At 42.3% G+C, this 71,629-nt stretch overlaps 4 protein-coding genes across 9 annotated transcripts; all 4 read right to left on the bottom strand.

Annotated features, from left to right (window-relative positions):
* Positions 1 to 23,664: 23,664 nt before the first annotated feature.
* LOC115150943 (hyaluronidase-2) lies at positions 23,665 to 28,864 on the bottom strand. The gene is made up of 4 exons (XM_029694796.1): positions 28,238 to 28,864; positions 26,804 to 27,782; positions 25,693 to 25,782; positions 23,665 to 24,628 (listed from the first exon to the last, which is right to left on the bottom strand). Exons 2-4 carry the CDS (start codon positions 27,734 to 27,736, stop codon positions 24,236 to 24,238), a joined length of 1,416 nt encoding a protein of 471 aa, XP_029550656.1. The 5' UTR covers positions 27,737 to 27,782; positions 28,238 to 28,864; the 3' UTR covers positions 23,665 to 24,235.
* Positions 28,865 to 31,753: 2,889 nt separating this feature from the next.
* Positions 31,754 to 33,761, bottom strand: LOC115150942 (tumor suppressor candidate 2-like). Of its 5 annotated transcripts, none has more exons than XM_029694795.1 (4): positions 33,652 to 33,761; positions 32,785 to 33,029; positions 32,382 to 32,502; positions 31,754 to 32,264 (listed from the first exon to the last, which is right to left on the bottom strand). In XM_029694795.1, the coding sequence occupies exons 2-4, from the start codon at positions 32,934 to 32,936 to the stop codon at positions 32,199 to 32,201; spliced, it is 339 nt and encodes a 112-aa protein (XP_029550655.1). In that variant the 5' UTR covers positions 32,937 to 33,029; positions 33,652 to 33,761; the 3' UTR covers positions 31,754 to 32,198. The 5 variants fall into 5 exon arrangements, with proteins under 5 accessions (XP_029550655.1, XP_029550652.1, XP_029550651.1 ...); XM_029694792.1 differs by lacking the exon at positions 33,652 to 33,761 and adding an exon at positions 33,404 to 33,645; XM_029694791.1 differs by lacking the exon at positions 33,652 to 33,761 and adding an exon at positions 33,431 to 33,645.
* A 413-nt stretch (positions 33,762 to 34,174) lies between these two features.
* Positions 34,175 to 55,154, bottom strand: LOC115150941 (ras association domain-containing protein 1). Of its 2 annotated transcripts, XM_029694789.1 has the most exons (7): positions 55,059 to 55,154; positions 53,781 to 54,144; positions 45,190 to 45,314; positions 36,248 to 36,358; positions 35,769 to 36,060; positions 35,505 to 35,620; positions 34,175 to 35,412 (listed from the first exon to the last, which is right to left on the bottom strand). In XM_029694789.1, the coding sequence occupies exons 2-7, from the start codon at positions 54,094 to 54,096 to the stop codon at positions 35,248 to 35,250; spliced, it is 1,125 nt and encodes a 374-aa protein (XP_029550649.1). In that variant the 5' UTR covers positions 54,097 to 54,144; positions 55,059 to 55,154; the 3' UTR covers positions 34,175 to 35,247. The 2 variants fall into 2 exon arrangements, with proteins under 2 accessions (XP_029550649.1, XP_029550648.1); XM_029694788.1 differs by lacking the exons at positions 45,190 to 45,314; positions 53,781 to 54,144; positions 55,059 to 55,154 and adding an exon at positions 42,686 to 43,395.
* Positions 55,155 to 55,292: 138 nt separating this feature from the next.
* Positions 55,293 to 64,781, bottom strand: LOC115150938 (zinc finger MYND domain-containing protein 10). Its single transcript, XM_029694785.1, has 12 exons — positions 63,790 to 64,781; positions 63,486 to 63,600; positions 63,235 to 63,351; positions 61,766 to 61,819; positions 61,492 to 61,644; positions 61,259 to 61,347; positions 61,050 to 61,144; positions 58,393 to 58,565; positions 57,008 to 57,133; positions 56,770 to 56,891; positions 56,491 to 56,616; positions 55,293 to 56,272 (listed from the first exon to the last, which is right to left on the bottom strand). Exons 1-12 carry the CDS (start codon positions 63,876 to 63,878, stop codon positions 56,137 to 56,139), a joined length of 1,395 nt encoding a protein of 464 aa, XP_029550645.1. The 5' UTR covers positions 63,879 to 64,781; the 3' UTR covers positions 55,293 to 56,136.
* Positions 64,782 to 71,629: the final 6,848 nt, after the last annotated feature.

Raw genomic sequence — 71,629 nt, 5'->3', positions numbered from 1 at the left:
TGCAGAGCACAGCCAATCACAAGGGATCCCAGAGACTTCTCTGGGTTAAAGCACTTACACGCTGTCTGCCGCCCGATCAGGGAAAGGAGAGAAGGGGAAGAGTGAAAGAGACAGAGGCAGAAAAAACAAAGAGATGGAGAGAAAGAGGGCATTGGAGAAGATTTAGGCTCAGCTATTCTATTTGAGTGACCTTGACTTGAGAGAGAGCTGGTTTGGGTTGCAAGCTCAGATTGTGTGTGTGTGTGTGGGGGGGGGGGGGGGGTTGTGCAGTCGACATCAGAATAGTCCAACTCAGAGATTACCTCTGAGAAACCTCATGTCACACTGTCTAAAACAGAAACGGCTCATGAAAGTTCATTACATTGAATTCTAAACATGAAATAAGATAAAGGAGAGATCTGAAACCTACTGAGGCTATTTCTGGGTTGACAACCAATAGGCTATTAATGACAAGCAGCCAGCCTAAGAGCCAGACAGACAGCACTCAAACACACAGCTGCAGAGCAGCGCCTTCAGAAACAAGACACTATCTTCTTCTGACACATTCCATTTACATTTCTCTGTCTCTTCCTCTCTATCCTGCTCCTTTCTAGTTGTAAAACCCAACATGGAGGTGGTACTTCCTGACGGAGTAAAGTTGTGACACTGATGGGAGAAATCCCATTAGTCTTGCTCGACTGGGTTCACCTTTTAGAACCATCCCAGTGTTGTTATGAGCGGGAAAGAAAAGATGGGATGCCAGATTAACACATCAGGCTCTGTGTTGATATTAGGAGAGAAGGCAAAGAGAGAGAGAGCGCTCCATAGGGAGATAGAAGAGGGTTTGAATATCCCCCAATGGCAATGTGATATTCCTGTCATCTTAGAGAGGGTGTAGATTTCAACAAGTAATACCATGTATTGGTATACTGTCACGCACTTCAACAAACATGATTCCTAGTGAATGTAAAAAGCAATAGAGCCACAATAGGCATATACCATCAATCATGGAGCACACTCAGACAAGTTGGTTGATGCCAACTTGACGATAACACAGGGTAAACACTACCTCTTTGGTGGAGTATGCAGGGTATTTTTTCCATGGAATACCATGCTACGCTGCACCTTCCACAAGGATCTGAAGTGCCATAAAAAAGGGCCTAATCACAGCTTCAAGTGTGAGTGTGGTTCTGGTCAAGGGTATGCGGTCAATAAGCAGAACTGCCCATTTAAAATGGTTGTCGGTTGTCTAGGAAACAGGTGCAGAAATCAAGGATCTGTATGGTGGCTGGGTAGAGCAGCCTGGGAGGGAGCCCTTTAGAACAACAGCAAGGAGACAGAATGTCACATAGTCAAACACAGGAGCCCCCAACATAACAGTCTCTAGCAGAACCACTGCAGCACTGATAACAAAATCAGACCATTATAGAGATGTTTATGCTCCACATAAGAGACAGCAGTGGGGTCAAATTGTAGAACGCAGTTCCTACATTTAAATATATATATATTTTTCAAACAAAACTACACTACATTTTATCTCTGTGATCCTGAATATGACAAATCAGAGCAAGATTACTGAATGTAGGTACATTATTTACCTTCAGAGGTGAATGTATCAAACCAGTTGCTGTGATAAAAGTGTTTTGTTGTTGTGCACTATCCTCAAACAATGGCTTGGTATTTTTGTTGTTGTGATTGCTAGGGTTAGGGACACCAATCCCATAGAGGTTAAAAATGTTTGATTTTAAAAGTACATTGAAAACTAGATCTCTATTGAAATTATGAGAATAACAGTTCCAGGCTATAACCTCTTTCTACTAATTCATCAGGTATATACTTCACAACATATAGTACGAATAACATATGGCTGATGTTTGCTTTTGGGTATTAACATCTGTTTTTGCTAGGGGGCCATCAACAATTGTTTTTTAAATTGGAGTCTCAACTTACTGTTGAGAGTTAGAATAGTGGAATTCATGGGTTGCATGTTTCTTAACAATATTGTTTTTTATACGTTCGTGTCGGACTGATGCCCGACTGAGCATTCTGCTCAATGCATCGTCAATGAGCGCTGATGAAGATTTCATCAAAAGTGCATTACAGTGGCTTGGAAATACTATGACATTCAAAAGGAGGCAAATAATTAGTATGAAAACCTTTTGTCATCATTTTGATGTTGCCAGATTGACTTTAGATGCCGTATTTTAGCTAGCTAACGTTAGCATTGCTAGCTACTGTATTTCTGATGAACTTTGCTAGCTAATGACAACATTGTCATCCCGTCCAAATCTCGCTTAGGGCCCCCAAAAAGCTAGGGCTGGCCCTAACAGGATGAGCACCAATACTAATGCTTCGACATTGCTCATCCTAATATTTCTATGTTTCTTAATTCCATTCTTTTACCTTTAAATTTGTGTGTATTGTTAGATATGAATGCACTGTTGGAGCTAGGAACACAAGCATTTCACTACACCTGCAATAACATCTGCTAAATATGTGTATGCGACCAATAACATTTGATTTGATTTGGAAGAAGAGGAAGAATACTTTATTGTACATCTTCTTAGAACTACAAAGATGTTTTCGGAAGTGCTTTGATCGGTCACATAAGAAGCCTTTCTGGAGGCTTTCCATTTGGACTGGCATCCATTTTGACCCTTTTGACATGATGACAAAGCCAACATTTCACGGTATTTGCTGCACAATCCTCAATAAAAAATAGACTCAAAAACTATATCTGAGCTCTAAATATATGAACTCTAAATAAAATGTGTAACAATCTTGATCCATGCGATAACATGTTGATGTATTGTGGGTATATGAAAGACAGAGGCGGCTAATAAATCACACAGCCATGACTGGCAACCAAAATGGCTGGAAAAAAAGTAAGTATGGACCTCGCCCAGGCAGCACTACTGAGAGAGACTGTCCACCTGCAGGAAACATCAGCACCCAGTTCCACCTGTTGGGTTACATTAACTACTACTGCCCCCTGGTGTGCAAATAGGAGTGGACCGAGATGTGTACCTGCTGGGATGGTGAACCTCGAGTAAGAATGTGGAGAGAGAATAAACTTTTCACAGTCATAAGCATCATGTAAATGAAATAGGATGATAATCTCAGTCATCACTGATAAATTGACAGCGCTATATATTTTTATGTTGGGTTAGGGTTACACATAAATACTGTAGCACCAATTCTCCGTCATTACATTGGAGCTTGAAGCTTCAACTGAATACTAATGAAAGAACAGTTACAACAGAGCAATATTTTCATCCATCAATCACAACTTTCTGGCAGGGCTTTTGAGAGATGTTTTTTGGTTTTATACTGACACTCACTTTCCTTCTTTAGACATATTGGCTTCAATGGGGAGGCACACGTTCAGGATAACGTTTTCAAAACGATAACGTTTATATCTAAAACATGAATGTTTTATCACCAACTCTTTCATGGGAAAATAGATATGGCTGCTCACCCAGGAGGAACTTACATGATATTTACTGTACAGCTGAACTAACAGTTCTTCTATCTGGAAAAGGCTGACATTCCCCTGAGTTTCATGTCCCTGTAGTGACAGGGAGACATGTCAGCACTTCCAGAAATGTCCATGCTGCCTACTCCATCCTCCCCATCCTCTCCCAACCCCACTCTCACTCGCACAGGTCAGCTATCGTGAGGACGACAGTGAAACGTCCATACCCAAGCCATTGCTAAGACGGTGGCAACGTCCCAGAACAATGTGTACCTTTCCGCCGACAACCTGGTCCTCAACCTTCAAGACGACTCTTTTAACAATCTATCACTGGGAAAGAAGTCGGCTTTTGAGAAGCCTTTAGCATTCCACCTGTCTGAGGCTACATCTACTGCTAAGACCAGGATGTGTTAGCTAGGATTTCTAGTAACACTAATTGCATCCTTGTAGGCTAATGTCTCCCCCTCCGTCTCTCTCACACACACAGACGTACATGAATTGGGTCTTATATTCTCAAGGCAGCAACAGTAGATGAATTGAGTGCTGACGCTGTGTGAGAGATGCAGAATCACTGGGTCCGATTAGATCCTTGTAACTTTACAGAGTGGCGTGTGGCGTGGACGTCTTGCCGTAGAGCTGGTGTTGCTGAACTGTGAAGGGGAGATAGCCCACGGGCATGACTTGGACGGGGACGTTTCAAATCCAATTGTGTCGCCATGATCCCGTCCCAGCCTGGCCTCGCTATCAGAGCAGATAACGTTCTCTAGTAAAGGTTACAATGTAACCGTGACATTTCTGTTGAGACTGAACAATAAGCGTTCCTGGGATTCCTGGACTAATACTCAATGTATATAAGGATATGTGTTCATGTGTGTATTGTGTGTGTGCGAGTGTGTGTGTGTTTCTAATTAAATTAAATGGTACATTTTGTACAATGTAAAATGTGTGTGTCAATGGTTACTGTACTCCATAAAAGTCATAATTACTATACAAGACCATGAAAACCTAAAGAGCTTTGCTCTCTGCTACTACAAAAAAAACTATTTGTGCTCTAAAAAGGGATTTTTCTCTCAGAGTCATGTTTGGAGGGTCTTCAAGTTAATTAAAAGCACAAGGCAAGCTGAATCTCCAAGAAGGAAACCAGAAATATGATAAGACAGACAATATTTGACTGAATTGTGTATAAAAGAGGATGGGTATAGAATTATGCAAATATATATGTTCCTAATCTCTCTCTCATCTTCTCTCTTCCTCTCTGTCCCTGGTTGGAGCTGAATCCGCTTGTGGATTGAGATCAATGAGTTCTTTAAAAGACAGAGCATACGTATTATAGGAAGCAGTACGGATGTTACAGAGCTGTTTACATGTTAGAATCACATTTGGCAGCGATTACAGCTGTGAGTCCTTCTGGGTAAGCCTCTAAGAGCTTTGCACACCGGTATTGTACAATATTTTCCCATTATTCTTTTCAACATTCTTCAAACTCTGTCAAATTGGTTGTTGAACATTGCTAGACAACCATTTTCAAGTCTTGCCAAGACTGTAACTCGGCCACTCAGGAACATCCACTGTTTTCTTGGTTAGCAACTCCAGGGTAGATTGTCCTGCTGAAAGACGAATTCATCTGTCTGGTGGAAAGCAGTCTGAACCAGGTTTTCCTCTCTGTGCTTAGCTCCATTCCGTTTCTTATTTATCCTGAAAAACGTCCCAGTCCTTAACAATTACAAGATTACCCATAACATGATGCAGCCACCACTATGCTTGAAAATATGGGGAGTGGTACTCAGTAATGTGTTGTATTAGATTTGCCCCGAACATAACACTTTGCATTCAGGACAAAAAGTTAATTGCTTTGTCACATTTTTTGCATTGTTACTTTAGTGCTTAATTTAGTGCTTTGTTTCAAACAGGATGCATGTTTTGGAATATTTTTTATTCTATACAGGTTTCCTTCTTTTCACTCTGTCAATTAGGTTAGTATTGTAGAGTAACTACAATGTTGTTAATCCATCCTCAGCCATTAAACTCTGTAACTGTTTTAAAGTCACCATTGGCCTCATGGTGAAATCCCTGAGCGGTTTCCTTCCTCTCCAGCAACTGAGTTAGGAAGGACGCCTGTATCTTTGTAGTGACTGGGTGTATTGATACACCATCCAAAGTGTAATTAATAACTTCACCATGCTCAAAGGGATTTCAGTGTCTGCTTTAACATTTTTACCCATCTACCAATAGGCTCCCTACTTTGCAAGGCATTGGAAAACCTCCCTGCTCTTTGTGGTTGAATCTGTGTTTGAAATTAAATTCACTGCTCGACTGAGGGACCTTAATTGTATGTGTGGGGTACAGAGATAAGGTAATCATTCAAAAATGATGTGACTTATTTAGGCTTGCCATAACAAAGTGGTTGAATTCTTATTAAATCAAGACATTTCCGTTTTTTTTTTTCTTAATTAGTAAAAAAGTCTAAAAAGAAAATTCCATGTTGACATTATGGGGTAATGTGTGTAAGCCAGTGACACTAAACATTTTTTATTTTTTATTTATTCAGTCTGTAGCGCAACAAACTGTTGAAAAAGTCAAGGGGTGTGAATATTTTCTGAATATAGGATGAAAATGTAAGGTTCTGCTTTTCTTTTCTTGTGTTTTTTTTCTTTGTGTTCTGGAACATAGCCCTGTCTTTCATTTGTGTCCATTGATTTCACCTGTGTATGTTTCTCACCTGGTCTCATCAGCTCCCGATTTAGTTCAATTCTTTCTTTTTGTATGGTTGTGAGGTATTGTTTGACCTTTGCCTGCCTACCTGTGTTTGACCTTTGCCTGCGACCACGATTCCTACCTTCTGTGAAGGCGAAATAAACATCTGCAGCGCTCTGGGCGGGAATCTACACCTTGATCTCCCTGAGTATTCATTACAGAAACATATATATATATATATATATATATATTATAGTTTCTATGTGGAATTTAACACAATTTCAACGTATACATAGTTTTGGTGATTATGTTGAAATTAGATTGATGTAATAACCTGTTAATCAGGTTACGTCAATGTATTTAAGTTTTACCCTGATGACTTTTTGCAAATCCTAATGTGTTTTCCATGTAGATTCTACATCACAATAGGTTGACAAATTATGTGGAAACAACATTTATTCAACCAGTGTGTGCATATTGCCATCTAAATGCTCCCAAAATGTGTCAGGTTGATATTAATGTTCAGAGACTGTTTTGAAAAAGAAACACAAAACACTTGGCAATGTCAGTCATCTTACAATCGTTTACATACGTGGCATTTTCAGGCCTATGTGACTAGAGACTGAGGTTCAAGATATCCACCACTCTATATTCTTCCAACTTTGTAGTAAATTACAAGCCGTTATTATTATTATTCTTCACTGGCTCCCATCTAAAATCCAATCAGCCTTTCCTTATGGTGAGGTGACCAGCATGTCAGTCCTTTACATTGTGCCACCACCGAGAGCCTCCTCTCTTAACAAAAGCATTTCTCTTCTGAGATCCACTTCATTACACAGACTAATATGGAGAAAAATGTTTATTCAAATGAGCTTGGATCAAAATGCAGCAGAAAAATGATCTGCTTACAAAAATAAATTACATTTAAATTAATTACAAAATAAATGACTCTTTGGCTGAACGGCCAACGGGTTAAATGAAGGCTTAAACTGCAGTTATTTTTTTATTCATTTATTTACTTATATATGTATTTATTCACGCCATCCATTACTCACCTAGTGTCATCAGTTTGTGTCCATGGAAACCGTGTAATTACGTTTTATGGAGAGCAACATTATAATGAGACCTTTTGTGAGCGATTGATTGGTGGTTGCTAAGAAGAGATGGCACATTGTGATCACTTGATTGGCCACTGCTAAGAGGAAAGACTTTGTATTAGCAATTGATTGGCTGTTGTAATTTTCCACCTGAAGAAGTACCAGCCACACACTGTAATTGTGTGACTTTAGTTGAAGCCACCTGTGTGTGTGTGTGTGTGTGTTTCTACAGATTGACATGGACTATTGACTATGAAACAGCTGGTGCCAATCCCTATCACCTCCTCCCTCCCCGAACTAATTGATAAAGACACCCCAGAACTAGACACAAAAGGAAATTGACACTTACCTTCAAGGCGCCGTTCGACCGTGAACCTCTCCACGGATGGACATCTGATTCTTCGCAGCTCCTCGACCACTGTCCCTCTCTGCTGATAGCCTGTGGGAAAACTACTCTGTTACATTGCTCTCTATAGCACAAACGTGCTTATTTCTAATGTGTGAGTGTGATTCCAAGTTGTAGATCAGTACATGCTTTAATTGTATGTTTGTGGTCCTCCGCGTCTACAGAGGACACGGCCGACGCAGCTGTGAAAAGCTATCTACACTACAGCGTGGACTCCCGGCAGGGAGTCAAATCAAGTCAACTCAAATGTTACTTGTGCGGAATGCAACTGGTGTAGACTTAACCTTGACATGCTTGCAAGCCCTTCCCAACTATGCAGAGTTTAAAAATAAAATGGTAACACGAGAAATAAAATACACAAGAATGGAGCTACAGTATATACAGGAAGTACCAGTACCAGATCAATGTGGAGCTATATACAGGAAGTACCAGTACCAGATCAATGTGGAGCTATATACAGGGAGTACCAGTACCAGATCAATGTGGAGCTATATACAGGAAGTACCAGTGCCAGATCAATGTGGAGCTATATACAGGGAGTACCAGTACCAGATCAATGTGGAGCTATATACAGGAAGTACCAGTACCAGATCAATGTGGAGCTATATACAGGAAGTACCAGTACCAGATCAATGTGGAGCTATATACAGGGAGTACCAGTACCAGATCAATGTGGAGCTATATACAGGAAGTACCAGTACCAGATCAATGTGGAGCTATATACAGGGAGTACCAGTACCAGATCAATGTGGAGCTATATACAGGAAGTACCAGTACCAGATCAATGTGGAGCTATATACAGGGAGTACCAGTACCAGATCAATGTGGAGCTATATACAGGGAGTACCAGTACCAGATCAATGTGGAGCTATATACAGGGAGTACCAGTACCAGATCAATGTGGAGCTATATACAGGAAGTACCAGTACCAGATCAATGTGGAGCTATATACAGGAAGTACCAGTACCAGATCAATGTGGAGCTATATACAGGAAGTACCAGTACCAGATCAATGTGGAGCTATATACAGGAGTACCAGTACCAGATCAATGTGGAGCTATATACAGGGAGTACCAGTACCAGATCAATGTGGAGCTATATACAGGGAGTACCAGTACCAGATCAATGTGGAGCTATATACAGGGAGTACCAGTACCAGATCAATGTGGAGCTATATACAGGGAGTACCAGTACCAGATCAATGTGGAGCTATATACAGGGAGTACCAGTACCAGATCAATGTGGAGCTATATACAGGGAGTACCAGTACCAGATCAATGTGGAGCTATATACAGGGAGTACCAGTACCAGATCAATGTGAAGCTATATACAGGGAGTACCAGTACCAGATCAATGTGGAGCTATATACAGGGAGACCAGTACCAGATCAATGTGGAGCTATATACAGGAAGTACCAGTACCAGATCAATGTAAGGCTATATACAGGAAGTACCAGTACCAGATCAATGTGAGGCTATATACCGGGAGTACCAGTACCAGATCAATGTGGAGCTATATACAGGAAGTACCAGTACCAGATCAATGTGGAGCTATATACAGGAAGTACCAGTACCAGATCAATGTGGAGCTATATACAGCGAGTACCAGTACCAGATCAATGTGGAGCTATATACAGGGAGTACCAGTACCAGATCAATGTGGAGCTATATACAGGGAGTACCAGTACCAGATCAATGTGCAGAGGTATGAGGTATTTGAGATAGATATGTACATGAAGGCAGGGTTAAAGTGACTAGGCATCCAGATAAATAATAAGGGTAAAATAAAGAATAGAATAGCAGCAGCAAATGATGAGTGGAAAAGTGTGTGTGTGTAACGTGTTTGTTGTGTGTATGTTTGGCGTGGGCGTGTCAATAAAGTGTGTTTGAGTGTGTATATGGTGTGCATATTTAGTCTAGTGAGTGTGCATAGGGTCAGTGCAAGAGAGTCAGTGCAGATAATCGGGTACCATGCATTTACTATTTAGCAGTCTTATGGCTTGGGGTAGCTCTCAGAGCCTGTTGGTCTGAGAGCCGATACTTCGGTACCATTTGCTGGAAGGTAGCAGAGTGAACAGTCTATGGCTTGGGTGGCTGTAGTCGGTGGCAATTTTTCAGGCCTGGATAGCAGGGAGCTCGGCCCCAGTGATGTACTGGGCTGTCCGCACCACCCTCTGTAGCGCTTTGCAGTCAAGTGTGGTGCATTTTCCATACCAAGCGGTGATGAAGCCAGTCAAAATCCTCTTGATGGTGCAGCTGTACTTTTTGAACTTTTTGAGGATCAAAGGGCCCATGCCAAATCTTTTCAGCCTCCTGAGGGGGAAGAGGCACGGCCGTGCCCTCATCACTACTCTGCGGGGGGGTGGGGGGGGGGGGTGCTAAGTCCTTAGTGATGTGGACACCAAGGTACTTTAAGATCAAGCCTAGTACATCATGTCATCAGCAAAACTTGATGATGGTGTTGGAATCGTGCATGGCCACGTAGTCAGGGGTGAACAGGGAGTACAGGAGGGGACTAAGCACACACCCCTGAGGAGCCTCTGTGTTGAGGGTCAGCGAGGCGGAAGTCTTGTTGACTACCCTCACCACCTGGGGCCGGCCCGTCAGGAAGTCCAGGATCCAGTTGCAGAGGGAGGGGTTCTGTCCCAGGGTCCGTAGCTTGGTGATGAGCTTGGAGGAGACTGTTATTGAACGCGGAGCTGTAGTCTATGACCAGCATTCTCACATAGTTATTTCTCCTCTTGTCCAGGTGGGAGAGGGCAGTGTGAAGTGCAATTGAGATTGCGTCATCTGTGGATCTGTTGGGGCGGTAAGTGAATTGGAGTTGGTCCAGGGTGTCTGGGATGATGGTGTTGATGTGAGTCATGACCAGTCTTTCAAAGCACTTCATAATTACAGATGTGTGTGCTACAGGGCGATAATCCTTTAGGCAGGTTACCTTGGAGCTCTTGGGAACAGGGACAATGGTGGTCAACTTGAAACATTTTGGGATTACAGACTGGGACAAGGAGAGATTGAAAATGTCTGAAGACAATTCCCAGCCACATACGATGAGCGTCAGAGTCGGTGTAATACGGCCCAGTACATCACAGGGGCCAAGCTTCCTGCCATCCAGGATCTCTACACTAGGCGGTGTCAGAGGAAGGCCCAAAATATTGTCAAAGACTCTGGCCACCCACGTCATAGACTGCTTTCTCTTCTACCGCACGGCAAGCGGTACAGGTGTGCCAAGTCTAGGTCCAAAAGGCTCCTTAACAGCTTCTACCCCCAACCCATAAGACTGCTGAACAATGAATCAAATGGCTACCCGGAATATTTGAATTACAGTACCCTCTGTATATTGCCTCGTTATTGATATTTATTGTGTTACTGAATTTTTCTTTCGTTTATTTAGTAAATGTTTTCTTAACTCTAATTTTCTTAACTGCATTGTTGGTTAAGGGCTTGTAAGTAAGCATTTCACGGTAAGGTCTACACCTGTTGTATTCGGCGCATGTGACAGATACATTTTTATTTGAATAGGATTCCACCTTCCTCCTAAATTGTCCTTTCGCATGTTTGATGTCTCGTCGGATGTTGTAGCGGGCTTTTTTGTATGCGTCCATGTCTGTATCACTTTCCTCGTAAGTGGTAGCATTAGCCCGGCTTGGATATTCATGGTTTTTGGTTAAGATACGTTCTTATAGTCACTGGGGGGATGACATTTATACACTTATTGATGAAGCCTGTGACTGTTGTGGTAAACTCCTCAGTGCTATCGGATGAATCCTGGAACATATCCCAGCCTGTACTAAAAAAACAGTCCTGTAGACTTGTCTGCTTCGTCCGACCATTTCCATATTGAGTGCATCACTGGTACTTCCTGTTTGAGCTTTTGTTTCTAAACAGGAAGCAGGAGAATGGAGTCATGGTCAGATTTGCCGAAGGGAGGACGAGGGAGGGCCTTGTATGTGTTTTTGTGGGTAGAATAAAAGTGGTTGAGAGTTTTAGCACCCCCTAGTGGCGCAGGAGACGTGTTTGTAGAAGTGAGGTAGGACTATTTTAAGTCTCCCCGCGTTAAAGTCTCCACCCACCAGAAACGCTGATTCTGGGTGGGCAGTTTCTTGCTTGTTTATGGCGCTATACAGTTCATTGAGTGCCAAAGTGGTGTTGGCTTGTGGAGGGATGTAGACATCAGTAATAATTACGGATGAGAACTCGGTTGGTAGATAAAAGGGTCTGCAGCTTACCATGAGGTATTCTATATCAGGTGAGCAAACACTTGAGATTTCCTTCATTGCAAAGCAGCAAACCAGTTGTTATTTATAAAAAATAAAAAAACTTGGGTAGAGCCGAGTGGGGACAGTAGAGCCCAACCATTGACTGCCAAATTAGACATTGAGTACCGTACCAGCCAGCGACTAACGAATCCCTGCTCAGGAAGTAGAGCCATATGAACCCTGCTCGGGTAGAGCTGAACAAATGAACGAACACCAACCAACGCTCTGTGAGTGAACTAACTGCCGTGTTAGTTTTTTCCTGTGCTCATAGTATAGCTTATGGTCCTAACTCATAGTCTCCTTAAACAGTTCTAACTGGGCACTTAGTAGTTTTAAAACCCTTTCCTGTAAGCGAATGACCAAAGCACCCTCTGGTGGCCTCATGGGTGGAATGTTATTAATATTCTTCATAATTTCATAATCAACTTTTTCATTTTTTTACACAGACAATCCAGTGTTTCTATGTCAAAAGGTTTTGCTATATTTCAGTCTTCTGTGATGTATATAAAGTGTAATATTGGGATGCAAACTCAAAATAAAAAAAGTCAATCTATATCTGACATGGTACAGGTGTTGTGTTTTTTTAAAGCCCATAACCATGTGTGTGAGGAGTATAATTTTGTTTCAAAGTAGATTTAAGACTACCAAGAAACTCTGTGTGACCCTGATTTTAGCCCACTGCAGTAAAAGGTTAGACAGAACTAATCAAAAAAATGCTTTTTAAGCTATTGTCACTATTGTACAATCTGAACTTGTTATAAAGAACCTTTGATTGTACTTTCCCTGTCTCTGTGGTTGTTTGCCTTGGCATCTTCAAATTCTGCTTTTGACATTTTGGCGTAGTCGGCAGGATCCCACCTGCGAACACACTGCTTGGACATTTGGAACAATCAAAAGTCAGGGACACCCCCAGGCTGTAGATAGCCATATTTATACTACACAGGTAGTCATGCCATGGTTCATGGTAGCCACTTGGGTCCCCAAGTTTGGAGATGAGCAAAAACTGTGGTTTGCGGGCTCAGGTGGAGGTAATGTTGCAAACACAAAGGCTTACGTTACAGCACAGCAGCAGGTGGACTTTATTTATACAGCGTTAGGGCAATGCCGAGCGACAAGTAATGTTGTTCAAAACAAGAGTGGGCTAATGGAAAAACATACTAATAGCACTACAACTTGAGCCCGCAGTAACTGCCAAACGAGAGCCCGTCGTAGCTGAACTTAGGCTAGCAGAGCCTTACCTTGTAAATCCCAAACCTAACCCAGACAAACTAGTGCTTCGGTACTTTCACCAGATAAACGGAGGTCAACCACCAGACAGGTACCGAGACACTTAGAATCGTGGTCGGGGCCATATTTAAAGGGGGGGGGGTCACAAATGACACTGACTCTTGCTAAAGTAGACTGTCATTCTGCCTTATACTATCAGCAGGTTTATTATATTACTGATCAGCATGTCGTATTATTTGACCATCAACCCCTACTTTACAAGTGCCTTTCACTCGTGTGCTGTGTTATTTACAGCGATTGCCGTCACTTAACTCCTTACATTCTCACGTGTGAAATTCAATTGAATTGCATGAACTATTTGCTCGCTTTGGACGGTGTGCTGTGATTCTACAGATTGCCATGGACTTTTGACTATGAGACAGCTGTTGCCAATCCCTATTACCTCTTCCCTCCCTGAACTAATTGCTAAACACACTCCAGAACTAAACACAAAAGGAAACGGACACTTACCTTCAAGGACGCCGTTCGACCGGGAACCTCTCCACAGACAGACATCTGACTCCTCGCTGATTCTCGACCCCTGTCTCTCTCCGCTGATCCCCTGTGGGGAAAAAGACTCCATTACAACGCTCTCTATAGAACTCTAAAAGGAAAGTGCTTATTTCAAACGTGTGCTTGTGACTCCCATTGTAGATCAGTACATACTGTAATTGTATGTTTGTTGTCCCCCATGGCTACAGACATTGGGGACACAGCCAACGCAGCTGCGAGAGGCTATCTCCGATACAACACAGCCGGCCCGGCTTGGAGTGGGGGAGAAGAGACCCCAGCAGTTTACCATGGACTACCGAACTAGTCATCAACTACTGTACCAGCCAGAGGTTAACAAATCCCAGCTCGGGAAGAAGAGCCAAATGAACCCTGCTCGGGTAGAGCCACGTGAATGAACGAACCCTGCTGGGGGAGAGCAAAACGAACGAAAAATAAACCAACTCTCTGTGAGTGAAGCAGCTGCTGTTAATTTTGCCCTGTGTCATAGTGTATGCTCATGGTCCTAACTCCTAGTCTCCTTAAACATTTCTAATTGGGTACTTAGTAGTTTTAAACAGAACCAATCAAACAAATAATTTTAAGATATTGTCACTATTGTAAAATCTGAACTTGTAATAAAGAACCTTTGTTTGTACTTTGCCTGTCTCTGTGGTTGCTGTGGGATCTTAGAATTCTGCTTTTGACGTGTGTGTGGTTTTCACTGTGCTCTAATGGGGTCTGGCAGGGTGGAGGGGTTGAACAGAGCTGCTCATCGGAGGATAAGTCACATGTGACAGTCTGTCAGGACACCTCTCATCAGGACACATACTGCAGAGACAGCAAATCCTCAACACACACACACACATACACATATATATACACAACTACATACACAGGCAGGCACACACACAAACCCATATGCACACACCTGCACATACGCACACGCCTCTCACATCAAACCCCAAAGAGGGCATTCATTTATCTTCATGAATAAAGAAAATGAATATCTTGAAACAGTCTGCATTTAGCCGTTGGGTTGATATGACATGCATAACAGCCAGATAGGATTTGTCTGCCATTCAGAGGGAGTCAGCTGTTAGAGAATCAGCTTCAGTGAAGGGAGCCCCATCTCAGAGAAATAGGACATTGTGACCTGTCCCGCAACGCTTTCCCTCCCTTTCACTGTCTCTCTCGCTCTCTGTCCTGATGTCATTTACTTACATTTCATGGATATATGAGATTGGAGTGTCTGTCAGAGAACATGTTGTGTGACAGTCTCCACAACTACCTCGGCCCGTGTCAAGGAAACATGTACTATATCAGTGTACATAGGAACAGGAGTGCTCATAGGTTTTGATTTTGTAAAACAATCACAAATAGTGCATAGGCCTACTGTGCAAATCCAGTATCATTTTGAATGACATTCGCACAGATCATTGGAGCCAGTGTGGTCACAGTTGGTATACAGTGTAACCACATCAAACAGCTTCTGATTTCCCATGCCAGCCCATGATGAAAATCAATGATCAATGGACAAAAACATAGGCTTGCTCACTTATATATGGGACAACAAATATTTGCAGCGATATAGAGGAACATCAGATATCTATGGAGCCTGATCAGAGTCTTGATTCTTTTGAAGGACACGGACAGAGAGTGTGAAAAACCGCTTATTATACCAAGAGCCCCCGAGACAATCTCTAGACCAAGCGGCAGTGGAGGGGAGGGGAGGAAAAAGGAGATGTGACCGCAGAGAGGTGACAGAGCGAGACACCAAAATGAACAAACGTGGAGATGAGAGATGGAGAGCCAGGGCCCGGCTCACTGGAACTAGCAGACGGGTTAGTCGGTGGAAGAAAGAGGACCACTTGTTCGGGGAGCTGTTTGCAGCAGGAACCAGATAAATGTTCACAGTGGCCAGTCATTATAGCTTATCTTCCTGTGGGCTGCTCTATCCAGTCTTGGAGGAAGACATGATGAGAAAATATAATAACCACAAGTTGCATTGTTATTATGACTGTTATAACATTAAGTAGTTCTCGTCTGTTTACTTATTATTGTGTAATTACACAATATAATGCGTGTTTAAAGTCAGTGGTGTCTACAACGACAGTCCTAATGATTCCAAAGGTTCATAGTTGAGCACAGTATCCATATATGGGAATAAGACTGTGTGGAATCGGCAGCCTTTGGATATCTCTCTCCTACTTTGATAAAATACCTCATATCTGTTCCTCATTTCCCCCAATCCAGTCTGCTGTGATAAAGAGGGAAGTGGGAAACAGTGGGCCTTATGGGAGTCTGTTTCTCCACTCCGCCCATCCTCCAGGGAGCAAGCCGAATTACAGCCAACCACACGGCTTCAGAGCAGCAGCTATCCGATGAGACAGTCTTGCGTGGAAATCAACCAAGGTCATCGGGGTCGTCACATGTTCCTAAAATGAGACTCAGACTGTGGCTGTCGTTGTCGGTTAGCTCAATACAGTGGATAAGCACAAAAACGTAGCGCTTTGAAAATGAGGCATGAAATTACCCATACATTGTTGTGGGCCAATTATCTTTGGTAAAGAGCCACTTAACCCACTCTGTGCTATAGTGACCAGTATTAGCTGCAGTACATGTAAAGCATTGTAAACTCTTGTTTTAGTTGGATTATTCCATACCGCCACCTTGTGGTCACAGACCTGCAACAGAATACCCAGAGAATCCTGTCAGGACTCAATCCAACTCCTCCTTTGTTAACAGCTCACATACTGTGTTAAATGAGTATACAAATAACAATGTTTTTCTAAATGAGAGCGTAGGCACAAGGCATCCAAAATAGATCCACTGTGATGAGAGATTGGGGTGTTACAAGCAGCTGTGCTGAAATGTTTTCAGGACACATTCTGTGGTGGTTTACATTTTAAATATAGTGTACAGATATGCATTACCGTGAGAAGATGTTTTCATTTGGGGGTGCTGTTGACTGGGTGTGGGGGGGATTGGGGTGCTGAGGAGTATTTTTCTCCGCTCATACATGAGTAATACATTTCCTAGTTTGTAAATTAAAAAATAAAACACATTTGGTTTATTTGTTGAAATACACTGCCGGTCAAAAGTTTTAGAACACCTACTCACTCAAGGGTTTTTCTTTATTTTGACTATTTTCTACATTGTATTATAATAGTGAAGACATAAAAACTATGAAATAACACATATGGAATCATGTAGTAACCAAAAAAGTGTTGAACATATCAAAATACATTTTATATTTGAGATTCTTCAAATAGCCACCCTTTGCCTTGATGACAGCTTTGCACACTCTTGGCATTCTCTCAACCAGCTTCATGAGGTAGTCACCTGGAATGCATTTCAATTAACAGGTGTGCCTTGTTAAAAGTTAATTTGTGGAATTTCTTTCCTTCTTAATGCGTTTGAGCCAATCAGTTGTGTTGTTACAAGGTGGGGGGGGGGGGGGGGGGGGGGGGGTATACAGAAGGCCAAGTCCATATTATGGCAAGAACAGCTCAAATAAGCAAAGAGAAACGACAGTCCATCATTACTTTAAGACATGAAGGTCAGTCAATAAGGAACATTTCAAGAACTTTTAAAGTTTATTCAAGTGCAGTGATGAAACTGGCTCTCATGAGGACCACCACAGGAATGGAAGACCCAGAGTTACCTCTGCTGCATAGGATAAGTTCATAGGATAAGTTCATCAGCCTCAGAAATTGCAGAGGAGACTGTGTGAATCAGGCCTTCGTGATCGAATTGCTGCAAAGAAACCACTACTAAAGGACAACAATAAGAATAAGACTTGCTTGGGCCAAGATACACGAGCAATGGACATTAGACCGGTGGAAATCTGTCCTTTGGTCTGATGTGTTCAAATTTGAGATTTTTGGTTCCAACCGCGGTGTCATTGTGAGACGCAGAGTAAGTGAACGGATAATCTCTGCGTGTGTGGTTCCCGCCATGAAGCATGGAGGAGGAGGTGTGATGGTGTGGGGGAACTTTGCAGGTGCCACAGTCAGTGATTTATTTAGAATTCAAGGCACACTTAACCAGCATGGCTACCACAGCCTTCTGCACCGATACACCATCCCATCTGGTTTGCGCTTAATGGGAATATCATTTGTTTTTCAACAGGACAATGACCCAACACACCTTCCGGGTGTAGTGGTTAGTAGTGGTTTCTTTGCAGCAATGCAATCATCAAGGCCTGATTCCCGCAGTCTCCTCTGAACGGTTGATGTTGAGATGTGTCTGTTACTTGTGTCCAAACTTTTGACTGGTACTGCATATATTGTTTTCCCGATTTATCAGGAAGTGCTGCAGCACCCCTACTTCCTGCGGCTATGCAGATATGACAGTTAACTGTAAATATGCACATATCTTTTATTTAACATAAAAAACATCAACAATGAGGTTAAAGTATCTGGTAGACAATACATTCACCCATAGAGTATCAATCATGAGTACATTGCATCACATTTGAGTCACGTACTGTAGACACTCACAGGGCTCTGGTAAATTGCTGAGTATAATTGTGGCACTCAATAATCACTTTGCCATTAGCTAACAGCTGAAATTGGCAGTTACTTCTCCAGTTGGTACAGCTCTCCTTAGTTCTAATAGGCTTAAAAACTTAAAGCCCCGAAATGAAGCATTATTTTAAGCTTATACACTGATTTTCTGTGAAGTGTTTGAAACCAGTAAGAATAATCCCAGGTCAAAAACTGTAATTTAACAAAATTACATATCTACTTTTGTAAAATGGCTGGAAACTATTTTCTAAACAGTCATGTTGCTTATGCTATCAGTCCCAAGACTCCAGCAACATTTGTATTTTCAATGACCTGTCTTTCATTTATCTGAATAACCAGCCCTTGTATTTAGCCTCACAATGAAGTGTTTTACCATTTAACTTTCAAGACAATCAGGGCTACAAGTAGAACACAAAACAATTTGACAGAAACATTTGCATTCATGAGTTTTATTGACAAACGTCTGCAGCAGCAAAAAAAAAAAAACGGATACAAATTAATGTATACGAATGCTGTAAGAATAGAAATGGTTTGCACAGTGGGAAATGAATACCCAACTAGTCAGTGTATACTGTGTGGAGTTTGCTGTGAGCTTTTTACAGTATTATAGACACTAGGTCCTGCGATTTCCTATGATCTTCTATGTAGAAGAACCCCTTACCTTCTATCGACTCTTGTGTAGCTTGTGAGTGTCATAGAGCAAACCATGTAACCTGTGCGTGTTCGTAATAGCTTTTAATAGTTTCAAACCATTCGGAGTCGACAGACGTTTTTGTAAAAAGACCCGGCCCGGGCCCCTTTGCGAATGCGCCCTTGTCTCACAAACACCGCTCTAGCTCAGCCCCCGTTAATCACACAGACTACTGGTGCAGAAGAAATAGATTCATCCAATGGTACAACCCAGAAGTCTGTAGCTCAAACAAAGCGGACTCATTGGGTTAAATGTCAAGGTCAACTGTGAATTATATCTGGCTTTCACAATGATATACAAATAAACTGTTCATGATATCATATAATAATATCTCATGTCCATTTGTCCAAGGTATAATAGTAAGTACAGCATTGAAATCAGATTGGGCCAATGGAACCCATTCTCCTTTAAACAGAAGGGGATTGGCTCTTTCAGAACCCCTATTTGTTAAAAACTGAGTTTAAACGCATTTGGCTAAGGTGAATGTAAACTTCCGACTTCAACTGTATTATGTCTTACATAGCACACTCCATCCTTACCTAACAGCAGTGGCTCTCTGTGTCAGCTGGGTTAGGGGACTCCGTGCTATGGAGGTGGGAAGGTGCGCATAAATAGTCAGCAAATTATGCAAATCATCAAGATATTTGCAGTCTCTTTTTATGTATCCTGCTGGGTCTATGTGATGTCATTCTGTCAGGTGTTGCCTGTACCTGGTCATGTGGTCAGATGTCCTGGAACCATAGAAGGTAGAACATCCAGGTAGAAATCTGGGTAGAGGGCAGAGGAGATGTTCCACAGCCAGAACAGAGCATCGTTCCTCCTCAACTCTATCTGGGGACACTCCCCTGTGTAATTATCTGTTGTGTTTTTGTAGTCGTTATCGCAGGAGGGGAAACCATAAAATAGCCGCATCCCTTTGGGCCTCTCCTGGGCCCTTGGGCCTCTCCTGTGCCCTTGGAAGTCTCTGACATGTAGGTCTGGAGGATGTCAGCGGCAGCCCTGAGATGCTCCAGCAGGTTGGCATTCTGTGGCACCCCACCGTTAACTGCCTTTGCTTGGTTGTATCCAGTTCAGTCTTGTAGAAGATGGTGATGTTGTCCCCCATGAAGCTCCGGTTCTGATTCTTCACTATGTTGAACGCTCACAGGTCCAGGTCCACTCCCCATAACGGGTCTTACACTGGGCTGTAGGCACATTCCACACAGTGAGGAAGGGTACCTGGGCCAGTGTGGAGAGTGCTCCTGCTTCATGCTCCCTGCCAAGAACAATACTGGCCACATTCACGCATAGAAGAAGCGCCCCCCAGGGAAAATGCACTTTATACCTTCAGAAAAAGAGAACACAAAATGTAATATAGTATTTTGGCAAATTGATATATTCAGAACATCATGTTCCTGATTCTGGATAGGTTCTTTACTACTCTACTTTTTTTATTGTGAAGTCAGGACTTTGAGTGTGCTACGGGAATCTAATGCAAATATGCAAAGCAAAAACATTGCAGTACTACGTCAAAATCACTCCAAACACCAATCAAAAAGAGGACGAGGCGGAACGTTCTCTCCTACAGTGGAGATTTGTTAAAGAAACAGGAACAAATGAATCTCTGAATCACCTTTGCGAATCAAATTGCTAGTGTGAAATGTCAAGCCTAGAAAAGCAGTTTCCTGTAGCCTGGGTTACCTAGTGTAAATGAGGGGAGGGGCTGTGTATTATATACATTATTACAAACTACTCCTCTCAGAATGGGTCTATACTTTCTAGAATTAATTCATTAATTAGATATCTAAAATATGCAGGCTGCAGCCATGAATTTACTTTTAAGCAGACCTGGCTATCTGCAATGTGTCTGAACACATATAACACTTAGGAACTCTTGCTGTAGACTTCAAAGGAAGGCAAATCATTTTGCCTCAAGGCAACCTATAATTATTGAAAGGAGGGCCATTAAAGTTTCATTTGACCCCAAAGCCTATAGCCCACCAATTTGGATGTAAAAACTCAATTTTCAAAAGATAAATACAGTGCATTCGGAAAGTATTCAAACCCCTTGACTTTTCCACATTTTGTTATGTTACAGCCTTATTCTTAAATGGATTTAAAAAAGTATAATTCTCATCAATACACACAATATTCAGAGCAAAAACCAAGCCATGAGGTCGAAAGAATTGTCCGTAGAGCTCCAAGACAGGATTGTGTGGAGGCACAGATCTGGGGAAGTGTACCAAACAATTTCTGCAGCATCGAAGGTCCCCAAGAACACAGTGGCTTCCATCATTCCTAAAAGGAAGAAGTTTGGAACCACCAAGACTCCTCCTAGAGCTGGCTGCCCGGCCAAACTGAGCAATCAGGGGAGAAGGGCCTTGGTCAGGGAGGTGACCAAGAACCCGATGGTCACTCTGACAGAGCCCTAGAGTTCCTCTGTGGAGATGGGAGAACCTTCCAGAAGGACAACCATCTCTGCAGCTATCCACCAATCAGGCCTTTATGGCTTGATGGATGCCACACCTTAGTAAAAGGCACGACAGCCCGCTTGGAGTTTTCCAAAAGTCCCCTAACGGACTCTCAGACCCTGAGAAACAAGATTCTCTGGTCTGATGAAACCAAGATTGAACTCTTTGGCCTGAGTGCCAATCGTTACGTCTAGAGGAAACCTGGCACCATCCCTATGGTGAAGCATGGTGGTGGCATCATCATGCTGTGGGGATGTTTTTCAGCAGCAGCGACTGGAAGACTAGTCAGGATCGGGGGAAAGATGAACGGAGCAAAGTACAGAGAGATCCATGATGAAAACCTGCTCCAGAGCGCTCAAGACCTCAGACTGGGGAGAAGGTTCACCTTCCAACAGGACAATGACTTTAAGTACACAGCCAAGACAACACATGAGTGGCTTCGGGACAAGACTCTGAATGTCCTTGAGTGGCCCAGCCAGAGCCCGGACTTGAACCCGATCAAACATCTCTGGAGAGACCTGGAAATAGCTGTTCAGCGACGCTCCCCATCCAACCTGACAGCGCTTGAGAGTATCTGCAGAGAAGAATGGGAGAAACTCCCCAAATACAGGTGCGCCAAGCTTAGCGTCATACCCAAGAAGACGCGAGGCTGTAATCACTGCCAAAGGTGCTTCAACAAAGTACTGAGTAAAGGGTCTGAATACTTATGTAAATGTGATATTTCATTTTTTTTTTTGCTTTGTCATTATGGGGTATTGTGTTTAGATAGTTTTTTTCCCTAATCAATTTAATACATTTTAGAATAAGGCTGTAACATCACAAAATGTGGAAAAAGTCAAGGGGTCTGAATACGTTCCCGAATGCACTGTACATCTATGAAGATTTGCCCTGAGAGTTCTATGAGGATGCACTGTCTTTCTACAATGATAGGTAATGTGTTTGCTTCCTGGAAACTTGTATTGCTGAAAACTTGAAATAACTTTTGGCTGGCAGCACCCAACAATTATATGGGGGGAAGGGGTAGTCCTTTAAGAAACATTTTGTGCCAGACAAACCTCTTAAAAGCAGCCACTCTCAAAACTCTCGGCCCACTGCCACTATGTGTACATTGTGATCGTTGACTCCATCAGGAACCAAGGAGAGACAGTTGTATAATTAAGATAAACACTGATACACAAGTGATCATCACACTGACAAATCCATTTGTGGACACTGTACTGTGAAAGATAGTATTGGGTGATGTTATACAACCGATGGGTCTAATCCTGGATGCTGATTGGTTAAAACCACATTCCAGCCAGTGTCTATTCGACAAGTTACCACAGGCTAAATCTATGATGTTGAAATGTCTATTTGTTCCATCTCACTGCGCAATCCACTGTCTTATCAACTCAGCCAGGCAATTTACATACTAGGTCTACATCTACACATTATCTCCCATTTCCTTCACACTAGCATTTGTTTTTCAACAACAGAGATTTGTAGTAACCTTGCTGTCGGTCTCTCCGACATTTGCAACATTATTGAAATTCGATCTCCATCTGTCCTATGGTAATTAACCTGTCGATAGTCGGGACGAGACAAGACAGGCTGGCAGCTTTTCTCAGCCAGTCCAAATCATGAATCAGCATCATTTTTATGGATATATACAAAGAAATGTCAATAGAAAAACAGGAAATACAGCTAGTTTGCTGTCATTCCAGCTTCAGTTTATCGTGATTGTGTTAGCTGTGTAGTTGGCTATCTCTTCTGAACAGTGGCCTGGTGAGAGAGCAAATGTTCTATGCCAGGCGAAATCGCACATAATTAGTTCATTGCTATGGATGTATCCCCCCAACAATCATTAGAAAACAGCTTTAACAAACGTAAATGCAGCCACTTTGCTGATATTCTGGCTACACTGTTTGACGTGACTGTGTTAGCCAAAGTTGGCTAGCTGGCAAGCAAGGGATAAGAACGATGCCAGAAAGAACGAACGACCAGGCGGCTTGGGAAGCAACCATAGATTTGTGTCGGGACTATATCTCGCGGAAGGATGAAATAGTATGAATAAATTCATCAAAATAACGTTTTTAATTAAAATATGTCAATCATTATTTGAATATGTTTGTATATTTGAATATGTTGGTAACCCGTTGTATAAAAGTGATAATGCGCTTGAAGCTGGTGTTTGGAGGCTATATTGGCACGGTTTTCAGGCCCTTGATGAAACAACACCTGTGCCAATATATCCTCCAAACACCGGCTTCTCTGGCAGTATCACTTAATCACAGCTTTGATTTATTTTGAGTGATTGAAACATTGTACACAGGAAGAGAGACGCACAATTTTGGAGCGAAAATAGTAGTCTTGTTTTGCCATAAAATTACAAAAGCTTTTTAACAAACGTGAAAATACATTAACATAAATATTGAAACCTAAAGATAAAAATGTCAGGTGATAACTATTTTGTGCTATTCCAAGAATCAAGTGCATCGGCCCCATTTTGGCTCACACATAACACAAAACCGTACACACATCAGAAGCACATCTTGAAAACAACACACATTTCCACACAAAAACATCAACTTTGGGATCATGAGAAAATGACATCTTGAAAGAGGGGGGGTTGAGAGAAATATATTGTGGGAAGGAGACTGAGAAAGAGATCAATGTAAACAAAGTTATTTCCAGCGAGCCCTCCAATGTATGGGGGAAAAAATCAACACAAACAACCACATAACTCTGTGTTCCACATAGATCCACCAACCTTACAGCAATCTGGACCACAGTGAATACATTTGCCCCAAAGTGTATTTATATAATGTTTGCGCATGTGTGTAGATAATGTCATGTGTATACCAGTACACGTTCAATTATTTGAATGTAGCTGTATGCCTGTGTATGTACTGGTTGCACTCAGAGCAGGAGTGTGATGAGTAGCAGGAAAAAACAGTGCACCCATGACGCCATGATTGGAGCTGCGACGCCTCGTTGTTGTTGGGGGTCTCTCTGGCCACAGCCCTCTCCCTGGTAGCCACTATAGCACTGGCACTGGAACTCCCTCTGAAAGCCCAATATGTCGTCTTCCCCAAGCTGACCTTGAACCTTGAGTTTTCCATTTGCCAGGGGCTCTATTCTGTGGGTGCGGGTGCTGAGGTGCAGATAGGCATCAGTGTCAGGGTGTTTACGCAGGCAGCGTCCAAGGGAATCGCACAGCGTCTGGCTGCACAGCTCTGCTGCCGTGGTAACGTTGAGCAGGTACCGGCCCAGCGGACCCTGCAGGTATTCATTTAGACTAGAACAACTGGCCTGGAGAGACACAGACACAGAGAGAGTTTAAAGGGTGGCTGAACTTCCTGTTTTGGTCTCGTTTCAGATTTAGTTCATTAAGAAATGACTGAATTCAAATGTGAGTTGGTTTCGGGGTGTGGTTTGATGTGGGTGTCTCTTGTGTATGTTCGCAGGTGGGAAGAGTTAGCCCAATTATTTAGCCAATTAGCTTCAGCCAGCTGGTGTGCAACCATGGCAATTATGGTTTGACTTTGGATAGCCTATCTCCGGAGCTAGCTAGGGACAATATTTGAGACAATATAAATGAGGCAATATTTTCATGTTACACACCTTTTAGTTTTCTCATGAAATGCTTTCAATATCTGAATATGAATTTCTTCAATTTATAGTTGTTTGAGGTTCTTAAGTTATTGAAATTTGGACCTACTGGAATTTTTACATATTGTCCCATGTAAATTGTGTAATTTACCAATGGTTCCTAACTAGCCCCATAGGGATATCCAAAGTCAACCCAAATTAACCACGGGCATTACGATCTGGTCACATGCAGCTGCACTCCAAATTGATGATTACTTATGTACCACCAGCTGTGGGCAGGATTGAAACAAACCCAACCTTAATTTACGTTGTGATGCAGTCATGACCACAAGTCTCACAAAACTGTTTTGGACGAGACTGACTTTATGACCAAAATTATCCTATTTAGCCTTTGTAGTCAATTTCGACAGTGGAATAAATGTTTCTGACTCATATCGATGCCACATAGACTGTTTTCTAAATGAGAAGTCGTTTTTTTGGGGCAGTTGCTCTTTAAAGGTAGATTTACGTCAATGTCGTTCCTGCGTCTCCCCAATTTAAACTAAGCTTAAGATCCACTACAAACACTTTCAAATCATAATAAGAAATGGGATATGAAGAGGGGCTGCTACAAAAACACAACTGGTAATCAAGTGAATGAATGAGTGTGACGTGACTGACTATGACTCCGTGACGTGCAGTGAGGTCCTGTGAGTTGGTCATTCAGTGATCACATGTGATTTGTTGTGATTTTATGAGACTTGTGTAATTGCGAGGACACTTGCCTTGCTGCTTGCATAAGCGTGGTCTCCCCAGAGGATGATGCCTGCGGCCCCAAGAGCCACACTCTCCCCGATGGTGGAGACCAGGTCCGTCTGCAGGGAGAATCACTCAAAATCTTGACCAAAGAAGACGTACAGATTCATCACAAAGCACAGAGTCAGCACAGTCAGCACAAATTGGCCAATGAAAATACAACCAAAATGACACCATGTACAATTGTTCAGTGTTGTTCAATTGTTGTGTGTGACTTTGTGTATGTGAACACCTCTTATCTGCTCACGCCCTCGTAAGGAAATGCACTATGGGGTGTTAGTGAGTAACATGACCAACACCCATCCTGCTCACACATATACAAACAAAAGAGAGGGAGTATTTGGGATATGTGCTGTTAGAGCAGGAAAGGGCTGCAGCCACAGATAAGGACAGAGGGTCATGGTCATGGGTAGAGAGAGCTTGATCTGTGAATCAGGGTCTATCAACACACACACACACAGAAAAAAGAGTGGTTATAAAACACACCCATTGATTAAACAGAGATTATTGCACTCTGATATGGAGCATTATTCAACTAAAAATAATTCATAGAAATCTCAAAACATTAAGTGAACTGAAATCATCATTCATATCTTGATGAAGATTGTATTAGGGTAGGTTTATAGTCTAGATATCTTTCACATCAATTATTCTTACAACTCCCAGACTTCTTTGCACCATTTTCTTGTTTTAAAAATGGACGGATAGCCAGGGGCACACTCCAATACTCACACATTGTTTACAAAAGATGCATTTGTGTTTAGTGAGTCCGCATGACCATAGGCAGTAGGGATGACCACGTGTTCTCTTGATAAGTGCATGAATTTCACAATTTTCCTGTACTTTGGGTTGTCAGAGAAAATGTACGGAGTAAAAAGTACAATATTTTCTTCAGGAATGTAGTGAAGTGAAAGTAGAAGTTGTCAAAAATGTAAATAGCAAGGTAAAGTACAGATACCCCAAAAAACGACTTAAGTATTACTTTAAAGTATTTTCACTTAAGTACTTTACACCACTGTCAAAAGGTCTATAAGTTCTCCTGGTTAGTACTATGTGACGGTCAGAGAAACATCTCTTCACCTCTGTCAACAGCTCCAATACGTTGGCATAGGTGGGCCGGGCGTACACAAAGACAGGACGTGCCAGCCCGTCTCCCCCTGACGCCAGACGCATCCCCTCCTTCACCCGGTTCCGGACAAACCGGCGCCCCGAGGGCGAAGAGCGCAGCACCGTGCCCATGTAGACCGAAGGGAAGAGGGCTGTGCTCTCCATCCACAGCCATTTGAGCATTTCATTCCGGGCCACCTCCACGTCAGGGCAGCGGCCCGTGTAGTTCTCCAGAGTGTTCCTGTAGTCGTGGTTGTAGCAGTCTGGGAACAGGTAGAACCCCCACAGCTGGTTGGGCCGCAGGCTCTTGGCCAGCCTCAGGGTCTCCAGCATGAACTTCCGGGCCGACATCTCAAACTCCTGCTGGGCCACCTTAGCCACACGCTCTGCGGGCCAGGCTGGGTTCTTCTGGGCCACCAGCTGCCTTGACTGGTTGCGGTACACATTCTTGACGTCCCAGTTGCGGATCCACAGTGGTCGCCACTCCTCCCAGTCAATAACTGCCAGTCCCTTGGCCCCTGCTTCGCGTATGTAATACTGAATACCCGCCGGCATCTTCTCCAGGTGCTGAGTGAGACTGGCAACCTGCGGGAGCCCACCGTTCATGACAGTACCATGCTCATTATAATAAGGGTACAACCCCAAGCGGTCCTTGTAAAATATGGTGAGGTTCTGGCGGACAAAGCCCTTGCTGGGCGACGCCACAATCTGGAACTGCTCCAGCTGAAAGTGAATACCGTGCCGCGGGCTGCAGTCCTCGGTCGGAGCATTCCAGGCCAGGACCAGAGGCTTTTGGAGATACAGTGGCCATCTCGTGGGCTTCAGTTCCTCAGCACAGAGGTAGTCCCATAGAAGTGTCACCAACAGCAATACTTTCCGATCAGGCAGTACAGTCCAGTACAACATGACTTTTGTGGTGAATTAATGTATTTTTACGCTCTGCTCTCCTGTCCTGTAAAGAGAATTAAGCGAGCATCAACATTAATATTTAGATTTCTAATCAATAGATTCAGATATGACAGTAACTTTAATTACTCTGGTACTACACCTCTATGCCCAGAAAAGTATCAATATAGGGCGGGCTCACTTTCACCAAACAGGTTCCAGACATACAATAGGTTTATGAACAAAGAGGTTATATAATAAATTGTGAACAGTCCAGCGTGAAAGCCTCTATTAAAAATGCATTAAGATCAAGCATCCTACTCTATATGACAAGCCTGGAAACAATACCACTTCTCATGAAGATAATCAACTTAATATTGAGTTCAAGTTATAGGCTACTGAAAGTAATGACTTTAGTGGGGAAACACAACCTTACACGTTTGATGTGTGTGTATAACACCCACCTTTTGCCCATGAGTAAGTTTTCATTCGTGGAAAAGGAAATAGAAAAACATATCTTACCTTGTACCGCAGAATGAGGAAACATACCCAAATACTAGAGACCCCTATATTCCAATTAAGCCACGTTTGTCTTTCAAGATGGAGAAAGGTGATTGAAACAAACTTCTCCCAATAACTAGCTGGTTAAGTGATCCCTGCAACAATAGGTAAAAACACTGGTACTTCATTTGTCACTGGAATGTATTATTACTGTACTTTACAACTTGAACCGACAGTGAATGTACCGTACCCCCTGTACTGGTGTCAGTTCAGTTGCACCCAACGTCTATTCCTACCCTAGTGGGTTAATTATTTAAAAAATCCTCCCAAGTGCGAGTCGGGACTAGTTCAGGATGTTCCATTCAACATAAAAGAGGGGGGAGTGGCAAAATAAACGGCACTATGTAGGCGCGTCAAAGTGGTTCTCAATCTTCTATTACACCAAAACCATTGTGAACCTTCGGCTATAGACTAAATATTTAAAATGTTGTTTCTTTTCTGTTTTTAACTGAATATACAGTAGTTTGTTTAATTTCTCAGTTATACACTGAGAATGAGTCAGTCCAAAAAGTTTGCTACTAGTCATTGAAAACAGATGAATGTTGCAATATCTAGATTTAGGAGCCGCTGACAGCAGAGGCAACATACATACTGGGAAAGGAAAGGGGATACCTAGTCAGTTGTACAACCGAATGCATTCAACTGAAATGTGTCTTCTGCATTTAACCCAACCCCTCTGATTCAGAGAGGTGTGGGGGGTTGCCTATCGACATGAGCATGCCATGACATGCCCATCCTAAAAATAAAATAAAAAAACAGTATAAATGAACGTTGTCTTGTTTTCTGTAGTTCAGATTATTACGCAATTTTTTGCAAGCAGTTAAATGACAAGCACAACATTTCAACCAATGTGTTAGGCATATAACTGTTGAATACATATTTATAAACTATCTATAAACTAATAATTAACAGTTGAAACCCCTTAAAACCCCTTTATAAATAATTGTAAGTAGGCTCAACCATAATGTCAAGTGTTAACAAATAGCCTATAGTTTAACTCCATGTAAGCATGGTATATCTAGGACCAGTACCATTTCAACTCTGTCCAGACAAAGGCATCTGGCATGCAGACTTCACTTCTCGAGGTACATGATGGCAGCCATTGGCACTGGCGCAATGACCCAAACAAGTACCACATGTTGTCATGTTGCCAACGTCATGGATAGACTCAGAGCATGCTGTGGTTGAAAGCTTTGAAATGAATAGTTAGAAGCAAAGGCCAACAAAACATAAGCCTAGAGGGTGCATGTGATGTGGAGGATCTGAGAGCACATAATACACAAAAATCCCTGGAAGTGAGGCCTCATCCTGTGAGGGTCACTCAGTTGACTCTGTTCTGCTGTTTGTTCTCCAAGCTCTGCTGACTCACCTGCGTGTGTCTGAATGAGACAGAGATTGTGAATTCCAAGCCACCACCTCGTCCCTGCCAAATCACTCGGAGGGCCCTCCATTGTCAGATGTTGCTGACAAAATTCCGAAGGTGACTTCTAGAGAGTGGAGATGGGATCAATAAGCCCATCAACTTTGGGATACATTCCTGACATGAATGATACAATTCATGTTCCACTTTTAAAGCTGCAATATGTGAGATATGTGATTTATAGATCTGTAATTATCATTGAAAGCAATCTAAGAAGTGGTAGATCTATTCTATGCTTCCCATTTGTTACGTTTCGTTTTTGCATCTTCCACTTCAGTTTTTTACACCAGCTTCAGACAGCTAAAAATACAATATTTTTGGTTATTGAAAATATATTTCACATCGGTTTAGATGGTACAATGATTCTCTAGCACAAAATGAAATTAGGCGAACTATTCAAATTTTTGTAACCTTTAAATAATAAAACGAGCATGAAATTCAAACGAACAAATCCCCTGTCGTTTTACAATATATAAACCCCAGTAACTCTTAAACATTTAATTTGGGAGGTATTTCATGTTACATTTGTCAAGTCTCGACATCAGACATAAACAAATGCACGTGTCATATAATTAGGCATGCCTCTCCATTCTTTTGTATGAAATTGTGCAAATTCCAAACATATCGCAGTGCGTGTTGGGATAGCACTTCGCTCTGAATCCTGCACCCTTGGTCGAAGTGGCTGTGAGTCTAATTCGCCCTCTACACCGTCAATAATTTTCACTCCCCCAGCTTCGAGACACGTGCAAATCGAGGGCTGAGCGAAGCTGGGTGATTCAGACAGAGTGAGGGAAGAGATATGTGGTTTCCCTCCATCTTGTGTGCTTCCCTTTGACCCATATCTCTTGGACATTACATCATCAACCTTCAGGCACCACTAGGAAACGATAACAATGTGGGGAACTGGACACACACACTATCACCTCAATCACAATCACTTTAGAAGAGGGACCATAGGGCTGTACTGATTAATTGTATCTAACCCACACAGGCTACAATTTGAATTGCAGATCGTGAGAAATTGCTTTATAAAATGATATTTAATCTCTTAGATGCATGAAAATCTATTTTTACTCAAAGAAACCCATTCATTCACATACTTAACACAAACTGCCTATAGCAGTCCAAAGTGTGCCAGATCAAGGTCTCACTTGGGAAAGCGTTCTTCTGAACTTAATAGGACTTCCTGGTTAAATAAAATGTAATGATGTAACAGCGCATGTTATATGTACATATTTACATCCACACCCATATATACACCCTCACACACCTTTTTCCATCACACATTGTACAATACTTACAGTTCTCTATTCTGCTCTAATACTTACCTATATTGTTATGCACGCTTACTCCATCGGTGAAGCTTAAACACAAAAACATGCCTTATGCATTTATGGTCATATACAAGCCTCACCCATTTTAGAGTAACTTATCTTCAGATGAAGTCGCTCAGCAGAACAAAGGAAGCAAGGAGGAAATAAAAAGTGTCTGACCTCTAGCCCAGAAACACACCAAAACACATCCCACACAATTACAGGGACCAGACATGCCTGTTGCCTACCGTATGCTATTGGAGAGCAATAAAACAACACTGAAACTGACCATATAATCATGCTCGTGGACCATTAGATACTGTACTAATGGATTACCATTGGAACATTGTCACCGGACCTTCAAAATATGTCTATAAATAAATTACTGGATCATAAAAAACTAGATATGTCATAAGTCATGTCATAATGATTGAAAGTAAATTGGCAACATTGATGATTGATTCTCTTAACGTTTTTTTGGGTCAAACAAAAAAGACCCACATGTACAAGAGCATTGCACCCTGGTGATAAAACTGAGGTACAGCAGAAAAACATGATTCCCCAACAACAGCTTCCCAGGATTATGATAACTACAAATGGAAAAAGGCTTTTGAATGGACCGGTAAATGATGTTAGTCTGAGTCATGAAAACCTCATTTCTCTGACCACATTGTTATGGAACAACACTCTTCATCAGAATGTGAAACATATGTGGACTGGATAATAAAGGGGAATGCCTCAATATAGTCTTTCAGCCATTTATTCAAGTATTTCCAACTCAGACAGCTTTTGTATTATTATTTTTTTACATTAAAAAAGTTGACTAGTGCAGGTCTGGCCTCCAATCATAGAGGCAGACTTAGATATGATAACATTACAACATGAAAATGGTCAACATATACAGTACAGCGGGAATTCCTAAACCTTCCCCTGATCTTGCTACCTTTCACACACACACACACACACACTTCTCTACATCACAGAAGGCAGAACGTTTAACTCTATCTACTCCTCCTCCCCTTTCTTTTTGTCTGCAACATAGCTCTGGTGGTCCGTCCACAGCTTCTGAGTGTAGTCAGACATCCCACCCATTTTCTCAGAGGAACACTAGCGTTCAGGATGGAGCGGTTGTAGTGATGGTCAGACAGACATGTGTCTTTTCCACGTTGGACCCCCCCCCCAGTGGGATTCACACCTCAAAGAGGATGACAGGGAAATCTACATGGATCCGGGGGTGGTTTAGCTTCACAATTCCCTGCAAACAGATAACAATATCCACTCTATTAATTATAAACAACACCCATGGGTAACTGGAAACATTTCCAACACTGTCAGTCGGAGACTTTCACAAGCGTACATCCAATCAGCTCACCTGAGGTATGAGGTTCTTCTGAATCCTCTTCAGCTTGGACCTCTTCCGGCCATTCTTTGTCACTACAGTCTCTTCATAGAACTCATGAGCCAGGTCCCCATCCTCATCATAGTAGAGAGAGCTATCAACACAAATAAAAAATGAGCGGAATGGAAAGCGTGGTATATTATATATACACACACAAATATATATTTTAACTTTATTTAACTAGGCAAGTCAGTTAAGAACAAATTCTTATTTTCAATGACGGCCTAGGAACAGTGGGTTAACTGCCTTGTTCAGGGGCTGAACGACAGATTTTTACCTTGTCGGCTCGGGGATTCGATCTAGCAACCTTTCGGTTACTAGTCCAACGTTCTAACCACTAGGCGTACATATTATTGCATTTAGCACACATTATTACCTCCTCCTTGTGAAAATAAATGGGGTTGCTTTCCTGGTCCCTTTGAGTCGGGCAACAGAGTGATCTTCTTGCCCCTCACTGCCTGAATCCCCTCCAGCTCCCGAACCAGCAAATGGCCAAGCACCTTTCACCTTGGATCCACTGCCTCCCATCTTCAGTGGTGGGACATTATCCCTTGTCACAGAAAACTCCTAGGCAACGATTATATGAGCTGGCCAACCAGTCAGTTTTCTACTGGTTTGGATCTGAAAGCAAGAAGCCATTGGTACTGTTGCTTTAGCTAGCCTAATAATGCTACCACACTGACCAAACGTTGCAAACAATATCTAGCTACTAAGCAAGCTAAATAGATAGGTTACCTAGCTAGCTCCAAAAGGTAACTTAGCTAACTACGTTGGCAAACGAGGTTGCCCTAGATGGCTAACGTCAAGTAGCTTGCTAGCTAACACTGTTCACTGCAGTTAGCTAAGTTTGATAAATATTGCAAATATATTTAGTAGAGCTTTCAAACTGCTAACGTTATCAACCAAAGATAGCTAGCTATCCCTACAGTTCACTAGCTGTTAGCTAAACTTCGCCCGCATAATAAACTGTTAGCTAGCAAGCTAAACTAGCTTACGTTAGCTAGCTCAATCTGCCACCTAACCATTTAGTGACAGCATTTACAGAAACATATTTCTTCTTTTAGCGACGTGACTTCTATCCAGGATTCAGTGCTCACTTGGATTCCACCCTCCTTTGCGTTAACGTTACGGTAGTGTTTTATCAAATATAGCCAATATGTCTAGCTAGCTAGCCACAGACCCCAAACAATAAGTACACACTGTGACTCTGGTCCGAAAGAACGGAAACGGTTGGTCAGCTCACCTTGCACATGAGTCACAGCAATAATGTAGCTAGCAGTACAGAGAGGAATATGATGTAGCTAGTTTGCTTGGCCGAGCATAGGTATTTCTGTCTTTCACACAGCATCCTTTACTGCACACCACTGTGGTTATATATATATATATATATATATATATATATATATATATATATATATATATAGCACACCATCCCAAGGACATTAATAGGGACTTTGTTTTAACTCCTCCTATCCACAGTGCTTGACTTGGACTGAAATAGGTGCCTGTACCCATTTTGGGTGCCGGTACTTTTTACATTTAAGTGCAGGAGCACCACAATACTTTTGAGCTAATATTCTATAAGAGGAACAGGAGCTCAAGTAGTTGAAAATTTTAGATGCTGGTACTCAGCTCCAGTGAGCTCCTGCCCAAGTCAATCACTCCCTATCCATAACTGCCAAGTGGGGAAATAATTCCCATGAATAGCATTGTTTAGCTAATGAATATCATCCCAACAGCATACCCCCCACTACCAACAGACATACTTTTGTGAAGGAACTTGTTTAATGTGAACAGTGCAAATCTATTATTATTTAAACAAATATTTGACACTGGACATATGTAACATAGAAATGTTGAAATTGAAAAAGGGATAGTCAAGGACAGTCAAATTATTATTTCAAGAGATATAGACATATGCTGATAATATGAAACAAATTCTCAGTTCTATTATTTTGTTGTTTTAACAGAGTTTTAGAACGTCACAAAGAACATACAAATATAGACAATACAAACATACGAACACTCAGCTTCCTGTTCAAAGCAACAGCTTCCTGTTCAAAGTTTCAGGACAATTCCCCTATCAATTAAATCGACCTGGGGATTGTCCTCTCAATTGACAATCACAGTGCTCCCAACACACAGGGCACTCCCACTCAGCCTCATAAAGGGAAAGCAAAAAAAGAGTAACATCCATCCTAGTATGGATGTGCAGGAGGTATATGGCAGACATTGGGGTCAAATGGAAACCTGGCGTACCTGGCCCATAATGTCCATCACTTATTATTCTGACTAGCATTAAGGCCTGGAGATTCTGAAGCAGACGGTATCTGAATTTGTTCAACATTTGTCTGAGCTAATAGGTTGGCTTCCGTTGTATTGTTTGGCAGTAAGGGAGAGAAACAGGCCTTTTGATCTGTTACCCAAAAGCTATAAATGATAGAATCTATGGACCCTGCTGCCAGCACGAATAACAGGTGGTGAACATTACGAGTCAGGTAGCTTACCCAGGATAGTCAAATGGCACCTCCACAATGAGAGGAAGTACTGGACAAAGCCAGTCTCTCATCAGCCACAGTTTCACATACTCTCTCTCAACTCTCATTCTCTCTCAGGCACAACAGACTCTCTCCAGTTGTATGGCACTTCTGATTCTCTCACACTCACACGCGCTTGCCCGCTCGCTCTCATGCGCCCGCTCGCTCTCATTCGCTCTTTCATTCTCCTCCTTTGAGGGAGGTGTCGAGTTGTGTTCTCTGGGATCTTTGGATGCAGTGACTGGTCATCTTCTGATGATTGTCAGTCAGAGGTGCAGGTAGTCCCGTAGGGAAGCGGTTTCTCAGCCAGGGGTGGAACCGCCAGGGGTGGGACTAGCAGCTTGGGCCTCCTGCATCCTGGTGCGGGCTAGTGCGTAGCGCTGCACTATCTGCTTGACATGCTCCTCCTCCTCACGCTGTAACATGCGGACAAAGTTCTTGAGCTCTGGCATAGAGAAGGCATCCCACTGGACAGAGAGAGGAGGGAGAAGGAACATTAGTGTAAGCTGCACAATGTGAAATGACCCTGTTGGTTTGAGAATGAATGCTCAATACTCACGTTGACCTCTCCAGTCTCATTCTCTTTTAACACCAAACTGAGGGCTTTGTCATTGGGTCCAGCACACAGACGCAGGTGGAGTGGACGCTCGTCGTCAGACAGCTTACGCAGGAATACTGAAATACAGGAAGAGGAAGGGAGACAATGGAACTAAACAACAGTATGGCACCTCTTAATATTTATCAATGAGATGTCAGTGCAGAAAAAAAAGAACAGTCGTGCTCCTGCGAAACCACAGACAAGAGGTTACAGAGGCGGGCTTACCTTGGTCATGGCGCTTTGTGCGCTCAAACAAAGCAAACTTTCCAGGGTTGTCCACCACGGTGAACTTCTTCAACAAGGCTTCGATGACCTCACGAGCACATGTGCGGGAGCTGATGTGTAGGTGTTTGGACGTATCCTTGGGCAGGTAAAAAGAGGTGCGACGCTTAACTCCCCCAGTCTTCTTGCCTGCACCGTCATGTGTTGCAGTACCCTTTCTTGGTGGGGGAACTGACACGGGTCGTAGCAGCTTGAACTGGACCTTTATGAAGCCAGTGTAGGAGCCATCTTTGTTCTGTTGAAAAGAATGAAAACATTTAGGAATTCATACTCACGAAACGTATTCACATTAACACAATTCAACATGTTGAACTGTGCAGTAATGGAGTTGAACAATAACAACATGGTAATGCAGACAGTGTTAGAGTAATTGCAATGTTACTACTTACTGCAATGGTATAAGAGCAATTGTTACTACTCACCAGGTTCATGAACAAGTTGCTGTTGATTTGAGCATTGTACTCCTTCACCTTCTGCTGGATCTCTGTGACTGACAGATCCACCTGCTGCTTCCCCCATTCAACCTGTTCATCCTGACCAGAGAGAAGTCCATATTTCAATTAGCCACTCATTGTTTACCCAATCCTCTTCTTAAGCTGGCAGTGCAAGACAAAAAAGGGTAACATTGGTGTTCTACCACCGTGTGTCAGCAGAGAGCCAAGGTTTAACATTTTGCATGTCCAATTATGACTGTAAGAAATGTGTGACGTGGGCCTAACATTTTGGGTCACAGAGGGGAAATTAGATTTCAGGAGTCTTGGGGAGTCAGGGTCACAGGGGTCAGAGTTCAGTAGAGCAGAGGACTAGACTGGGTTTGGTGAGAAAAGGAAGCACTAGACTGGTGTAAATCAAAATGGTCTTGAATGAGAAACAGCATTCCTACTTGTTGCTGCTTATAGTAAATGTGCTAAAAATAAATTACTAATATAATTTTGCAGACTGTAGCAGCCTATGCTTCACAGTGCTAACTTCCTGTAAGCTCCACCCCTTCTTTCACAAAGTTATCGCTGGTTGCATCAGATTCCAAACTTCCTGTCAACGTAGCCATAGCCTATGATAGGGAAGCAGTGGACCACAATGATGTCAGCACTGACCAATCCCAGTTCCTCACTTCCTCCTATCTCTGTAGAGGGAGGCATCATGGGGGAACTTGCAGCTGTTTGTAATGTCTGCAAAGGCTTTGGACTGCATTCCTTAAAGCTGTGTTCGTGTAAAAATAGCTGCCCCCCTCAGGCAACCCCCCCCCCCCTTGAGAGTCAGTCACAAAGCCTTCCTCTGTTTTACAGGCATATCCTGTGGAGTCAGCTGCCTAATCCTCACAGAATCTCAGTCATCTTTTAGCAATTCACATTTGGCCTCCAGCATCTACAAGATATTCAAATGTCTCCCATGGACACAGTAACCACCACAACTATGCGCTTCCTGTGTCTAATGGTCTGTCCTCGCTTCCTGTGTGAGAATGTCATTCAAGACATGTGATGCACAGAACTCTTCTTCCTGTATCAATTAGAAGACCAGCTAGCCCAAAATTGTCCTGTTGACAGTAGCTGCTTTTCAACTCAAATCCAATTTTATTGGTCACATACACATGGTTAGCAGATGTTATTGCGAGTTTAGCGAAATGCTTGTCGTGGGGGGGAAGGATCCATAGATCAATACTAATAAATCCTCCTGGCAGGCGTTAACATCAGCACCAACATGATCTGTCCTCTGGGACAAAGTCTCAAACTCTCATTCTACCCACAACTACATAAATCAATGTCAAGTTGTGCAAAATCAGATCAATAACCTGAATCCCAATGCAGATAGAAAGGGTGTTAAAGAGATTCTCCTGTACTTTTGTATACTTTTTAGTCCGTAGTTCTGAAAGTAGTGCTCACAGACCAAAAGTGGTCCCCAAAAATTGCGTACACTACGCCACGTGCAGATACTGTATGTGCACCACGTCATCGCTCTTTCTCTACTGTTTGTGTGCATGATGTGCCTCTTGCTAGCTGTCACTCATATGGTTGAAGTTGCTAGGGGGCTGGCCCATGTAGGGGACATTCTAGGGAAAATGGCGCAGAACAGCCAGGCACATCAGTTGGGTATGCGCAAGACCAAAAATGTAAAAGTGGGCTAAAATAATTCCAATCCCGATTAAAATGCCACGGCTGTTTAGCATACTGGTTGGCTGACTTTAGGACCATGCAGAGCATCACTTCAGAGAGAGAAGCTGCCAGCCTGAACACCTTTCTCTCAGAGAACAGAAACAGTGCCAGACCGTTCATATTACACACTATATACAAAAGTATGTGAACACCCCTTCAAATTTGTGGATTCGGCTATTTCAACCACACCCGTTACTAACAGGTGTATAAAATTGAGCACACAGCCATGCAATCTCCATAGACAAACATTGACAGTAGAATGTCCTTACTGAAGAACTCAGTGACTTTCAATGTGGCACCGTGATGGGATGCCACCTTTCCAACAAGTCAGTTCGGCAAATTTCTGCCCTGATAAAGCTGCCCTGTAAGTGCCGTTATTGTGAAGTGGAAACGTCTAGGAGCAACAATGGCTCAGCCACGAAGTGGTAGACCACACAAGCTAACAGAATGGGACCGCCGAGTGCTGAAGCACATAGTGCGTAAAAATCCTCTGTCCTCATTTGCAACACTCACTACAGAGTTCCATACTGCCTTTGGAAGCAATATCAGCACAATAACTGTTCGTCGGGAGCTTCTTGAAATGGGTTTCCATGGCCGAGCAGCCAAACACGAGCCTAAGATCACCATGCACAATGACAAGCATCGGCAGAGTGGTATAAAGCTTGCCGCCATTGGACTCTGGAGCAGTGGAAACGCGTTTTCTGGAGTGATGAATCACGCTTCACCATCTGGCAGTCGGCCGATTTGGTGGATGCCAGGAAAACGCTACCAGCCTGAATGCATAGTGCCAACTGTAAAGTTTGGTGGAGGAGGAATAAGGGGATAATCAAAAGATGATAAGCTTCCCACTAAAGTAAATTTAATACAATTTGCCAAAATGTGCTTTATAATTACTCATGCCTATACATAAATAAATACAAATCATTCAAAACTACACCAGAGAGGATCATTAGCTTCTTTTAAAAATTTGCTGTAGATTGTTTGAAGCGCGCAATTTTGTCAGCACGCGGCGAATAGACTACCAGACTGTTGAGTTGCATCGGTTAGTGAAAAGCAGTTAAATAGGCCTATTGCAGTATTTCAAAATATAATTGTAGGAAAAACATAGTTTAGAATGCGAATGGCTATTGCGGAAAAGAGAAGACAAAGAAAAGATTGATCTGTCTCTAGTCATCAAAATTCTCAACTCCCAATGGAGCGAACAGTAGCCTATCTTATTGTAACGTTTTGTCACTCATTTTGTGGCGCCGAGTCCGTTGGATTACTCTCCACGCAGCCAGCGACAGTAGCCGCAACATCGTGCCTTGCAACAACAAAGAAACATGCAACAGATTGGCTAGTGAAACGTACACTCGGCCCTCTGATTGGACCAGCAAACCTACAATCAACACAGGTCGGGTGAGCTAACGAACAGATTGCTGATTTTCTTTACAGCTATAGGATCGGGTGCAGCGCAAATGTCAAATTGTAGGGAGAGAGGATTGCCATAATAAGTAAATATGCAGCTCCAAAAAACAGTGGAGATCAATAATATTAACTGTTTACTTAGCAAGCTCACCAGCAATGGGGCATCAAGGAAAATTAGCATAGGCCTACTGGTCTTCTGGTATGTCAAAATTGCTTGAAATGTATAATTTACTTATGAGGTTGGCAATTTGGAATTTGTTTAAAAAAATAATTATTATTACTGTGGCGAAAACGCACCAGAGGCGTGTCTCCACTTGTACTCACCAAACTCCCGACAGTGGAGAGAGCTTGTTCTCTTGTTGAAATGCTTGCTGTTGCTTTCTTTCACACATTTAAATGCACATGTGGTAAATCTCTAATCCTACAATAATTGCTAACGTTTCATCATTCCATCCCCGTAACGTTATTTTAACACTTAGACGTTTCTTTTTCATGTTTGATACGATACATTTTCATTTAGCCTACCATTTCTTACCCTCTGAGTGGGCGCAATGTTTATTGTGCACATGAACGTTCAAGACTCACGAGGTAGAAGTTCTGTTTATTTAATTCAATGTCTGTTCATATTTCCCGGGTTATGTCGGAGATCCGTGTGTCTGTGCCCAATGTCTCTGTCTGTCTGGTTGCGCGCAATAGGAGTGTGCAAGCTTCAGTATGCACAGAAATAGGCTATGTGGCTTACACGCCACGCTTTTGAGTCAGTACATCGAATAAGAGAAACGTATTGTTCCATGTACGAATGGTGATGAAATATCATTAAGTCTAATTAAGACGAATGTATGTACCAATGGATGTGGAAATTGCCTTTTACATTGTAGAACCAGTTTATTGGTTCAGGGTTCGTATAGACAGTTGCAAAATTCAGGGACTTAAGTACTTTTACCAAGCACTAATATTTATTTTCAAAGACCGTCAATATGTAATAGTTCATATTATGCAATTGTTTCTAGTCGCCACCAGATGGCAGTATATCGCCACAAAGGCAAATCCAGGGGAGCAGGCAAACATAACGAGCATACATGAATCATTCATGAATCATTCATGATTCCACTTGTTCGCGGAAGTAGGCACGGTTAGAACTCAGATCAAGAAACCTTCAGTGTTGAACAACGCTGGGAACGCAATAAGTGGGTAAAATATAATTAATCAAATAAAAAGGTGCGCAAACGGCGTTTACCCTCCACTACATACATACCCGGTTGGGTTTGGCAAAACCCATTCATAAACATCAATATGCTGTCAGGCAGGATTGGATCTACATTTGCCCAGCATTTTATCTATCAATGTGACATTTGGCGGCGCCTAATCAGTCAGTTCTGTACCTGCCTGGCTGAGTGGCAGTGTGGGTGGAATGAGCGAGCTCGCCTGGCAACCAGAGCGCGAAACACGTGAGGAAATAAAACTCGGTAGTCTGCCTGGAAATTAATTTGCAAGACCAATACATTTTTCAAATATTTTTCATATTAACATATTTGATTATTTTCTGTTCTCCTCTCTTTTGAAGTACCAACTTGAGAAAATGTCAGACTTTCAAGGTATTCCAGTAGTTGAATTTCAGAGCGCCAAATTCAAGTACTTTAAGCACCTTGTGCGAACCCTGTTGGTTGTAATTGCCAATTGGGTAATCATATGGTCCTGGGTGGGGTGCTTCCTGTTAGACAGATTTCATTTGGTTTCTCAAGGGGAGGCTGTGCAGTCTTGCCATCTACCTGTGTCCATTCAGATAGGACATGTTAAGCTTTAATAAAGTGGCTATTTATTTTGGCCAATTGCCCGTGTACATTTGGTAAATGTTATATGATATGTCAATTTCAACATTGAATCACAAAGACCAGTAAATAAATCTACACTGAGCACATCAACCTGCCTTGTCTTCTGCTGACGCCATGCCCTTACCACTGCTACAAGGTGCCTATTTTACAATGACGTCATCAAAATATGTTGTAGACAAAATAATGAAAAGGGGCTGTCTGGTAGCCTCAATAAACAGACAAAGATTTGTAGTTGAACAAGTCATTGCATGTATAGATTTTACTTAACTTGAGACTTAACTTGAAAAAACATGTGACTCGACTTGCTCTTAGAATGCACAACTTGGACTTGACTCGAGACTCGGACCTTGTGACTTGCTTGTGATTGGAATAATAGTGACTTGGTCCCACCTCTGTTAGTCTGCAAATGCGATGCAATATAAAAAGGTGCAATAAAAAAAATGCTTCCCCAAACTTGAAACTCACACGCTGCCTATGGATGTCAGCCATGTTGTGACTTAATAGCTTGTATTATGCATCCACTTCATGTTGCACTGTATGCACCCTTCCACAACGCCTTTAGGTTGAACTGAACTCATACAAATGAGCAAAGCTTCCAGAAAAACAGTTGCTTTCAAACTGGGATTTCGTGGCTAATTGAGGTTAAACAATAATTATTCTGCTCATAGATTATGCATTATGCATTTACATTGACACATCCAGACCAAAGCGGGAGGTTTTGAAAACCGTAGTATTCGCCAAAGTTCCAGAGCATCTTTAATGTCCTGCAACTAGTAAACAGGCAATCACAAAATGGAAGCCAGAACAGTAAACTAAGGAGTCACCCATTTTTACTGTGCTGTTATTACGGTTTTTACTCAACTGTGTATAACATTATCTAATGTATCCATTCAAGATGCTGTAGAAATATGAGTTAATGAAACATGATCAAATGTTGCCATTCCCCTTATGTCTAGTAGGCTACTCATTCAAATCCTCCAGAGATGTCTGCGCAGGCTTGTGTGTGCAAGCTTTGGAAGTGTGAAGCAATGTGAGCGAAGTCATTTGTTTCTGAATGGTCCAAGAGAAGAATAGTACATGACTCGTGTGAGTTGTGAAACTTGAGGGGTTATCGCGGGTGTGTCACTAAACTCTTGAGCGGTTCTCAGCATCGGGATATATGAGTCATCACTGTAATAATGAGAAACACAGTAGATCCCAATGATCGTTTTAACAAGAGTGGTCATCATAGTTACTACTACATCAAATATAATGACGACAACTTCAGATGACAATTTTCGTGGATATGTTATTTGAAATACTCTAGTTTATATCACGTCATAACTCTATTAGAAAGTATCATATGAAGGAAGCTACACACAAGATTGTCTAACCTATTATGCATGAACATCAGTGAAGGCGATGGAAGGAATAGCCAACATCTTATTCAATAAGTCTTATTCAACTGCTTGACAAATTGTTCTCCTCTCACCTTCTCCTTCTTGGGTTTGTGAAGGAATGATGTGCGAGCAGTGAAGTACTGCTCGAACTCTGAATCGGAGTCCCCACTGCAGTATCCGCTGCTGGTGGAGCTGCCCCACGTCTTCTCGAAGGACAGGCTTTTATCCGAACCGTCTGTCATTATCGAACTGGTACAATGTAACCAACCGTCTGGAGCGATGTGTTTAGAATTCGCCAAAATGTGACAAGTTTTTATCTAATTCGGCTTGGATATGAGCGCTGATAGGTGTCGTTTCCTGTTTAATAAAACGAGTTCTATCTACAATTGTAGTATCCCACTGTAATAAACGTGTAACTACAGAAACCTTAAAACAGATAGAGTGTAAAGTAATAAGGACTGCTAGTATAGTTCGTATATCTCTGTAGACTTCGACAATGTCGTTCTAAAGCGCGTTTCTGTCGGTTTCCTGTTCAATCTGGACACGTTTCAGGCTTCTCACAACTAGCTGAGAACTTGATGATGGACCGGCCCGCCCTTCCACCTCTCTCCTGGTTTTGACTAGATGGAATACAGTTTTTGTCAAATGTCACTTTTCGTGGCAGGCTAGGACATTTTACGCAGCAGGTTATGATAATTTACGCAGCAGGTTAGGATAATTAGGTTAAGGTTGGAAAAGCGTTGGGTTAAAGCGCTAAAAAACACCACCTTTTGACGTAAATTTGACAAAGAACTGTATCCCTTCTAGCCCTTACCTTCCCTCCCCCGGCCCGCAGAGGCTCCACCCAGGCGGTTGAGATTAGAAAATACACAAAACCAGCGCAACAGGCTATGATTGGGCGCTGAGGGGAAATTCCAACTCCCTAATGACATCGTACCACTCCCTTCCCTGTCTGCCAACAATAAAAGCGATTTGAGAAGATGAAAATCATGTGAGGATTCACATGATAACAGAGTTTAGAGTATTCACACGGCAAATGCATGACATACGTAGACATGTAGGCTCAGGGAACCGCACCACTTTAGAGAAACATATATACACTACCCTACGTATTTCATTGGACCGTGTTTCTAACACTTTTTATTTGGCTCTATATATACTCCAGCATTTTTTGATTTGAGATCAAATGTTTCATATGAGGCGACAGTAAAGAACGTCAACTTCTATTTGAGGGTATTTTCATAGATATCTGTAAGGAAGCATGTATCTATTCCCCCCATTTCAAGGTGCTTTAAGTATTTGGACAAATACACTTAAATGTGTAGTAAAGTAGTCAAATGTTTAGTATTTGGTCCCATATTCTTAGCACGCAATGACTACATCAAGCTTTGACTTTACAAACGTATTGGATGCATTTGCAGTTTGTCTTGGTTATGTTTCAGATTACATTGTGCCCAATAGAAATGACTGGTAGATTTTATATTGTCTAATTTGGAGTCACTTTTATTGTAAACAAGAATAGAATATGTTTTCCAAACACTCCTGCATTAATATGGATGCTACCATGATTACAGATAATCATGAATTAATCATGAATAATGATAAGTGAGAAAGTTACTGAGGCATAAAATCATACCCACAACACATGCTAACCTCTCACCATTACCAATAAAAGGGGAGGTTAGCATATTTGGGGGGGGGGGGGTATGATCTTTATGCCTCCAACTTTCTCACTCATCATTATTCAAGATTCATTCATTAGCCATAATCATGGCAGCATTCACATGAATGTAGAAGTGTTCAGAAACATCTACTCTTATTTACAATAAAAGTGACTCAATAATGACACAATACATTATTCACCATTCAGTTCCTATTGGGCAAAACATAATCCGAAACACAATCAAAACAAACTGCAATTGCACAATCTTGATGTAGTCATTGTGTGCTAGGAATATGGGGCCACATACTAAACTTTTGACTACTTTAATACACTATATGGGAATTTGTCGAAATATTTATGAAAAATTTACTTTTTCAAAATGGGTGGACTAGATAAAGGGCTATAACAATAAAACATACCCTCAAATAAAAGGTGACATTCTGTACTGTCTCATATACAACATTTGATCACAAATCCAAAATGCTGGAGTATAGGGACAAATTTACTCATTTTAGCATCACTGTCCAAATAAATACGGAGGGGAGTGTAGATCCAACAAGAACAACTAAAAGTGATGCCCATGCTACTGTATCTAAAGGAAATGGTGACAGAGGACCTGAACTGAAAGGACCTAATGCATTATTTCCAGGGGGATGGGATAGAAAGGAAGAGGCGTGTTTACAAGTGAGTATGTAGACACCATGTCACCACAGTGTGGCCTAGAAGATAGTGGATAGATAGTGGTTTGCTCATTGGTCGGTGAATTTTTTTTTATTTATTTTTTTAGCCCGTCATTGTAAATAAGAATTTGTTCTTAATTGACTTGCCTAGTTAAATAAAGGTGACATAAAATGGCCGGTGAATGAGGGTGAGAGTACAGAGAACACATAATGACATGCATATACAGTCTGTATCGGATCATGAGGTTCTTACCACATTTGTATCGGTCTCCATGGTGTGTTCCATAACACATGTTTGTTCAACTATGGAGCTACCATCCAAACTGCAATCTAATTGGATAACAGCTCGACATCTGTAGTGACACGTGAATCTGCAATCTGTGAGAAAAGAGAGGTGAATGAAAAACAGGATTTAGTAGAATAGATCATGGGTTGCAATTAAAGTTGGGGCTCGTCCACCAGGGCTCTATATTTTGTAAGGCCACGGTCTACGAATAGATCAGCCATGATGACACACAGATGTAAGGAAAGATTGACTATAAAAAAAAGTTGCACCCACTGGCTCAGAAACATCCATTTCGTAGTTTTGGGTCATCCCTCCCATTCCATCGTTCCAGCTTTGGGACATTTTGGATATTTAAATTGTCTGCTGTCCTCCACTGGCCACAGTGAGTCATTACACGTTTGACAGAGAACAAAACTTGTCACTGACGTATTTGACTTCAATTTGGTCACAAACAGGACATAATTAGAAAAGTATTGCTAGAGCGTAGAGTGATTATTGTTCAAATAAAACAGGTGTATATTAATGTAAGGAGATTCATGTAAAGGAGAGATTTTACCAGCATATTCCTATACGCTTCAGACATTTATCTACCCACAAATCTAATGGTCACACATTACAATACAAAGGATGGAGGACTGGTTGTGATGAAATGCCTGGTAGTGAAGCATTGACATCCTGAATGTAATTGGTGTCATATAGCCAACTGCAGGTGTGAGTTGTTGCCCAAGGGCTCTTACAGCTTAGCTCTAGTTAGTTCCCTGTATGGCCAGAGGAAAGGAAGTTCATAGTGAAACTTTGAAGACTATGCAAGAGGAAAGCGGTGCAGGGTACCAACAAACCGACAGCACCTATACAAAGACAAAGACAACAAACCACTAGAACCATCTCAACTGCTGATTGAATCTGGGAGTCTTGTTTTGACAAATACCCCAGAGCTAAAACTGTGTCTGGGATTTCCAGGCAAGCAGTTTGGTTCTCAGCTGGTTCTTTGCTGCTGGAAATGGTAATGTACCTATTTGCAATGACTCCTCATTAAAGCCTATTCAGGTCTAATGAATACTGTGTCCTGTGAATGGAGCCAGTCTCACAAAAAGCCCATTTAGTTCAGCTGAGAAACAATGAACTAAAGCTATACGGCCTGGCACACACATAAACAAACACAAATATGGTCTATGCACAAACAGGCTATATAATACCTTGAAAGACATTCTCATAGTCCTAGTTAAACCTTACAACACTCACACACACATACACTTTCAGAAAAAAAGGTATGGTTAGGGTTATTCCCTGCATTACACAAATATCAAAATACATATTATATACTTTCAGAGGTACACATTGGATCTCACATGGTACTGTTTGGTACCTTTTAGGGTAAATGTGCAGATAATCTAGTATAATGGTAAACATTTTTACATAATATTTGGAATATGAAGGTACGATCTAAGCTTATTGGGGGCATAACATTCAGTTAGTTATTTTTGGCCACCTGTGAGTTGAAGTTTTGTACCAGTTTAAGTGGACTGTGGTTATGTTAGTTAAAGGTTGAGTATGTCCGTTGCCACTTCTAAAGTCTTTATAAAAGGCATAAGAGCATGTGACAATAAAGATCTGTAATGAATATTTTAGCAATCTTAAAGATTCATTCCGGAGTATCGAAAACAACCTCGTTATTTTCTTATACCTCCCATTTTGGACTCGACGAGTCAGTGTATGGCTCATACATGCATAGTAAACCATCTGCAGTTGTTACATTCTAACTTGCCATTAGTTAGTCCACAAGATACGTGCTCGTTCATGTCATGTAGTGAGTGCACGATCTGAAGCAAGTAGGATTGCCTGGCTACTTAGACCTTACCATGAGATATTTTCATAAGGGAAAATACATAAAATACGTCAATCAAATCCTTCCATCCTAAATTAGAAAACATGAAAAAATTAGATCTATTAGACACCGGTTGTAGTTTCATTTCTCTTTTTCAATAACCTACATTTCTCTGGAAGTAAGCAGAAAATGATGTGCGCTAAAGATGGCGTTGTAGCCAGACAAATATATTAGAAGACAATTGTCAACCTGATCAGAAACACTATGCTCCCCACATGAATCTCCTAAATGATATCCCTGGTGTATTTTCTTAGTCTTTTGAGCGATATATAAAAACATTCTAAGGTTTTAACCAGGCGCGAATCACGAACACAACACACATATAGTTGATGCGCTAGAGAAATGTGTACGGAAACTTTCACCCACTTCCTTTTTAGTTAAGAAAATATAGCCCGACCTTTCTGTTGTTTCAACCATCCATCCCAATCAAATAGTTTCATAGGTCTGTCCACCGTTTGTCCTTATATGTGCACACAGCAGGTATTCCATGATATGGGGTATAATCTAAAACTGCAGTTGATTGCCAGCTATCATTATTCATCACGTAGACAAATACTGGCCTATATATAAATCATTAAACAACTTTAAAGGTGTAGGTCATTTGATGCAAGCATATACTGTAAGTAGGTTATAACTTTTCCATTGTATAAATTACATTATCACAATTGCTTGCTTGTCATACTAGTCTGTATAACAACGGGAATTAGCCACAACCAAGCTCGAGGGACAATGTTGATTGGCAGGTGGAATTATGTCCAATGAGGTTGCAAGTTTAAAGTGGGAGGTGGGATCAGATCGGCACAGCATTGTCCAACGAGGTTGTGGGGTGAGGTCAAGCATGTGCACAGCTCATGAACACCCATAGTTTTTAAAAATTCTCTTTGTGCATGTTACAGAGGCTTGTGTACAATGACATGGAAACGAAGTACACAACTTTCGGGGACCAATTTTGGCTTGTGAGCGCTAATTTCAGAACTACTGGCTAAAAAGTATACAAAAGTATCGGAGAATCTCTTTAACCCAACACTGGTGCCTTGTCAAGAAGTACGGACCTCTTGACGTAATGGTTAAGGAGTTGGCTTGACAGTTACTGGACCCAGGTTCAAGACTTGGTTGGGGCTACCCCCAAATTTGCTACATTGGTGTCAGAAGTGGGAATGGCGGAGAGAAGTGAACACATGAGGAACTTGGTATAGAGAAGAGGTACATTTTGGCCACTTAACCTCTATGGGCTAGGTGGGACGTCACCATCCCACTCTATTCAACAGCCAGTGGAACAGCGTGGCGCGAAATACAAAAACCTAAAAAATGCAATAATTTCAATTTTTCAAACATACGACTACTTTACACCATTTTAAAGATAAGACTCTCTTTAACCTGTTGGGGCTAGGGGGCAGTATTTGCACGGCCGGATAAAAAACGTACCCGATTTAAACTGGTTACTACTCTTGCCCAGAAACGAGAATATTTGGATAGAAAACACTCCAAAGTTTCTAAAACTGTTTGAATGGTGTCTGTGAGTATAACAGAACTCATATGGCAGGCCAAAACCTGAGAATATTCCATACAGGAAGTGCCCTGTCTGACAATTTGTTCTCCTTCTGTGGCATCTCTATCGAAAAAACAGCATCTCTGCTGTAACGTGACATTTTCTAAGGCTTCCATTGGCTCTCAGAAGGCGCCAGAAAGTGGAATGACGTCTCTCCTGTCTCTGGGCAAAAAACAGCAGGAGATTTTGTGAGTAGTCAGGCTGGGAACAGTGACACTGGAGATGCGCGTTCATGTGAATTCTCAATTTTTTTCTTTCAGCCTTTGAATGAATACAACGTCGCCCGGTTGGAATATTATCGCTATTTTACGAGAAAAATTGCATAAAAATTGATTTTAAACAGCGTTTGACATGCTTTGAAGTACGGTAATGGAATATTTTGAATTTTTTTGTCACGAAATGCGCTCGCGCGTCTCCCTTCGGATACTGACCTGAACACACGAACAAAATGGAGGTATTTGAATATAACTATGGATTATTTGGAACCAAAACAACATTTGTTGTTGAAGTAGAAGTCCTGGGAGTGCATTCTGACAAAGAACAGCAAAGGTAATCCAATTTTTCTTATAGTAAATCTGAGTTTGGTGAGGGCCAAACTTGGTGGGTGTTAAATTAGCTAGCCATGATGGCCGGGCTATGTACTCAGAATATTGCAAAATGTGCTTTCGCCGAAAAGCTATTTTAAAATTTGACACCGCGATTGCAAAAAGGAGTTCTGTATCTATAACGCGCGAGTGCATTAGAAGCATGTCAAACGCTGTTTAAAATCAATTTTTATGGTATTTTTCTCGTAAAATAGCGATAATATTCCAACCGGACAATAGTGTATTCATTCAAAGAGGAAAAACAACATTTGTTGTTGAAGTAGAAGTCCTGGGAGTGCATTCTGACAAAGAACAGCAAAGGTAATCCAATTTTTCTTATAGTAAATCTGAGTTTGGTGAGGGCCAAACTTGGTGGGTGTTAAATTAGCTAGCCATGATGGCCGGGCTATGTACTCAGAATATTGCAAAATGTGCTTTCGCCGAAAAGCTATTTTAAAATCTGACACCGCGATTGCAAAAAGGAGTTCTGTATCTATAACGCGCGAGTGCATTAGAAGCATGTCAAACGCTGTTTAAAATCAATTTTTATGGTATTTTTCTCGTAAAATAGCGATAATATTCCAACCGGACAATAGTGTATTCATTCAAAGAGGAAAAGAAAAAAACTGCGAGGTCTCGTGAACTCACATATCCAATCTCTTAGTCACCAGGCAGACCACTGACAAACTGAGCTCCTATTATCTGCCCAGAGACAGGAGACGCCTCAATCCGCTTTCTGAAGGCTTTAGAGAGCCAATGGAAGCCTTAGAAAGTGCTACCTAACCCCAGAGATACTGTAGTTTCGATAGAGAACCAAAAGAAGAACTACAAATTCTCAGACAGGCCACTTCCTGCTTGGAATTTTCTCAGGTTCTTGCCTGCCATATGAGTTCTGTTATACTCACAGACACCATTCAAACAGTTTTAGAAACTTCAGTGTGTTTTCTATCCAAATTTACTAATAATATGCATATTCTTGTTTCTGGGCAAGAGTAGTAACCAGTTTAAATCGGGTACGTTTTTTATCCGGCCATGAAAATACTGCCCCCTAGCCCAGACAGGTTAAAAGGAACAAATGGCCATGTCACTGTGGTGGTACCCTAAAAAAAAGTGTATGTTTACCTTTTGGCTCTTTTAAAAGGTACAAACTGCAAGGGTACAATTATGTACCTATAAGTAATGGTACAATCAATGGACATACCTTACAGGGTACCACTACATTGACAAGAGTTTGTACCCCTTTAAGTACAATTCTGTACCTTTATTCTGAGAGTATAGGCCTACAGACATGTATGCAGACATGCAACTGTAAAGCGCGTCATGTTGCTTGCTTAGTGAGTACCACTTCCTCCCAATTCGGTCCATACCTGGCGCGAACTCAGGACATCTGCCTCACAAACACACGTGACCGTTCTCCCTCAAGCGTCTTAGCCGATCGTGCCACCTCAAAAGCTAGCTAATGAGTCGAGCGGATTAAGGCTGAGGAGTACAGTAAATTGCACGTGCTACATAATCATGACATGCACTCACACATACATACACGTCAGTGGAGGCTCCTCAGAGGAGGAAGGGGAGGACCATCCTCAGTGAATTTCATAAAAATAGTGAACAATTAAAAAAACTTTATCCTTTTTAGATAAAACTATACTAAATATATTCACATCACCAAATAATTGATTAAAACACACTGTTTTGCAATGAAGGTCTACAGTAGCCTCAACATCAACCTGTAGGGTAGCACCAAGGTGTTGCTGGAGGACAGCTAGCTTCTGTCCTCCTCTGGGTACATTGACTTCAATACAAAACCTTGGAGGCTCATGGTTCTCACCCCCTTCCATAGAATTACAAAGTAATTATGACAACTTCCGGAGAGCATCCTCCAACCTATCAGAGCTCTTGCAGCATGAACTGACACGTTGTCCACCCATTCAAAATATCAGAGAATGAATCTAGTACTGAAAGCATAAGCTACAGCTAGCTAGCACTGCAATGCATAAAATGTGGTGAGTAGTTGACTCAGAGAAGCACAATAGTTGAACGGTTTTGAACAAATTAATTTATTCCAAAATGAAGGAGAAGCAAGAGAGATATATGTATGTGGTGAGTAGTTGACTCAGAGAAACACAATATACTGCTCAAAAAAATAAAGGGAACACTTAAACAACACAATATAACTCCAAGTCAATCACACTTCTGTGAAAACAAACTGTCCACTTAGGAAGCAACACTGATTGACAATACATTTCACATGCTGTTGTGCAAATGGAATAGACAACAGGTGGAAATTATAGGCAATTAGCAAGACACCCCCAATAAAAGAGTGGTTCTGCAGGTGGTGACCACAGACCACTTCTCAGTTCCTATGCTTCCTGGCTGATGTTTTGGTCACTTTTGAATGCTGGCGGTGCTTTCACTCTAGTGGTAGCATGAGACGGAGTCTACAACCCACACAAGTGGCTCAGGTAGTGTAGCTCATCCAGGATGGCACATCAATGCGAGCTGTGGCAAGAAGGTTTGCTGTGTCTGTCAGCGTAGTGTCCAGAGCATGGAGGCGCTACCAGGAGACAGGCCAGTACATCAGGAGATGTGGAGGAGGCCGTAGGAGGGCAACAACCCAGCAGCAGGACCGCTACCTCCGCCTTTGTGCAAGGAGGAGCAGGAGGAGCACTGCCAGAGCCCTGCAAAATGACCTCCAGCAGGCCACAAATGTGCATGTGTCTGCTCAAACGGTCAGAAACAGACTCCATGAGGGTGGTATGAAGGCCCGACGTCCACAGGTGGGGGTTGTGCTTACAGCCCAACACCGTGCAGGACGTTTGGCATTTGCCAGAGAACACCAAGATTGGCAAAGTCGCCACTGGCGCCCTGTGCTCTTCACAGATGAAAGCAGGTTCACACTGAGCACATGTGACAGACGTGACAGAGTCTGGAGACGCCGTGGAGAACGTTCTGCTGCCTGCAACATCCTCCAGCATGACCGGTTTGGCGGTGGGTCAGTCATGGTGTGGGGTGGCATTTCTTTGGGGGGCCGCACAGCCCTCCATGTGCTCGCCAGAGGTAGCCTGACTGCCATTAGGTACCGAGATGAGATCCTCAGACCCCTTGTGAGACCATATGCTGGTGCGGTTGGCCCTGGGTTCCTCCTAATGCAAGACAATGCTAGACCTCATGTGGCTGGAGTGTGTCAGCAGTTCCTGCAAGAGGAAGGCATTGATGCTATGGACTGGCCCGCCCGTTCCCCAGACCTGAATCCAATTGAGCACATCTGGGACATCATGTCTCGCTCCATCCACCAACGCCACGTTGCACCACAGACTGTCCAGAAGTTGGCGGATGCTTTAGTCCAGGTCTGGGAGGAGATCCCTCAGAAGACCATCCGCCACCTCATCAGGAGCATGCCCAGGCGTTGTAGGGAGGTCATACAGGCACGTGGATGCCACACACACTACTGAGCCTCATTTTGACTTGTTTTAAGGACATTAAATCAAAGTTGGATCAGCCTGTAGTGTGGTTTTCCACTTTAATTTTGAGTGTGACTCCAAATCCAGACCTCCATGGGTTGATAAATTGGATTTCTAATTGATTATTTTTATGTGATTTTGTTGTCAGCACATTCAACTATGTAAAGAAAAAAGTATTTAATAAGATTATTTCATTCATTCAGATCTAGGATGTGTTATTTTAGTGTTCCCTTAACTTTTTTTGAGCAGTGTATATATACTTTCACTTAGCTAGCAAATGCAGCTAGCTAGTTTAGCCTACTCAAACACCTGGCTCAAACAGAGAGGGATGCTATGTTAGCTAGCTGGCTATGGCTAACACTGAAACTCTTCCAAGCCAAAGTAAGCTTTTGGTATAAATTTATTGCCACCGGGGCCGCCGGTATAACTGCTAAACTGCTCTCTGACTGTACACTGTACTACATGATTGTAGCGGGTTTACAAATGCATTAGTTCTAGTAGCTATGTTGACTATGACGTGACAATGACGTAGGCTGTGTGTAGTGGTTAGCGGTCATGATATGAAGGTTTGGCTTGGAAAGGTTTTTCCGCCTGGTCACAGACCTGAAGTGCACAAGCGCAGGGAAAAGGTGAGAGGAACAGAGCACGTAGATAGTTGCGAGAAGGAATTATTTATACAACGAGCAAAGTGATCGTGCTGTTTTTATGTGGCTGCTATGAAAGTTAACTGTGTTTGCATGTGATCAGGGGTGTATTCATTCCACCGATTCTGATTACACCCTAGATCAGCTAGATGTTGTAAACGTTCATTCATAGGCTAGGTTGTAGCAACCTCATGATGGGTACAGGGGAACATTTTAGTATCATGTAGTAACCTAAACCTAAATCGATGTTACATTGAGCTGGGTGAACGGAATATGAATGGCAGTCATCCAATACGCTGTAATAGAAATAAGGCCATGCTCATTAAAAAAATATATCCTCCTCCCTCATCTTAGAAGTCACCGACCGCCACTAATACATGCAATCATAATCATGCACTCACACACAAGTAAATCCTGTGCAGCAGGCAGACTCACTGGCACAGCGCAGGCTCTGTTTGTACAGTCCCCAGATGAAGTCTCCACACAGATCACACCAGGTGGGCTGGGCATGGCTGCAGGGCTGGAAGTCATGTCCCTCTCCCCTCTTATCTGTGAGCAGTGGGTCCAGGCTATCCCCAAGCAGTCTGATGATGCCCACCCGGCTGAGCAGCTCTGGGACCTTCCCTGGGCTGATCCGCAGAGCATTGGCCCGCTCCAGGCGAGGTGGTGAGCAAGGCACCTCGCAGCTGGTCAGCTCTATCGGGTCATGTAGCCTCAGCTCACGGAGCTCAATGAACTCACCCCAAGACATTCTGTCAGTCACAGCTTCAGTTCCTTCTTCACACAAAGGCAATCACACCTGTGACCAAAACAAATTTTATTTTACCTTTATTTAACCAGGTAGGCCAGTTGAGAACAAGTTCTCATTTACAACTGCGACCTGGCCAAGATAAAGCAAAGCAGTGCGACACAAACAACACAGAGTTACACATGGAATAAACAAACGTACCATCAATAACACAATAGAAAAGTCTATATACAGTGTGTGCAAATGTAGTAAGATTAAGGAGGTAAGGCAATAAATAGGCCATAGTGGCAAAATGCACAACCTCAATCCAAGATCACCCATAATAAAGCACCAACTCACGGACATAGGCCTACACTACAGTACACTTTTAGACTTAAACAGTGGAGAGAACTTCCCATACAGCTATGTATTCCTATCACTATTATTAAAACCATGGTTTGAACAAAATACTTTAGCCTATTGTGTACTGAGTATGAATTAAATAAGTCTGTTTCTCGACATCAATTGTCAGTTTTCCTCAAAATACACCAATAAAGTGGTATACTCGGCAATAAAATAGAACTTTGAGTTTATTAAACCAATCTGTGCTTCAGAATATATTTGTTTCCTTCATTTTCTAAACGGGACGTTTTTTTTTTTTTTGTTGAAGTAGCCCCTTTGCCATTTACTATCTCCAAAGCAATTAAAAGTAAACTTTCATCCCTTCAAATGTAAAATGACATGGTTTTAAAGTCTATGATTGGAATAGGTCACCAACATTCAAGGCTTTAAACATATCGTGAATAATAATTGTAAACTGCAGGCAGGTTGTTGAGCATCCCAGAATGATTGATGATGCGAGTTAACGTAGAAGCACGAGAATGGCACCGACTCGAGCCTATTTCATAATTATGACTGGTTTAGTTTATGTTAATAATAATTCGATAAAAAGTGCTATATGTTATTTTGAAAGTATAACAACTTACCAAAACAGGGCTCCACCCCTGCAGCAGCCGATGCTTCATCTCCAACGTTCTTCTATTTTACAACATTTCCATAGAAGTTATTACGAATAACGGAGCGGAGGTGTACAGCTTCGCATCTGGAAACAATGTATCATCGGCTACATAACGGAAATACCACTCTTCCGAAAAACACGACTATCAGCAGCATGTTTACTTTGTAACCATCCCGTCTCCCAATTCTGACACTCCAACATATGATGCAGCAGTAACAATTTAATAACAGAAAGAAAAGAAAGTGAAGATCAGCCTTCTGTTCTTGACATGCAGAATTTTTTCCCATAGGGGGTGCTTCTGAGTCTTGAACAGTAGAGCGGGAGTGATGGTTGTGTGAATTCCCCACCCCTGTGACAGTCAAATAAAAACTACCTTACGGATAATCATTTGCGTAATCATCCATTGACAGCTTATGTAATTAACGGTTGTGAACTTGGTGAACAACAGTATGAGTTAAAGACATGGCACGCACACCTTTTGAAAAGTGGTGTGCAAAGTCTAAACAATCAAGTGGATAAAGTTACTTTGAAATACAACCCTGTGAAATTGATACCTTGCTGTTACCCAACAATAGGCAGATTCTGATCCCAGGATCACTGACCAAGATGATGAGTCAAAACACCTGCAGCCACAAACTTAACACATTTTTTCTCTCAATATAACAGAAGCATAGACCTATTTAATTGTTATAACTGTCAACAAAAAAAAAGGCAAAAAAGCTACAACAGAGGAGCTGATTATTAAAAGTCTTGAGTTCTGCTCCCTCCCAAATTCAACCTGTGAGTTTCACTCAGTATCAGGTCTGAGATCAAAGGGATAGCAAAGGCTTAGCAGTTCATTACCTAAATTAACCCTTCTAATCACGAGTGAAATTATCATTGTAATTCATAAAATCTAGAAGTTGGAATTGAATCTAGACAAACCTCGAAAGGTTTACATTAAACAGTCCAATAACAACTGCATTCGAATCCCATCCCAAATGGCATTTAGGTAGAGAACTGTCCATTGTCTTGTCTCCTTGTTAGCCCTTTCTCTCTCCCATCACTCAGTCCAATATGTCAGTTATGTCTGCCTCTCTCTCTGTAGGCGTTACGGCCAGGTCCTTCTGGAGCATCTCTGTGCCTTCAGCCATCAGCTGGCAGGCAACCTTGTGTTTGGACCAATGCTTCACCTGGCATTCCCTACAAGGACAGAGTATAATCTCATTCAGCTGTACAATGTAGAACCTCCTGAACCAAGCGGTGGTAATAAAACCAATGGCTTTTTCATAGTCTTTTGACTACATCTTTTGTTGCAAGACTAGTTAGAGATTCACAATAAAAGTGGCAGCACCATTCTCTTGATATTTATTTAAGGAGGTGCATTTCCCTGTATAGTGTTTCACTGTAACCAGTCTTACCTCTGGCAGTACCATTCTCTCTGGCAGCGGGAGCATCTCTTAAAAGCCTCAGCCCCACAGGCTCCACACTTGGGCTTCTCAGGGATCAAACTCTCCATCACATCCAGGTTATAGGTCTGGGCCAGTCTAGACAAAGATGATTCAAATCACAGTATAGATTGTAACAGAGACCGAAAGGTCCACATTTTGTATGTCTCAACCCCATCCAATGTTAAATTCTCCCTTAAAGATTTTGGTCTCATTCAGTCTCTTTACTAATAACACCAGGCTGAGTATTACCTGAGTGCTTGCTGTCTCAGGTCCTTCTCCGAGGGGTTGAACGTTTCCTTCACTTGGTACTTGGCAATGGCCTTCCACTTCCCCATATTGTCCCGCATAATGTTGTTCCACATCTCTGGAATCTACCAGTAAAAGGACGGTATTTATTTGTATGACAGCAATTCATTGTGTTCCTGTGTGCGCATGTTCCTGTGTGTGCACGTGCGTGTTCCTGTGTTTGTGTGTGTGTGTTCCTCACCTGTTCCAAGATGAGGTCTTTCTTTGGAGGGGCAGGGTCTGTGACTGTGAGGTGACTGAGGAAGCGCTGGAGCTCTACCAGGTTGGGCAGCTGGTCAATTAACACCTCCGTCAGGAAACCTCGTAACTACACACAAAATATAATGGGTGATTTTCTGACATTTCATACTTCAAGTTTGAGTTGGACATTTGATCTGTTTGATAGACCACCTATGCTATCCTGCACAGAGTTCTCAGAGATCATAATGCCATCCTCACATACAGTCAAGGAGATACAATCATGGAAATAACAGTAATAGGAAACACCTCAGTCAAAACAGCAGCTGGATACCTCATCTATCTTCTAATCGGAGGGGAGATCAGATACGATTTGAGTCACTGACGTGATCTTCCTGTCCGGGTTGGCGCTCCCATCGGGTTCGTGCCGTGGGGGAGATCTTCATGGGCTATACTCAGCCTCGTCTCAGGGTAGTAAGTTGGTGGTCTGTTGATATCCCTCTAGTGGTATGGGGGCTGTGCTTTGGCAAAGTGGGTGGGGTTATATCCTGCCTGGTTGGCCCTGTCCGGGGGTATCGTTGGACAGAGCCACAGTGTCTTCCAACCCCTCCTGTCTCAGCCTCCAGTATTTATGCTGCAATAGTTTGTGTCTGGGGGCTAGGGTCAGTCTGTTATATCTGGAATATTTCTCCTGTCTTATCAGGTCTCTTGTGTGAATTTAAGTATGCTCCCTCTAATTCTCTCCCTTTCCCTCTCCCTCCCCTCCCGGAGGACCTGAGCCCTGGGACCATTCTTCAGGACTACTTGGCCTGATGACTCCTTGCTGTCCCCAGTCCACCTGGTTGTGCTGCTGCTCCAGTTTCAACTGCTCTGCCTGCGGCTATGGAACCCTCGCTCTCTCTGCTGCAACGGCTGTCTCTAACTCTGAATGTTTGGCTATGAAAAGCCAACTGACATTTACTCCTGAGGTGCTGACCTGTTGAACCCTCTACAACCACTGTGATTATTATTATTTTACCCTATGAACGTTTGAAAATCTTGGCCATGTACTGTTATAATCTCCACCCGGCACAGTCAGAAGAGGACTGGCCACCCCTCAGACAGGAACCAGGCTCTAAGTTTCTTCCTAGATTCCCACCTTTCTAGGGAGTTTTTCTTAGCCACCATGCTTCTACATCTGCATTGCTTGCTGTTTGGGGTTTTAGGCTGGGTTTCTGTATAGCCCTTTGTGACATTGGCTGATGTAAAAAGGGCTTTATAAATACATTTGATTGATTGATTAAAGGATAATGATCTGGCACAGACATTTTTCCTGAGCTATAGATTTGACCATTAGGTTTTAGAAGCCACTATAGTCAGAAGTGCCAGTACTGGCTGAGGCTACTGTACCTTTAAGAGCTGGTTCTTGTTGAAGTTATTGAAGTCATATTTCCTTTGGCAGTCTTCCTTCAGCACCAGGTTGTACAGAGCAATCCAGACTTGGCCGTCCAATTTCGTCATCTTTAGATGGTCTTCGGATGGAACTCTCTGCCATTTTCCATTCATGTACTTCTCCATCGCGCCTGTAGAGGGAGACAAATGACAGGTAATGAGTGATAGGTTGGGCAACTTAGTATATTTTACATTTTAGTAGATGCTCTTTCCAGACCAACTTACAGTAGTGAGTACATACATTTTCATACTTTTTCGTACTGGTCACCAGTGGGAATCGAACACACAACCGCCATGCTCTACCAACTGAGCCACACAGGACCTAGCAATGGTCATCGTAATGGTTAAAAGGTTTTAAAAACAATTGTTTTAAATGCAACAGTTGGACAATGAATGAAGATATTCCAAACGTTTATAATCCGCAGATATTGACTGAATAATAGCACATTAAACATTATACTGGCACTGACAAATAATGATATGGAGTTCAATGATTTTGGTGGGAATTATTTCTTAGAATGCACTTAAATACACAGTACCAATGAGTAGGTGTGTCCAAACTTTTGACAGTTACTTTCATTTCCGCGCATCTATTTTGTAAAAACGGCAACTGTATTCAATTATTATTGAACTCCACAAAAAAATGAACACTCATCAAAAATATAGTTATCTTTCTTCTCTTTTTTGTGAAGCAAGTGTGTTAAAACCCAGACTAAGCTTTAGCGTCCTTATAGATTTAACAGAAATCCAATGTCTCCCATTGAGCCCATTTCAGCCCTTACCAGGGTGTGTTTGACAGGTCTTTACAAACATTTAAGAGACAAGTGGATTTTGCACCCCTCAAACACAGGAAATAGATGGCTGAAAAATACAGATCCTCAGGTGGGCGGGGCATGTACATTACTACTACTACAGTCGTGGCCAAAAGTTTTGAGGATGACACAAATATTAATTTTCACAAAGTCTGCTGCCTCAGTTTGTATGATGGCAATTTGCATATACTCCAGAATGTTATGAAGAGTGATCAGATACATTGCAATTAATTACAAAGTCCCTCTTTGCCATGCAAATGAACTGAATCCCCAAAAAGCATTTCCACTGCATTTCAGCCCTGCCACAAAAGGACCAGCTGACATCATGTCAGTGATTCTCTCATTAACACAGGTGTGAGTGTTGATGAGGACAAGGCTGGAGATCACTCTGTCATGCTGATTGAGTTCAAATAACAGACTGGAAACTTCAAAAGGAGGGCGGTGCTTGGGATCATTGTTCTTCCTCTGTCAACCATGGTAACCTGCAAGGAAACACGTGCCGTCATCCTTGCTTTGCACAAAAAGGGCTTCACAGGCAAGGATATTGCTGCTAGTAAGATTGCACCTAAATCAACCATCTATCGGCTCATCAAGGGCTTCAAGGAGAGAGGTTCAATTGTTGTGAAGAAGGCTTCAGGGCGCCCAAGAAAGTCCAGCAAGCGCCAGGACCGTCTCCTAAAGTTGATTCAGCTGCGGGATCGGGGCACCACCAGTACAGAGCTTGCTCAGGAATGGCAGCAGGCAGGTGTGAGTGCATCTGCACGCACAGTGAGGCAAAGACTTTTGGAGGATGGCCTGGTGTGAAGAAGGGCAGCAAAAAAGCCACTTCTCTCCAGGAAAACATCAGGGACCGACTGATATTCTGCAAAAGGTACAGGGATTGGACTGCTGAGGACTGGGGTAAAGTCATTTTCTCTGATGAATCCCCTTTCCGATTGTTTGGGGCATCCGGAAAAAGCTTGTCCGGAGAAGACAAGGTGAGCGCTACCATCAGTCCTGTGTCATGCCAACAATAAAGCATCCTGAGACCATTCATGTGTGGGGTTGCTTCTCAGCCAAGGGAGTGGGCTCACTCACAATTTTGCCTAAGAACACAGCCATAAATAAAGAATGGTACCAACACATCCTCCGAGAGCAACTTCTCCCAACCATCCAGGAACAGTTTGGTGACGAACAATGCCTTTTCCAGCATGATGGAGCACCTTGCCATAAGGCAAAAGTGATAACTAAGTGGCTTGGGGAACAAAACATCGATATTTTGGGTCCATGGCCAGGAAACTCCCCAGACCTTAATCCCATTGAGAACTTGTAGTCAATCCTCAAGAGGCGGGTGGACAAACAAAAACCCACATATTCTGACAAACTCCAAACATTGACTTTGCAAGAATGGGCTGCCATCAGTCAGGATGTGGCCCAGAAGTTAATTGACAGCATGCCAGGGCGGATTGCAGTGGTCTTGAAAAAGAAGGGTCAACACCGCAAATATTGACTCTTTGCATCAACTTCATGTAATTGTCAAAAAAAGCCGTTGACACTTATGAAATGCTTGTAATTATACTTCAGTATTCCATGGTAACATCAGAAAAAAATATCTAAAGACACTGAAGCAGCAAACTTTGTGGAAATTAATATTTGTGTCATTCTCAAAACTTTTGGCCACGACTGTACACTGTAACAACTAGGCTACATAGGTAAAAAGATTACCTTTGTTTTGATATAATCATATTATCCCATAGATGGGGTTATGTGGAAATTGTAGGATCCACTTTGTACATTTGCATGAATACACGTTCAGTGACCAACCTGCAGAATAGCGACTCCAGGGGCTGTACTGTACCAGCTGTACCAGCACACAGGGCAGGTTATGAGTGCACAGCATCCTATTGATCACACTGATGCTGTGTGTGAGAGAGAAATCACAAACAATACATTTCACCACATGACAGAATTGCTTATTTTTTTGATAGTATGTAAGGTATTTGAAAAATGATATGTGAATGCTAATTTCCCACCTGTCAGTATGGTCAGTGATGTAGCGCAGGACAGACAGAGCCTTGAGGGAAATTTCGAACTCTAATGCTGCATTCTGACCCTGCAAATCCTGCATCAGACACACAGCACAACAGAACATTTACAATCCACACCACTGACTAAAGTAAATCCACCATCCTGACTTGCAATGGCCTGACTCTAATGTTGTAGCTGGAACCCAGACAGCTCCTGTAAAGAGGAGTCTACCCTGTACCTGCATAGAGGATGAGTCTCCACTCTCTGTGTGACTGAGTCGGTCTTGGGTTGGGGCGTCATCCCTGGATGCTCTGCTGGCCAGAAGGGTTAGTTTGCGGTGGCAGTAGTCCACCAGGTCCAGGACTGAGTCGTCTGCTCCCTCACAGGAGTCCTGTAAACAACACATACAGACACTAAATGTATTTAGGACATACTGTAGCTTATGTGATGTCTGAAACAGACACTGCATACATTGTGCTGGTACTGAGGCAAGTGTTCAAATAAGTTCTCACCTTGTGATACATAATTGTCTCAAGCAGGTTGATGATTGAAGCCTCGTGGTGAATCTGTAGACGAGAAGGGAGAGGCTGAAATGAGATGGAAACTTCTAGGGGGTGTACAGTAGGGTGACCATTGTGAGGGACAGTCCCACATTTTGGCCCTTTGTCCCGCGACCAAACAAATATGTCCCACATTTTATTAACAAATTAAAACACCACTAAATTCATCCCGTATTTCAGTTAGACTTCCTATTCATTTGATGAGAATTGACATGTGTTTTGCAGTCACATTGTAAAACAGTTAGGGAGATTTATCTCGGGATTGTTTGAAGCAGCAGTGAAAATGTTGAATGAGCAACTAATGAGCATGGAGAGTCTCATACTTTTAATGAAATGACCTTATATATTTCAGTCTAATAAGGCTATTTACTTACTTTTGTAAGACTTCGTTAGATGCACCCTTTTTGTAAGTAGTTCAACTTGAAGAGGACAGTTAGCTGGAATTTAGCCGGAAAGAATGACAAATGTGATTGGTTGAGGATATGACATTGACCTACATCAAGATATAGGCTATATCATGTGGTAAACACTTCTCCAATGGTTGTTGAGATCTGATATTCTTCGCAGCTCAAGATGAGACGTAGGCTAATGTCATATCGTCAACCAATCACATGACAAATCTTTTCGGCCTAAATTCTAGCTAAACTTGAAGAGACCGCTCGGCGCAGTGGGATTTTAGTGCTGCACATTTTTTGTTTATTCTTCTAGGCTACACTGTTCCGCAAAATCCTTCCACTGTCCAGATTTGGGTATTTTAAATATGGTCACCCTTGTGTACAGGTACATTTACATTACATTTAAGTCATTTAGCAGACGCTCTTATCCAGAGCGACTTACAACATGCACTGCTGTACATGTTGTACCTGTACAGTGCATTCGGAAAGTATTCAGATCCCTTGACATTTTCCACATCTTGTTACATTACAGCCTTATTTTAAATGGACTAAATAAATGTTTTCCTCATCAATCTACACACAATACCCCCTAATGACAAAGCGAAAACAGGTTATTAGGCATTTTTACAAATGTATAATTTTTTTTAAACAGAAACACCTTATTTACATAAGTATTCAGACCATTTACTCAGTACTTTGTTGAAAAACCTTTGGCAGCGATGGGGTCTGAATATTTTTGTCAGAGCGGATGGTTGGGGGACGGAACATAATTATATTAATTTGTACACTGGAAATTGACCACAACTAAGCCCAAACAGAGATTGTATTTGAAAACAAATCATTTCATACCTTATTTACTGTACATTGAGACACGATCACATCTCTTTTTTATTCGTGGGAATACTTGAGAACAGATTTCCTAAATTAAACAAATGTTTTGCTGAATTCCTGGACATTTTTGTATATTTTTTTTTATCCAAAACGAAATATCCCCCCTCTTACATCCCCCTTGGTATTTGCACTCACCACCATGTACAGAGGAAAAGTGCTCTTCGGATTGAAGTCTTGGAGTTGACAGAAAATAGGAAACACCTTCTGTTTCCAAAGCTCTACTAGAATCATCTCATGGACCAGGGTGGGACTCTAGGGTGAAAAAAGGAGTTCAATTAATTACCTGTTTACATGTGCAGTATCTTTTGGTCCATAAAAAAACGAAGACGACATAACACACCTGTACAAGTGACAGCTAACTTAGCGTTATAGAAGACGGTTATTACCTTTCCCAGTGACACAAGGAGCTCCTTGACGAACTCGTCCTGAGTGGCTGTGGCTGAAGCGTTCAATATCGCCTGCATGTTGAGTTTCTCTATGTACTCGTGCTGTCTGAACCACCTGTCAATCAAATAAAAAGCAAAGAATGGAATACCGCAGCCACGAATCTGAAAAAGCGCGAGCTAGATTGCAACTTTTGTCTAGCTGGCATTATCATCAGAAATGGTCTTTGCTATTAACGTTAGCTAGCTAGTACAGTAAGTTATCTACCTAGCTAACGTTAGCTCCTACTAGCAAGACATACTGTACCTTGGAGAGCCAATGTCCCTGAGTGAGAATGTTTCCAGATTTTGGACATATCCTTCTGCCTCTCCGGGAAAAAGAACAGAGGTTTCCATATCCTCGACAATAAATGTTTGTACCAAAACAGGCTGAGCTGAGAGAAACTGTGGAGACTGAGGCAGCTAACTCACTTTACACGCTGTTACCAAAAGGTTGGCATGGTTACTGGATACATACGCATGCGCATTACAGACAGCATGACCACAGGAGACAGAGCGGTACAAAAAGATCCCCGAAGTAAGCCTAGGCAGAGAGGAAGAGGCGAAGGGGGGCAATAATAATCTTTAGACTAGGTGAGGTGTGCAAGATCAACAGTCAGACAGTGGGTGACGACGACAATGCATCTTTATTATTGCAAGGAGTGGGTATATACAGTAGAGGTTTTGCACAATGAATAAATAAGTATACTGTTCCTCGCTTTGTGGTCTTTATGAATTCTTCCATTCATTGTTCTGAATTAAACTATCCCACAACAATGATTGCTTCAAGAGTCTGGATGGAAAAACCTGAAGATAAGTGAGCTTGGTGACATACTGGTAGTATAAAAATACCTATATGTCTTAGCCTTTGAACACAGATATTTTCCAGAAAAATTCCAGTGATAGGAAGAAGTCACTTTATGGCATCTTTGGCCGCGGTTACTTCACTTTGACTCTCCTGGACAGCAGCCTTTCGTGTGCATCAGATGGGAGACGAGCAAGAGGCTCATGTTTTCGTACAATGGGACCTCATGTGGCTCTGTCTGTCTTTGTTTGAGAGGGGGCTTGCTCTATCTGCATCAAAGTCAGTGTGGTTGCTGATTTAGCCAGGGTATCACTTCCAGCACACAATGATGTTTGGGTCATTCTCCAAACGCTCGTCCAGCTCTTTGTAGCTCATTCCTGCAGAGACAATAAAGGGTACTGCCATGAGAGACCACAGAGTATAGACATATTTCTCAAAATACTTATCCAGTCCTCTGTAATGATTCATCCTCCTAGACACACTCGTCATCACTATAAAACCATTCATCTTGTGTCCAGCCATAAGAAACGCCTTCAAAATGTACCTGTCTTGTAGCAGATTTCATCGTAACTATGGCAACCGGTGTAAAGGCGTGGTGGGCGGCTCCTTTCGTCTCGGGTCACCTTAACAGGATACTTCTGCAGCCTCGTTATTTTCTTAAACCTCCCATTTTGGACTCGACGAGTCAGTGTATGGCTCATACATGCATAGTAAACCATCTGCAGTTGTTACATTCTAACTTGCCATTATTTAGTCCACAAGATACGTGCTCGTTCATGTCATGTAGTGAGTGCACGATCTGAAGCGAGTAGGATTGCCTGGCTACTTAGACCTTACCATGAGATATTTTCATAAGGGAAAATACATAAAATACGTCAATCAAATCCTTCCATCCTAAATTAGAAAACATGAAAAAATTAGATCTATTAGACACCGGTTGTAGTTTCATTTCTCTTTTTCAATAACCTACATTTCTCTGGAAGTAAGCAGAAAATGATGTGCGCTAAAGATGGCGTTGTAGCCAGACAAATATATTAGAAGACAATTGTCAACCTGATCAGAAACACTATGCTCCCCACATGAATCTCCTAAATGATATCCCTGGTGTATTTTCTTAGAATGTTTTTATATATCGCTCAAAAGACTAAGGTTTTAACCAGGCGCGAATCACGAACACAACACACATATAGTTGATGCGCTAGAGAAATGTGTACGGAAACTTTCACCCACTTCCTTTTTAGTTAAGAAAATATAGCCCGACCTTTCTGTTGTTTCAACCATCCATCCCAATCAAATAGTTTCATAGGTCTGTCCACCGTTTGTCCTTATATGTGCACACAGCAGGTATTCCATGATATGGGGTATAATCTAAAACTGCAGTTGATTGCCAGCTATCATTATTCATCACGTAGACAAATACTGGCCTATATATAAATCATTAAACAACTTTAAAGGTGTAGGTCATTTGATGCAAGCATATACTGTAAGTAGGTTATAACTTTTCCATTGTATAAATTACATTATCACAATTGCTTGCTTGTCATACTAGTCTGTATAACAACGGTAATTAGCCACAACCAAGCTCGAGGGACAATGTTGATTGGCAGGTGGAATTATGTCCAATGAGGTTGCAAGTTTAAAGTGGGAGGTGGGATCAGATCGGCACAGCATTGTCCAACGAGGTTGTGGGGTGAGGTCAAACATGTGCACAGCTCATGAACACCCATAGTTTTTAAAAATTATCTTTGTGCACGTTACAGAGGCTTGTGTACAATGACATGGAAACGAAGTACACAACTTTCGGGGACCAATTTTGGCTTGTGAGCGCTAATTTCAGAACTACTGGCTAAAAAGTATACAAAAGTATCGGAGAATCTCTTTAACCCAACACTGGTGCCTTGTCAAGAAGTACGGGCCTCTTGACGTAATGGTTAAGGAGTTGGCTTGACAGTTACTGGACCCAGGTTCAAGACTTGGTTGGGGCTACCCCCAAATTTGCTACATTGGTGTCAGAAGTGGGAATGGCGGAGAGAAGTGAACACATGAGGAACTTGGTATAGAGAAGAGGTACATTTTGGCCACTTAACCTCTATGGGCTAGGTGGGACGTCACCATCCCACTCTATTCAACAGCCAGTGGAACAGCGTGGCGCGAAATACAAAAACCTAAAAAATGCAATAATTTCAATTTTTCAAACATACGACTACTTTACACCATTTTAAAGATAAGACTCTCTTTAACCTGTTGGGGCTAGGGGGCAGTATTTGCACGGCCGGATAAAAAACGTACCCGATTTAAACTGGTTACTACTCTTGCCCAGAAACGAGAATATTTGGATAGAAAACACTCTAAAGTTTCTAAAACTGTTTGAATGGTGTCTGTGAGTATAACAGAACTCATATGGCAGGCCAAAACCTGAGAATATTCCATACAGGAAGTGCCCTGTCTGACAATTTGTTCTCCTTCTGTGGCATCTCTATCGAAAAAACAGCATCTCTGCTGTAACGTGACATTTTCTAAGGCTTCCATTGGCTCTCAGAAGGCGCCAGAAAGTGGAATGACGTCTCTCCTGTCTCTGGGCAAAAAACAGCAGGAGATTTTGTGAGTAGTCAGGCTGGGAACAGTGACACAGGAACAGTGACACGCGTTCATGTGAATTCTCAATTTTTTTCTTTCAGCCTTTGAATGAATACAACGTCGCCCGGTTGGAATATTATCGCTATTTTACGAGAAAAATTGCATAAAAATTGATTTTAAACAGCGTTTGACATGCTTCGAAGTACGGTAATGAAATATTTTGAATTTTTTTGTCACGAAATGCGCTCGCGCGTCTCCCTTCGGATACTGACCTGAACACACGAACAAAATGGAGGTATTTGAATATAACTATGGATTATTTGGAACCAAAACAACATTTGTTGTTGAAGTAGAAGTCCTGGGAGTGCATTCTGACAAAGAACAGCAAAGGTAATCCAATTTTTCTTATAGTAAATCTGAGTTTGGTGAGGGCCAAACTTGGTGGGTGTTAAATTAGCTAGCCATGATGGCCGGGCTATGTACTCAGAATATTGCAAAATGTGCTTTCGCCGAAAAGCTATTTTAAAATCTGACACCGCGATTGCAAAAAGGAGTTCTGTATCTATAACGCGCGAGTGCATTAGAAGCATGTCAAACGCTGTTTAAAATCAATTTTTATGGTATTTTTCTCGTAAAATAGCGATAATATTCCAACCGGACAATAGTGTATTCATTCAAAGAGGAAAAGAAAAAAACTGCGAGGTCTCGTGAACGCACATATCCAATCTCTTAGTCACCAGGCAGACCACTGACAAACTGAGCTCCTATTATCTGCCCAGAGACAGGAGACGCCTCAATCCGCTTTCTGAAGGCTTTAGAGAGCCAATGGAAGCCTTAGAAAGTGCTACCTAACCCCAGAGATACTGTAGTTTCGATAGAGAACCAAAAGAAGAACTACAAATTCTCAGACAGGCCACTTCCTGCTTGGAATTTTCTCAGGTTCTTGCCTGCCATATGAGTTCTGTTATACTCACAGACACCATTCAAACAGTTTTAGAAACTTCAGTGTGTTTTCTATCCAGATTTACTAATAATATGCATATTCTTGTTTCTGGGCAAGAGTAGTAACCAGTTTAAATCGGGTACGTTTTTTATCCGGCCATGAAAATACTGCCCCCTAGCCCAGACAGGTTAAAAGGAACAAATGGCCATGTCACTGTGGTGGTACCCTAAAAAAAAGTGTATGTTTACCTTTTGGCTCTTTTAAAAGGTACAAACTGCAAGGGTACAATTATGTACCTATAAGTAATGGTACAATCAATGGACATACCTTACAGGGTACCACTACATTGACAAGAGTTTGTACCCCTTTAAGTACAATTCTGTACCTTTATTCTGAGAGTATAGGCCTACAGACATGTATGCAGACATGCAACTGTAAAGCGCGTCATGTTGCTTGCTTAGTGAGTACCACTTCCTCCCAATTCGGTCCATACCTGGCGCGAACTCAGGACATCTGCCTCACAAACACACGTGACCGTTCTCCCTCAAGCGTCTTAGCCGATCGTGCCACCTCAAAAGCTAGCTAATGAGTCGAGCGGATTAAGGCTGAGGAGTACAGTAAATTGCACGTGCTACATAATCATGACATGCACTCACACATACATACACGTCAGTGGAGGCTCCTCAGAGGAGGAAGGGGAGGACCATCCTCAGTGAATTTCATAAAAATAGTGAACAATTAAAAAAACTTTATCCTTTTTAGATAAAACTATACTAAATATATTCACATCACCAAATAATTGATTAAAACACACTGTTTTGCAATGAAGGTCTACAGTAGCCTCAACATCACTCTGTAGGGTAGCACCAAGGTGTTGCTGGAGGACAGCTAGCTTCTGTCCTCCTCTGGGTACATTGACTTCAATACAAAACCTTGGAGGCTCATGGTTCTCACCCCCTTCCATAGAATTACAAAGTAATTATGACAACTTCCGGAGAGCATCCTCCAACCTATCAGAGCTCTTGCAGCATGAACTGACACGTTGTCCACCCATTCAAAATATCAGAGAATGAATCTAGTACTGAAAGCATAAGCTACAGCTAGCTAGCACTGCAATGCATAAAATGTGGTGAGTAGTTGACTCAGAGAAGCACAATAGTTGAACGGTTTTGAACAAATTAATTTATTCCAAAATGAAGGAGAAGCAAGAGAGATATATGTATGTGGTGAGTAGTTGACTCAGAGAAACACAATATACTGCTCAAAAAAATAAAGGGAACACTTAAACAACACAATATAACTCCAAGTCAATCACACTTCTGTGAAATCAAACTGTCCACTTAGGAAGCAACACTGATTGACAATACATTTCACATGCTGTTGTGCAAATGGAATAGACAACAGGTGGAAATTATAGGCAATTAGCAAGACACCCCCAATAAAAGAGTGGTTCTGCAGGTGGTGACCACAGACCACTTCTCAGTTCCTATGCTTCCTGGCTGATGTTTTGGTCACTTTTGAATGCTGGCGGTGCTTTCACTCTAGTGGTAGCATGAGACGGAGTCTACAACCCACACAAGTGGCTCAGGTAGTGTAGCTCATCCAGGATGGCACATCAATGCGAGCTGTGGCAAGAAGGTTTGCTGTGTCTGTCAGCGTAGTGTCCAGAGCATGGAGGCGCTACCAGGAGACAGGCCAGTACATCAGGAGATGTGGAGGAGGCCGTAGGAGGGCAACAACCCAGCAGCAGGACCGCTACCTCCGCCTTTGTGCAAGGAGGAGCAGGAGGAGCACTGCCAGAGCCCTGCAAAATGACCCCCAGCAGGCCACAAATGTGCATGTGTCTGCTCAAACGGTCAGAAACAGACTCCATGAGGGTGGTATGAAGGCCCGACGTCCACAGGTGGGGGTTGTGCTTACAGCCCAACACCGTGCAGGACGTTTGGCATTTGCCAGAGAACACCAAGATTGGCAAAGTCGCCACTGGCGCCCTGTGCTCTTCACAGATGAAAGCAGGTTCACACTGAGCACATGTGACAGACGTGACAGAGTCTGGAGACGCCGTGGAGAACGTTCTGCTGCCTGCAACATCCTCCAGCATGACCGGTTTGGCGGTGGGTCAGTCATGGTGTGGGGTGGCATTTCTTTGGGGGGCCGCACAGCCCTCAATGTGCTCGCCAGAGGTAGCCTGACTGCCATTAGGTACCGAGATGAGATCCTCAGACCCCTTGTGAGACCATATGCTGGTGCGGTTGGCCCTGGGTTCCTCCTAATGCAAGACAATGCTAGACCTCATGTGGCTGGAGTGTGTCAGCAGTTCCTGCAAGAGGAAGGCATTGATGCTATGGACTGGCCCGCCCGTTCCCCAGACCTGAATCCAATTGAGCACATCTGGGACATCATGTCTCGCTCCATCCACCAACGCCACGTTGCACCACAGACTGTCCAGAAGTTGGCGGATGCTTTAGTCCAGGTCTGGGAGGAGATCCCTCAGAAGACCATCCGCCACCTCATCAGGAGCATGCCCAGGCGTTGTAGGGAGGTCATACAGGTACGTGGATGCCACACACACTACTGAGCCTCATTTTGACTTGTTTTAAGGACATTAAATCAAAGTTGGATCAGCCTGTAGTGTGGTTTTCCACTTTAATTTTGAGTGTGACTCCAAATCCAGACCTCCATGGGTTGATAAATTGGATTTCCATTGATTATTTTTATGTGATTTTGTTGTCAGCACATTCAACTATGTAAAGAAAAAAGTATTTAATAAGATTATTTCATTCATTCAGATCTAGGATGTGTTATTTTAGTGTTCCCTTAACTTTTTTTGAGCAGTGTATATATACTTTCACTTAGCTAGCAAATGCAGCTAGCTAGTTTAGCCTACTCAAACACCTGGCTCAAACAGAGAGGGATGCTATGTTAGCTAGCTGGCTAACACTGAAACTCTTCCAAGCCAAAGTAAGCTTTTGGTATAAATTTATTGCCACCGGGGCCGCCGGTATAACTGCTAAACTGCTCTCTGACTGTACACTGTACTACATGATTGTAGCGGGTTTACAAATGCGTTAGTTCTAGTAGCTATGTTGACTATGACGTGACAATGACGTAGGCTGTGTGTAGTGGTTAGCGATCATGATATGAAGGTTTGGCTTGGAAAGGTTTTTCCGCCTGGTCACAGACCTGAAGTGCACAAGCGCAGGGAAAAGGTGAGAGGAACAGAGCACGTAGATAGTTGCGAGAAGGAATTATTTATACAACGAGCAAAGTGATCGTGCTGTTTTTATGTGGCTGCTATGAAAGTTAACTGTGTTTGCATGTGATCAGGGGTGTATTCATTCCACCGATTCTGATTACACCCTAGATCAGCTAGATGTTGTAAACGTTCATTCATAGGCTAGGTTGTAGCAACCTCATGATGGGTACAGGGGAACATTTTAGTATCATGTAGTAACCTAAACCTAAATCGATGTTACATTGAGCTGGGTGAACGGAATATGAATGGCAGTCATCCAATACGCTGTAATAGAAATAAGGCCATGCTCATTAAAAAAAAATATCCTCCTCCCTCATCTTAGAAGTCACCGACCGCCACTAATACATGCAATCATAATCATGCACTCACACACAAGTAAATCCTGTGCAGCAGGCAGACTCACTGGCACAGCGCAGGCTCTGTTTGTACAGTCCCCAGATGAAGTCTCCACACAGATCACACCAGGTGGGCTGGGCATGGCTGCAGGGCTGGAAGTCATGTCCCTCTCCCCTCTTATCTGTGAGCAG

This window comes from Salmo trutta, chromosome 16, assembly GCF_901001165.1.
Source record: "Salmo trutta chromosome 16, fSalTru1.1, whole genome shotgun sequence".
NCBI lineage: Eukaryota > Metazoa > Chordata > Actinopteri > Salmoniformes > Salmonidae > Salmo > Salmo trutta.
Note: the sequence above shows the minus strand (reverse complement) of the source record. Positions and strands in the feature narration are given on the sequence as shown.

Coding starts and splice junctions, on each gene's coding strand:
- LOC115150942 (XM_029694795.1), bottom strand. CDS start 32,936: ATGGGAGGCAGTGGATCCAAGGTGAAAGGTGCTTGGCCATTTGCTGGT. Junction 32,503..32,784: donor TTTATTTTCACAAGGAGGAG/GTAATAATGTGT, acceptor TTGTGTTGATAG/CTCTCTCTACTATGATGAGG. Junction 32,265..32,381: donor AGAAGAACCTCATACCTCAG/GTGAGCTGATTG, acceptor ATCTGTTTGCAG/GGAATTGTGAAGCTAAACCA.
- LOC115150943 (XM_029694796.1), bottom strand. CDS start 27,736: ATGTTGTACTGGACTGTACTGCCTGATCGGAAAGTATTGCTGTTGGTG. Junction 25,783..26,803: donor TATTGGAGCTGTTGACAGAG/GTGAAGAGATGT, acceptor TTCTCCCTGCAG/ACGGACCTGGTCTCCACCAT. Junction 24,629..25,692: donor ACGCTTATGCAAGCAGCAAG/GCAAGTGTCCTC, acceptor GTGTCTCTCCAG/GCCAGTTGTTCTAGTCTAAA.
- LOC115150938 (XM_029694785.1), bottom strand. CDS start 63,878: ATGGAAACCTCTGTTCTTTTTCCCGGAGAGGCAGAAGGATATGTCCAA. Junction 61,348..61,491: donor GAGACTCATCCTCTATGCAG/GTACAGGGTAGA, acceptor TGTCTGATGCAG/GATTTGCAGGGTCAGAATGC. Junction 56,617..56,769: donor CTGAGACAGCAAGCACTCAG/GTAATACTCAGC, acceptor ATCTTTGTCTAG/ACTGGCCCAGACCTATAACC.
- LOC115150941 (XM_029694789.1), bottom strand. CDS start 54,096: ATGTCTTGGGGTGAGTTCATTGAGCTCCGTGAGCTGAGGCTACATGAC. Junction 36,359..45,189: donor TGGAGACCGATACAAATGTG/GTAAGAACCTCA, acceptor CTCTCTGGTCAG/GATGAACAGGTTGAATGGGG. Junction 36,061..36,247: donor GCAACTTGTTCATGAACCTG/GTGAGTAGTAAC, acceptor TCTTTTCAACAG/AACAAAGATGGCTCCTACAC.